This window comes from Emydura macquarii, unplaced genomic scaffold, assembly GCF_026122565.2.
Source record: "Emydura macquarii macquarii isolate MOO-44397 ecotype Brisbane River unplaced genomic scaffold, CSIRO-AGI_Emac_v2 contig_1263, whole genome shotgun sequence".
Classification (NCBI taxonomy): domain Eukaryota; kingdom Metazoa; phylum Chordata; order Testudines; family Chelidae; genus Emydura; species Emydura macquarii.
The window spans coordinates 9,678,367-9,730,859 of NW_027131400.1; the positions used below are offsets into that span (position 1 = coordinate 9,678,367).

At 40.8% G+C, this 52,493-nt stretch overlaps 1 protein-coding gene across 1 annotated transcript; it reads right to left on the bottom strand.

Annotated features, from left to right (window-relative positions):
- Positions 1-16,711: 16,711 nt before the first annotated feature.
- On the bottom strand, positions 16,712-51,185 carry RALA (RAS like proto-oncogene A). The gene is made up of 5 exons (XM_067550396.1): positions 50,885-51,185; positions 31,029-31,176; positions 29,376-29,584; positions 22,696-22,870; positions 16,712-18,659 (listed from the first exon to the last, which is right to left on the bottom strand). Exons 2-5 carry the CDS (start codon positions 31,140-31,142, stop codon positions 18,537-18,539), a joined length of 621 nt encoding a protein of 206 aa, XP_067406497.1. The 5' UTR covers positions 31,143-31,176; positions 50,885-51,185; the 3' UTR covers positions 16,712-18,536.
- Positions 51,186-52,493: the final 1,308 nt, after the last annotated feature.

Sequence of the window (52,493 nt, forward strand, 5' to 3'; positions counted from 1 at the left end):
CAGCTGTGTAGTTTATTGGATCTGGGTAGGGACTTCACCAATTTATACCCACAGATGCTCAGGAAGATCATGGGATGATTTAGTTGGGGTTGGTCCTGCTTTGAGCAGGGGGTTGGACTAGATGACCTCCTGAGGTCCCTTCCAACTCTAATCTTCTATAATGCTCCCTCTTAGGAATGGCTGTCCTATATCTTGAGTATGAGCATATTGTTGATGCAGTTCACTGATGTCTCCAACACCTGCCTTTCCCTCCTCACTCTCCTCTCCCATGAGAGGGAGACCCTGGCACATGTTTACCTTCAGCAATCAAGATTGTAGCTCCTCTTGCTGACATTTTGATTTTTCTTTTCACAACACTTTTTCATTTTGTGACCCCCCCAAGTCAATAGCCCTGCTCAGCAGCCTCCTCCAGGTGCTGTTCAAGATGGCCATCCATCAATCTAGGAGGAGAAATCCGGACAGGGAGGTGCTCTACAACTGGTCCCTCGTTACTTCATATATCTGGGTGGAGTTCCTCTAGATGGATTCCACTGGCTCCTTGGACTCCTTCCTGGTGAGTGGAGCACTGTCTGGGGTTCCCTGCCCTGGGTCCCCCCCTGGATCCCTGATTTTTGATGCTTTAACCTTCACTCCCATGTCTGTTCTCGTTTGTTGTTCCACATAATCTGTTGTATTTTGGATCTTATGGCCCCTCCTCTTGGTTGATAGGGCAGGCCTTTAGTTCTGGGTGGGCCTATGCCCACCTCTCCCCAAAATCCAAATAGGCCTATTTGCAAATCCACAAGCGCTTGTGACCTGGCACTGATCAAGATAGCCATCCATCAGTTCAGCAGCAGGAAGTGAGATGGGGAAGTTCTCTGTGATAGTGGGGCTTTTAATTTGAGCATGCAGCCAGGCAGAGCTCCTGTGGGCTGTGGCTACTGACTCCCTTGATAATTTTTTGGTGCAGCAGTGGTGAGTCTAGCATTCTCTCCTCCATGTCTCCTTCCAGTGCCCTGTTTCATACCTGTGATCTTACTCTCTTTCCTGTTATGGTTGTAGTTGTCCCCCATATTTAGTTGGATTCAGAATTTGTGGTCTCTATCCTCCTTTGGGGACTACACTCCCTACTCAGAATTCAAACAAGCTGTTCTATGTTTTTTCCTGTTTGGTAGGTTATATTTAGATGGAGTCAGAAACATATCTATATTCTTACAAGTGCTATGTAAATTTACAGCAGTAATAAGTGTTGCATTATAACTGTGTTTGAGGCCATGCCACTATTGGATCTTGTTAATTCAGCCTAGGTATTGCCGGTTCAGATTCATCCTAATTTTTTTCTGATTAATGTTAAATAGTGGAATAGTTCCAGTTAGCAGAGGCATTGGTGAGAAATGCCATCACATCAAGTAATGTAGAGGTTTTCTTTGTTTGAGTCTGTTGTATTGTTTCTTGATTCCTCCTCAGAGAGGTCATGTTATAGTTCACGTGTCCAATTCTGCTCTCTTCTTAGCCATAGATGTTTGCATATCACTACACATTTATTATATTAAATGTCAACAGCAAATTTTCAAGGAATACATAGGCAAGCTGCATGACCGCATATCTAGAAAGTACTTTAACCACTTTTACAAAATAAAGAGCCGTAGGCAGGCCTGTGTATCTGAGCAGAACTGAGCCCTGTTCATAAATCATTGCTTTATTTTTATTTATTTTAACCTGTTCATTTTTGCAAGTTAGTGGGTGGGATTCTTGGCTGATTCAACTGTCTCTTCACTATTGGCATGTCTATGGTCTCTCATTGACCAGCTCATGTATGAAGGAATCTATTGTCTTGATTACAGATTGAGGCGCTAAATAGGGCAGTTGGTTTTGTTTTGTTTTTTTCCTCCCCTCAAGACACCGAGTGATGGTTGTAGATCTGAGATGCTTTTCTTTACATTTTGCTTTGCTCCATCTGCTAATCTACTGAAAATTGCATTAGGCACAGATCCTCAAAAGATATGTAGGCACCTAATTTCCATGGCAGTCCTGTGAGTGGGGTGTCTAAATACTGTTGAAGAGGTGGACCAAAGGCCCCTGTGCTGTCTATCAGCATTTCCCCTCCAAGCAACAGAAAACAGATTGAACGGAGAGCTGGAAATCAGGAGAATTGCTATTCCTAACTGTTACTGATTTGTCTCACATCACATAGCTAGATACTTAATCTAGGTACCTCCCTTACTTCTTCTGTGTAAGAGGAATAATTTCACTTAGCCCCTTTAAATTTTCCCTTCCCATCCTCCCTGCCTTGGCACCTCTGATCTGCCAACATGGGCTTGCAGTTTCTGAAGACAATGCATTCTCTGGCAACTGACTGTGCTGAGATTGACTCACCCAAGCATGCGGCAGCCAAGTGAGGGAACAGCGGGCTGCTTGCAACTTCAGGTAAAGCCATGCTGTGATGTTAAATCTGAGCCACTGCCACCTAGTGCAAAAGGTACAGATGCGAATTTTAAATAACAGTTCTTTATAGAAATGTTTCTGAAAAACGCTTTACGGAGAAATTTCTCTAGAGGTCAGTAGAGCAAAGAAAATGAAGCTATGAAATTAAACCTACACAAGAATAAAGTTCTAAGATCCCACTTCATTTTCCATGCACCTTTATAAAAAGTGAGTTCTTGGAATTTTAACACTTCTTTTTTAATTTGCTGAAACAAAACATCAGTGTCTGACCCTTCCTAGGGATGAAATTTAACTTTTCTTTACAATGTGTCTTTACCTCCAGAATGGCCAGTGATCAAGGGACTAGATTGTGTGTCTCAGAAGTTCTGGGGCCTGATTTTTCAGAAATGCTGAGCACCAAAACTCTAGGAAGGCAAGAGGAGCTACACTCTACTACAGACTTCCTGCTTGTTCCTTGATAAGTCACACTGTGTGCCTCAGTTCCCCCCCTGTAAAATGGGCATACGGGTTTACATTGTCAAACATGACAAGTGATTTTTGGGTGTCCAACTTGAACCACTTTATGGGAGCCTGATTTTCAGAAGATGGGCCCATTTAAATTGCTTCAAACTGGGTATCTAAAAACTGAAATACCTACAGTCCCTGGTCACTTTTGAAAATGTAGGCTACTAATTCTTTCACATCGAGCCATTGGGAGGTGCTCAGATCACACAAAGCCTATAAATCAATATTGCAGTAGAGTAACTTATTCAGCAGCTTTGGATATCTAACTTGATTGAGTACAATTTTTTTTCTAATTAGTTTTTAAAGAAAAATAAACTAAACCGTGTAGGCAAACTTTACAGCAGTACCCCTTTTGGCTTCAGGCACCATTTATAAAAAATATGGACCAAATGGAGCCTGAGGAGGCAAGTGCAACTCCAGTGCAAGTTTCTGGGCCACATTCAGTAATGATGACAAACAGCTGTAAGTGACAATATAGAAGATCTCTCACCAATTTGACATTCAGTGGATGTGCAAAACTAAAGCAATTGAGTGGAAGCATGCGTGTACATAGGTTCATGAGAAAAAGCAATAGCAGTGGAATGCAAGAGAATTATCTAACTTTCTACATTGACTATCTGCTGCCCCTGTGTTACTGGGATCAAATTAAGCTCCAGCATAAACTTTAGTAGGAGCCACACATACACACGACGGCTGAATTTCATCCCCACGGAATATTAGATCAGCATAAGATACACTCATTTGACAAACCTAGTGAGAATGCAGATTTGGCGAAGGTTACATTACTTTGCCATTTGCACTACTTTTCTGACCACTTGGTGTGTAATTTACACCAACATCACTGGTAAAAGTGGCCCCTAGCAGTCAGGTTCCAATCTCATATTTATCTGTGTAAATCCCAGGTACTTCCTCTGTGGAGTTGCTTTGGATTTACATCAGTGCAGTCAAGACAAGAGTCTGGCCTTTGGCTGTATTTTTATTCAAATGTACAACTGAATGGTGTCCTCCTGTGCTTATGATGGGCTTGTGATGAGTGGACTCCCAAAGTCTCTAGAAATTAGCTGTATCTGACCTTAGGCAAGTTAACTGCACCTGCCTCCCAAAAAACCCCCTCTGTACCTCAGTTTATCCATCTATATAATGGGGTTAAATAATACTAAGGATACTGGGAAGAAGGCAAGTGTTCGTAAAGTTTCTCAGGTAAAAAGACACTATAGAATTCATCATAAAGACTTTGTTTTCAGAACTTTGTATCACTATTCACCAAAATGTTTCTTCCTCATCCATACTTTTTGGGATCTCCTCTTTCTGTGGGGCTGTGATAAATTATCAACTGAGCCTTGACTACTGTCGGTTGTCTCTGTGGAGAAGTGCTCTGTGTATGCTTGGAAGTTTGTCTCTCTAACCAACAGAAGTTGGTCCAATAAAAGATACTAACTCACTCACCCTGTCTTTCTGTGGAGTCCATCACCTGAAGTACCCCCTCAACAGAACAACTCATCTCCTTCCATTCCCATAAGGACAAAGATAAGGGTTAAAGATTAAAGATAAGAGATGGTAAAAGCTAGAGCTAGAGAGCAATGGCAGAGTCAATCCAGTCCAACTACCCAGAAAGAAGCAAGTTAATTTTTCCTTGACATGTAAGAAACTTCAATCCCCAGCTTCTTCCCTTTTCCCACTGGCTCAAATAGACAATACACAGTAGAATTCTTTAGCTGTCTCTCTCAAAAGCAGTAGGCATTCACAGTGATAATGTATGTTTATTTCCCTGTTCTTACAATTGACAGCCTTTCACAAATGCTGGAAAATTTCTTGCTCTGTAGTTATTGTTTCACATTTATCTGCATGCTTTTTTCCCCAGTTGTAAAGGCCCTGAATGATAAACTGCCTTAACAGCAGGTCTTGGAAGGTCAGCTGTTTGCCATCTGCAATCAGCAGTATCTCTCTGCAGTCTCTTTAAGCCTCGAACATTAAATTATGCCTGTCTAGGCTGCACCAGTAGAAACTGATTTCTTGTTTCAGATCCAAAAAAAAAAATTCTTCAGAAAAAATGACCTTTAAAACTAAACATTTTATAGGAATAAATTCTCCTGAACAGTTACAGTCCTTGAGCCTGTGCTCACACTGAACTTCTTTGCCTTCTCATTTCCCATGAAATCAACCTTTGGGGTTTTTTCACATTCACACTCTCACTTAGCCTCCCCCCAAGGAATCATTAGCACCAATGAAGGGAATTATGATCCATTGTAACTCAAGGAGACATCATACATTTCAGAGGGAAGCAGAGGAAACAGAAAATAATGTTTCCCTAGCTGTTACTAATGTAACTTGCCTAAAAATATTAAACATCCAAAAAACTGTCTTCATGTGGTCCTATCATCTTCCTGTACCAAAATAAAGTTGGATACACCTTAACTGGGAAAACAATTGTAAATATTTTGAAAAATATGTATTGTCTCAAAGCATCTCAAGTCTATTCTCTTTAATCTTTTTATTCTTTTGCCTTGTTTCTTGACTTCTCCCCCATTCTTTGACACTGTTTTCCTTTTTGACAAGGAAGCTAGGTTTGTAGTATAGAATCAGTGCAACATTCTCGGATAACCACATGATTCTGATCTCAATGACATTGGAGTAAATCCAAAACAACAAAGTTAGTGGAGTTACACTGGTGTTAATGAGAACAGCATTCTGGTCCATGAACTTGAAACATCCTAGGTTGGTATCAATGGTGAACTTCAAGCGAAACTCAGTTACAACAGTATAAATCCTAAATTACTCCACTGAAATTACACTGCTGTAAATCTGGGTTAACAGCAGCATCTGGTTCTATGGTGACAGTTACATTGATATGAGCCACTCTGCAATCACATACGTTGGTCTTGATTTTCATTGGTATAAAAGCTCAGAACCGGATCTTATACCCTAACCATCTAATATACCCAAAGCCACTATATTGAGGTGCCATACCCAAAACTGAACATAACTGAACAATAGAATTTTGCAGCAGTTTCAAGTGCCTGGCTGAAGAAAAAATTGATACCAGCAAACATAAAAAGCTAACTAGACTCCGCAGCCTGTCAATCCCCACAAGAGCTACTGCTTCAACAGGTGCCTGTAAAGGTGTGAGCGGTCCTTGCACGTCTCAGTATGGCATGGTAGGTGTGTCCCTTTAGCTTCCCCAGTCAGGGCAGCAATGCATTCGCTTTAGCAGCCTGGAGCAATGAGAAGCCAACACACACAGTAATAAATAGCATGTACCTTTTGATTGTGTTTCATGACAGGAGAAAGAACAACAAATCGTTTATAAGGCCCTCCCCTCAGAGCCCTCTTCAGATCCCAAAACTTACAATTCACAAACAAGAAGTCTCTAGTTAGCGCAGTCTCCTACAGCCTAAGAGGAAACAATCACCACCCACTGCAGCCTACATAGCTTCTACATCCCTGTGTCTTGTTCCGTTTCCTCTTCCTGTTTATATAACACAGCCTGGTGGGCAAGGGGGGGGGAGGACTGGGGCATGGAAAAGGGCACAGGGTCTTCTTGATTATACCCCAAGCTGTCCTAGCTATAGGCTCTAGCTTGTCCCTTAAGGGAGTAGTACATTCCTTTCAGTGTCCAAAAGGAAGAAGGGAGAAATAAAGGAAGCTGATAGGCAGAGAGCAAATCTAATGGTTTCTTCATGCTTTTTTTGTTGGTTTGTTTTCCTTGTTTTTGTTTTAAAATTAATTGCAACTGTGGTAAATGGTTTGAGTGAAAGAGGGTTAATCTAATTCAGTTGTGATAGGATTACATACTTCTGCATTTAATCTCCCTTCCCATGCAAAAGGATCAAGGATTTAACATCAAAATAAACTATGTTTAAGGTAAAGCCGATCTACAACCCAACATTTTATTCTGCAACCTGTAGTCATGGGAGTACTCACATGACAAAGAGCTGCGGCATCAGTCTTTAATTTGTTAATAAAATTGGTAATGAGCAGTTTGTTTCAATCAGGGGTTCTTGAGCTTTTTCTTAGTATGGATCACAGCTTATTAAAGAGATTGTCTCATGGACAACCATCTCCCCTTTTCACCCAGGATCACATAATAGCCCAGTGGCAACTAGAATAATTTTTAAAGTGGAAAAGTCCTATTAGGAAAGTAATTATATATTTTGAGCTGTTTTTAATGCAATTTAACAGCTGGAAACAAAAACAAAAACAAAAAAAGAACCAGCACCATGTAACTAACCAGGTCACCAGCATAGTCCTCCTCCTTAAACTACCAGTGGTCCACTGACCACAATTTAAGAACCACTGTTTTAGATCATCCATTATGGGTGCTATTGCAATAAAACAAGCATAATGATACTTACCTTCCTTTGTAAAGTTCTCCGAGATCCAACAAAGAGTGCTATGAGAGCAAGAATGATTATATTATGGATTTAAATAATGTATACAATATGGAGGCTGTTGCACTCATTTTTGTTGTCAGTTTATTTCAATAAATGAAAACCAGTTTCACAGTAAACAGTGAAATGTCATATGAATCCCCCCACAAACCTAAACAACATTAGGTGCCATGAAGTTCTATTACAGGCTAGCTGAGGGTTTCCAGCATCCTTTATTACTGTTTCCTCAAGTCAGTCTTGAACAAAGCAGCTCTTTTGAAACTCACAGTAATTATGCAGCCGACAGCCAACTGCTATTAAAGAAGGGCTTCGTTCTTTTTCATTACTGCTTTTGAGACTTCCACTAACCATTTCAATAGCCATTCTAGCCATGATGAGATAGAAGGGGAGGACTCCTGTTCTGGGATCATTGTTTGGGCTGACCAATACTGCCTTAGTGAGTCAGTCCAATAGAAGGGATTGCAGGATCCTCCACGCTACATAGAGAAACTAAGACTTACTGTCAGAGAGTTTCAGAAACAAAAGGAAAGCAAAAAATATATATCAAAACACACATCAGCCAAGTTCTACTCAACAAAAACCAAACAGCAATCAATTATTTTGGGGATATATTTAGCTGGGGCAACAGACTACACTGTTTTATTCTTGGCTCAGCAGTTGGCCAGATGTGGGATGTTGGACAAGTCACTTCACAATTCTGTACCTCAGGTTTTCCCCTCTGTAAAATAGGGATAATGGTGCTCACGTCCTTTATCAAGTGCATTGAGCTCTTATGAAAAAAAAAGATAGAAGTGCCAGGTAATAATAAAATTATTATTATTCAGGGTTAGGTACACTGAATGGCATGCTGTAATGTATGTCCTATGTCCTGAGTGAGTGAGAAAGCAATTGAGTACAGTAACATATATGGGGCAGGTTTAAGCAGCAGGAAGGGAAGAGTGGTGAAGACTACATCCAAATGCACACACAGAGCAGCCTTTAAAAAAAACACCCCCAAAAAAAAACCTTACTATGGAAGATTTTCTTAAAAAAGAAAATGTTTCCAGCCTTTATGGCTGCAAATACATTGTTTCAGTTATGAACCATTACTATGCCATCTTTCTGACGAATGATTCAGGGAGAGTTGGGGAAAGGATCAGGGCCTTAAGTAGGGAGTCTGGGTTCAATTTCTGACTACTATGCAACACTGTGCCAGTCACTTTAGCAGAAAGTGGGTGTTCCACTTTTGTGTGCTTCAAATTTGGGGTATCTAATTTGGGAATTCGATTAGGCACAAGTTTGGTTAAACTGGGCACTTGAAAGTTGAACCACCTTTACTGAAATTTACTGTTCATGTATCTGTGCGTCCAATTCCCCATCTGTAGAAAGGGGATCGATCGCATTGCAGACATCATCCTTGTCGCTACGTTTCATTTCACTGGTTTGGTGATTTGAAATTGCTCCCCAAATGAAAATGACAAGCAAATATTTTAGATCGTTACAAAAATTTGCAATTTAAAACATCACAATTTACGATGTTTGAAATTTGGAAGTACGAAAGGGCACACTGCCCAAACTACCACCCACCCGTTACTAACAACCCCTTTTGTAAAGGGTTTCACAGCTTCACATAAAGCACCAGGGAAGAGTGAAATACAACATGTTAGTGTGATTGGATACAATGTGAGGAATAGGAGTGGACAGTGCAAGCTAGAAACAGTGGAGCTAAGCCGTGCCATCCTCTCCCCCTGATTCTGGGGCTGGAGCTGCCCTTAGAGTTTGTTGGCCCTTCCCGCTCCGAAGTGAGGAGAGAACCAGGTTATTGTGAGGCATCCCTGCTTCCAGCCTGAGGCTTAAGGAAGCAGAGAAGTGACCCACTAACAGGTTTCACTGCTCCGTGCCTAGGATGATGGGAGAAAACAATGAGCTATCGCTAGGCTTCCACAATGCCTGGCCAGAATAGAGATGAGGGGGGTGAGACATTAAATGTTGCTGGGCTTCCCCCCCCTCCCCCACCTGGGGTGAGAAGAAGAGTACACTTAAGAGTGGCAGTTGAGACACCTGCTCTCTATGTGTAACCAGACCCCAGGTTTCATCTACAGGCCAATATGAGTTCCAAAACCCTGCACCTGTGGTCAATACAGGGCAGACTCCTCTCTCACGTTCAACAGCACAAACTGCCAGTGTATGGCTACCTCCCAAGCCCGTGGGCTAGAAAGGAAGTCAGCTTCCTGTGTCCTCTCCCTGCTCTAAATATGATAAAGTCAAAGTAATGTTAAGAAGCTCTGACCTCTACCAAGCTTATTAAGTGGGGAGAGACTTCTCATCCAGCCATTTAGTGAGTTGTGCCTTTACTCATAGTGCCTTCCATCACTCTGGCCAACTGATACACAGGTGTATACAGCCACCACTACACATTGTCTCTCCCATGGTGTTTCCCCTATGGGGGAGGGGAGGCAGCTTGAACACTTAAAAATAAATTAAGTAAGGTTGAGTATTTTTCTAAAGTGGGTAAATAAGGGCTGTGAAGGAATTTGACGCCTTATTTATATTATATAAATATATATCTTTATTTTTGCTTATGTTTTGCTTATGAAATTGCTTGTGTTTTGTGTGTGAATGCGTGCAGCTGGCTCGTCTTTTCAATTGTAAGCGCCTCCGCATAGGGATTGTTTTCTGTTTATACAACGCATAGGACAAGGGAGTCCACAGTGGGTTTCTTGCTTCTTCTGCAGAAGCATCCAGTGCTGGCTGCTGTTAGAGACAGGATACTGGAATTGATTGACCAGAGTTATGGTAACACCCATATTCTCTTGCTCTAACCGCTTTGCTGAGTAACGAGGGTGTCATATAGGAAAAAGCTAGGACCCTGAGGTATCACTATTGTGAACCAGTGTGTTTGGACCACTACTCTAGAATACTGCACTATTGTATTATTTTAAGGGTAGACTTCTCCCCCCGCCTTCCTGACAGACCACATTAGGCAAATTGCACTAAAGCCACTTCCCTTTTAGATATGTTTGTACCACCCAATATTTTCAAGAGACATCTGCTGTCCAGACTGGTAACTGATTTACCAACTGAGTAGCTCACACCATTGTCAAAGCTGTAAAAAGGTTAGTTTTATTGTTTCAATATAAGAGACACTAGGTTGCAGAATTAGTTTAAGGCAGCTCTGGTGGGTTCCTGTAATCCTGATTCAAAGACTTGCTACAGGGCTGTATGTATGCTGGCTGGTAATGGCCAGCAGACAGCAGCCTGTTTGCTGCAGCCACCCTCCCCTGCTGTGAACAATTGCAGGTTGCCACAGCTGCCCAGCAACTATGAAAATCAGCCTCTTTGCTTTTTACTGCAGCCCCTACTTTGAAGTGGTTCACAATGCTGCAAACTGCTTATGAATTATTTGTACTGCCACAGAAACAGGAGATCAGCAGCAGCAAGACACCAAAGAGCAAAGGAAACAGTTTAAGGCACTATTTGGAAGGGCGGATGGATGTTTTCCCATGCTGCTCCTATCACTTTGAGGGGGCATAAATATGAAAAAAAATCAAAAGGTCCAGAGATTGTCAGAAGTCAGTGGTGTAATGTGTGTCACCGGTGCCCAGGAGCCAATGCTTGCATTTGCACCCCTCGCAGTGTTTCACAGGGGACGGGAGAAGCTGCAAGCTCATTTCCCACTCTCCCCCACTCTTCTCCTCCCTGGGAGATGCCACCAAGCTGCAAGGGGGGGGGACGGGACGACGACAGGACAGGTTCTGCCTGGAGCCGTGCCAGTAGGACGGCTACCTGGCTCCAGCGCAGCCAGGCTCCCTACTATCCTTAAACTTCCAAAGTTGGGCTGTCTGTGAGGATAATCATCCCCTGAATGTGCCTGGGGCAGCAGCACTCGCCCTGGCCTGAGGAGCCCTGCATCTACTGGTGTCACACAAAGCTTGCTCCTGCCTTTTTAAACACATCAGCATGTGAAGGGGAGGGGCAGATCATGATTAAAGCTGCAGCATCTCCAGCCTGAGCCCAGAGCCTGCAGAGAGCTTGCCTTGCTTCCTCCCAGCTGAGCGTGTTTGTTTCAAGATTGAAAAAGTGCTGCAGAGGCTCCCAGCTCCGCTATTGGCTCTGCCACACACTGTGTTCTTACTGGCTAAGCAAAGACTAGGCCAGTCAGGGAAGGGGAAGAGGAGCTGAGCAAGCACCCTTGGTCCTAGCTGTTAGGAAAATCAGGGTGAGGCAGAAGCTCCTCCACCCTACCTAAATGGCACCCATGCGCCCAACAGGAGCAGGAAGGGGAAGTGTGGGAGGATGCTTGCTCCCTCTGCACTGAGAGCCCTGGGCAGCCAGGCAGGGCTGTCACAGCCTGGCCCCTGGCTGCCTGCAACAGTGGGGGAGCAAGGGGGAGCAGCTCCTCCATGGAGGGCTCTGCCCATGCCTCCTGCAGGCTGGCCCCAGGGGCAGGTGGCCATGGCCCCTCCTGCTGCCCGCTCAGTAGGCTCCTGCCAGAAGCATAAATCTTATTTGTGCTATTTAAAAGATACCTATATTTACAACAAGAGTTTCCAGCCACTTCAAACATGTTGTAGCAACGAGCCAGCCAAGGCTTTTTTTTTCTGAAAAGTTTTGAAGTGGGAATTTCATTGATGGAACATTTCAAAGATTTATCCTCCTTTTCTCCGTTCCCTGAGCTTAGGCGTAGCTAACTGCACACATTCTATGGTAGAAACAACATGATGGAATATTTTCCACAGTGTTTGGACACAGTTTGAAGAATCTCGAGTCTGCTTACTCATCAGCAGGCAGTTTCACGTTGCATTCTTACCCGTTCACCCCACCCTTTTGGTACCCTGCAATTACATATTATATAATAAAAATACAGATGACCCAAATCAAAACCACTTAGTCATCCTCAGCCCTGAGTTTGGGTATTTGACTAAAATGAGACCTGGATTCAAACCAGCCTTGGTTTTTGATTTTGCAAAAATGAAACTCAGGCAAGGTTTTGGAAAGCCACACACCAGCAGTTTAATCCTTACTATATCACCTTGCAGTAGGGTGACCAGATAGCACGTGTGAAAAATCGGGACAGGGGTGGGAAAATGGGCACCTATACAAGAAAAAACCCCAAATATTAGGACCGTCCCTATAACATCGGGACATCTGGTCTCCCTATCTTGTGCTGATAACCATTGTTACTCCACAACGTGAATAACTTCACCTCTTCAAGTAGCATCCCTATGGGTTCTCCACTGTAGGTGACTCCCAAGCAATGGTCATCTCTGGAGGCTGGGGCTTCAGTCAAGTCTGTTGTAGATGATTGCTGCAAACACTAGATTTGGTGCCACAGTGCTGAGTCCTCCAGGATGGCATAATGTTCTGCAAAGTTATGTGCAGATGTGCAGGTAGCTGCTCTGCAGATTTCTGATATAGGGATACCCTTGGAGAAGGTGATGGAAAAGGAGACCAATCTTTTAGAGTTCATGCATATTGAAGACTGAGGTGCTACATTATGCATCTGGTCCTGCAGAAGTTTAGGATAAAAAGTTGGAAGCTGAATAAGCTGATTTATATGAAATACGGAAGTCACCTTGGGAATGACCTTTGGATATGGTCTAAGAGTGACTTGGTCAGGGAAGAACACAGTGAAAGAGGGATGGCACCATCAGAGCCACTATCCCCCCTCTCCTACTTGCTGAGATGGTGATCAGGAACGCTATCTTCATTGAAAGGTGAATTAATGAACAAGTGGCTATGGGATCAAATGATAGTCTAGGCTTAACACACTAGCTTGAGATCACACTGAGGAGTTGGAAATCTGGGTTGGGGAAAAACAGTTCGCTGTGCCTTAAAAAACCTCTTCATGGTTGGATGGGAGAAGATTGAGAATCCTTCCACCAGTAGCAAATGTTGCTTGGTGAACCTTTAGTGAATTAATAGAGACCCCTGATTTCTTGAGTCAACATGTAGTCCAGGACTACCAGCAGGGTGGCTGCATTTGCGTGGCGCCTTTTGACTAACAGATCTGAAATCTTTTCCATTTTTGTAGGTAGGCATGATAAGTAGCTCCTTTCCTACTGTGTAATAACACCTCCTGTACCTCCTCAGAGCAAGAGGTCTATGTGCCGGAACCACAAAGAAGCTGATTCTGCGACTCAAAGCCTGGCAAGTTGGGATAGAGACTGTCCTTCGTTCTGTGATAGCAGGTAACTTAACAGTGAACTCTTCCAATGGTGGGAGCAATCAGTCTGATGTTTTCTTTTTCTCTTTTCACTTTCAACAGGACTTTCAGAATTAGAGGGAATGGGGGAAGGCATAAAGACGACCCATGTCCCATGGGAGGAGGAGAGCATAATCTATGGAGTGTCATCTGATCCTCACTCTGGAGCAGTGCTAGAGGACATTTCTTGTTCTAGTAAATAGCAAACATACCTATTGTCGGTGTCCCCCATTGCTGGAATATGTCATCTAGGACCACCACATTTCCCATTTGTGGTTGAGTGGGAATTTGTGATTGAGATTATCTGCCGTCATGTTGCATACTCCTGGTAGGAAGGCTGCTGCTATTATGACATTGTGGGAAATGCACCAGTTGTTTAGTTTTAGTGCTTACATGTGCAGGGAGTGTGATCTGGCACCTCCCTGTTGGTTTATGTAATACATACAGGCCACATTGTCCGTCATGACTTGTGCGCATGTTTGGATCAGTAGGAGCAAGAGGGCACACACGAGTCTGACTGCTGAGTTTGAGCAGGTTGATGTGAAGGCATCTCTCAGATGAAGGCTATTTGCCTCGCACTGAGAGACCATCGAGATGCGTGCCCCATCCAATGAGGGATGCATCAATGGTCAGGAGTAACGATGGGGTAGAGCTGAATAAAACAGGATTTCTGTACATACATTTACTAGTTTTTCCACCAGTCCAAAAGGACTGCTTGACCTTGGTGGGCATCGAGAGTTTGTCTGTTCAGCCTGTAAACAGAACCAAACCATGCTTGGAGGGATCTCATGCTTAATCTGGCATGAGCTATAATTTATGTGCCCATAGCCATATGCCCCAGGAGCTGGATGCAGTGGCCGGGGGGGGGAAGAATCACATCCTTTCACTGACTTTCCGACTCAGATGAGAAAGGAGGTGTGTGACTGCAAAATGTCAGTTAATCCAATACTCTGGGTGAACTTGGTACTGGGGCCCTGATACTGTTGTGGTAAGCGCTCCTGCTGGGACTCCAGAGGTTGAAGGCCCAATTCCATGGAGTAGGAGTTTGAGCCTCAGTTCTCGTCTTTCCTGGATCTAGGCTTCAGTTGCTGACACAAGCCACACTTTTGTGGAATGTGCTCCTCTCCCAGGCAGTGGCCACACTGCAAGTATTCATCAGTCATTGGGATAGATTCCTTGCAACTGAGGCACTTTGAAGCCCAGGGAGCTGGGTGTAAACTTGTCCAAGGAGGACCCCCCTTCTCCATAGGGTTGGCAGGAGATAAGCCCCCCTTTTTTGGGGGCAGAGCCAAATAAAAATGTAAATGGAGTAACAGAGAAGGGAAGCTAAAAATTAGCAATTGTAGAAGAGTTAATCTATCTCTGGCCAGGGCAGTTGAGACAGAACTGAGGAGGGTTTGCCCACGTACACTGGCTAGCTCCATGGCAGGAAAAGACCTGGTTCAGCATGCACGGCTGAACGGACACTGCTACCAAAGTTCTCCAATCAGCAGCACAGTGACAGACACCTACAGTTGTGCACCTATAGGGACACTACTCCAAGATTAGTTTGTCCTCAAAGTTAGCCAGTGTGGTGCCTCTTTGCTCAACTGGAGCCACAAATGTAGGCCTCCCATAAAAGTGCTTGAATACAGAGAAATTTCAAAAATTGTTTCATTAGTCAATTCCGGAAAAAGCTATAGCCAACTTATTTCAGTAAGACAGCAAAACAACCATGCCAGTTTTCAGCAGTGCTGTGTGCAAATGCATTATTTTTGCATGTTTATTTTATTTGATAATGTAGAGTTTTGAGTTCTGACTAGATTGTTGAGTGAATTCTGTTGGGGGAAGGAGAAGGGAGAAATTGGAGGGGTGCCAACAAGTGTGAATGGATGATTTTAACCTGACAAGATCTGAGTCAGCCTAAATCTGGTTGCTATTATCTTTAGCACTCCAGCTTGGTGTGTTCCAGAAGTTTGTTTCCAGGGGTCTCAATCCTCCAGTAGGAACTGAAAGTTGCAGAGAAAGTGTCAGGTTTTTTCCCAAGATAATTTTCTAAAGCACAAAGTGGAAAAGCTACTTTGACTTTCCCTCTGCTCCTCAACTGGATTCAGGAATTTACTTCCTGAACTTTAAGTGGTGGTCACTAAAAACTGATTTCTTGCCTCAGTTTTGGTAGCTGTTCAGAGGCCTCAGGGCTGTGGATAAAGCAAAGCCCTTTCTTAAAAGAACACACTATCAGGCAACAATACTGCAATGCATGTCTTGTCTAGAGAAGACAAGGTGATTTAAAAACCGTGGTGCAGAGAGCTCAAGCTGTAAGTAGCTACTGCATTGGTACTCCTGGTGTAACACTTCAGTCTTTCCAAGAAGTGTAACACAATAGGTGGGAAAAGGGCTAGTAGTGTGTTGAGCTAGTGTCTTCACACTTCTAAGATTAGAATGCATTAGTGATTTTTGCAGGGTGATTAATATTAAGCCAGAGTTATCAGAATACAGGATTGCATCTTAAATCATTAGATGGAGGACCACATACTAGCTCCAATAGCGTACTGAATAGGAACAAAATGGAAGAGACCAAAGACATTTAAAAACTAATGCGCAATTGACCTTATAGCTCTTTGCACTTTTGTAGTGTCTTCCAGCAGACAAGATCATGCATTTCATGAAAATCTTCAGTTACACACCACTCTTGGAACAGGCACAGAGAAGTTAAGCAACTTAAGGAAAGCAAGTCTGGGGCAAAGCCAGAAAAAGGACACAGATCCTCCTGTGCCTTAGCCATAAGCCCATACTCCCTTGATTTTCTGAAGTCTTAAAGTATTAAGACTAAGGAAGCTTTTCTCCACAATATTGAAATTGGCACGATTTCAATATATGGTTTACTCAGATCTCTAGTGTAGAAAATCCTGTTTACTTGGTGTTGTTTGTACCGTGCTACTTTAGACTCTAGAACAAGTTTATGTTCATCTGTTCCTTTGCTGACACCAGAAGGGGTAAACTGGTATTAGACAAAATGCAGGACCTTTCTTCAGGTCTATTACTCAGCCTTTTCAAATGTACATTAGACTAATTAAAGTCATGTTAAGATAGAATTTGATTTGGTTTACATATGGTAGGAAAACTTCTAGAACACTCAGTTTTATGACTCCATGATAAATGGTGTCAGTGGCTGTATTAGAACACAACTTTGTTTTTTTTTTTTTTTTTACATCAATTAACATTGCACAAGTACTGAAAAAATGGAAGTTTTATTTATCTTTCAATGGCTCAAATAGCAAATAAAAAGAATTGAGTATGGCATCAGCCTAAGACAAGTGACATCTGTCATGTCCATTGGCTTCATTACCCCTCAGTTCCCAGTACACAGTTCTCAAAGCAAAGTCAATGCTAGTGGTTCGACTCCCTGGTTAAATAAACTGAAAATGAGTACACAGTAAGATGAAGACTGGCCTACTTGGCTATAGTTACATGAGTAACTTTAATTCTGCACATAGTAGTCTACTAAGTGTACGTACAAAATTCCTTACAGATAAATATTTAACACAAGAAGTGTAATTTTTAAAGAGCTGAATCCCTACAATATCTAGTTATTAGCATGTAAAGTACACATTTGATACCTAGTTTGCTTGAATGCATTTTGACTGTCAGGTTTATACATGTATAAAAGAGTAATAGTTTGTGGACTCAGTCTATCCTTCCTATTCCAGCGAGTCCAAAAACCTCAGATCGTGGCTTATTTTTAGCAAGAAGATACTGAATACTAACAGTATGCTAGTATTCTTTCTATTCTGAAACAGCTGAGGCAATACGTTTGGAGAATTTGGATGCACATAGTAAATGTTTCTGTACTGCAAAGCATATTTGATAACATTAACTAGAAAAAGTTGCTACAATGCTCCCCATCATGAACATAAACTACACTAAACAGTACAAAACCTGCAAGTAGCTTCCGAACAACTACACAATTTCCCACAGCCTAGTATCTGGAGGACAAAGGATGAAGTTACTGATGACACCAGAATTTCCCAAACACCCTATCGCAAAACATTAGCTCTACTGAATGAGCTCCACTCTTCCCAACTCCAAGGAGTTAAAAATCCAAGAAACACTTACAGACATTAACTACTTGCAAAATGGTAGTTCCAAAGTCCCAGAACATTAAGTAGTAAGCACCCATTTCAGACTTAACTGTGCCATGCACCCTTGTTACCCTCAACCGTACATGTAGATTCCAACCCCTTTAATTTTAATCTACCATACTGTTTGCTAAATCACAGGTGATTATATGCTCTGGACTATTCAGAAGATCCAGAGTATGGCACACATTAAGATCAGACACTGCTAGCAGACAGCTAGTTAGCAAGACTGTTCACATAACTGCATTCTACACTAAAGGATATTCTCCCACGTTGATGCATAGGGTTGCATCAGTCACCATGCATCAAGATGAAAATATAGCCTTAACTACGTAATCTGCTATTTTTCAGTTTTTAAATTAAGGCATATTCAAATGTTTCCATGTAAAAATTTACACCACTTTTAAATTAATCAGGTAATGCAGATCCACATAGGAATGACTCAATATAACTGTATGCAAATACATTGCCTGAATATTTTATCTTCTATAATTTGCATAACTCATGGCAAAACAGCTGTATACCAGTTGGTTTGGTATCATGTTCACAATTGTAATTTTCAAGGCAGCAGGAGACAAGACAAAGTGAAGATTTAGTGATACAAAATTTATGCTTCACAAGAAACCACAGAAAGTAATACTTCCTTCTGTTTACTGTCAAAGAAAGACTGCCTATGAAAACACTACAGTCAGGAGAACAGTGATGTGGGCAATTATGAAATGGGTTGAACATTGCTTCTCTTGAAGCCACATTAAATTTTCTTTTCAGTGAATTTAACTCTGCAGGTCCAATTCATGCTTTTAGTGATACATTACAATTTCCAAAATGTTAAATTTCAGTCATTTCTGCCTTTGATGGCATGCTTATAATTTATGGTTATTAGCATGGTCAAGGAAGGAAAGGAGTTTAGGCCTTTGATTATAAAATGCAACATCTTTCTCTGATCCTCTTAGCTAGGCTTTTCCTTTTCTTCTTCCCGTTCTTCTCTTTGCTATCTTCCATCTTTCTGGCTCGAATTTCTCTCATTAAATCAAAAAATACCTAAAAAATAAAAGTAAAAGTTAGTTTACACGGCAATGCACTTGCACCATGAACACTTATGCTAATTTAAGCAACTTTACATAAATATGATTGACTTGAGAGCTTGTGTCTGGATAAGAGTCAGCTAAGCACAGTAGGTCTAGGTGAAAGGGGTAAATCAGCCCTAAGCAAATCTTGCAAGAATTATCCTATTCATTTTCTAGTCTTCCAAGGACGTGCATTTTTTTTTTGATGGGAGGGAATGAGGCTGGCTGTCCCCCTGCTCGTTACTGTGCGCTCGAGATGCTTATGAACTCCATAAGAGCTGGACTTCCAGTGCCTGAAGCATAATTCTGCCATATCCATGCCTCCATGTCTTATTTCCATTTCACACTAAGCAGATGGAAGGAAAAAATCCTTTACATTTCACATTACAATACTACACTGATAAAGACAAGCTGAAGTTCAATATCTAATTCACAAAGTGTCATAGACCTACTAGACACTTTTACAATCAAACATTAGTATTGGTTTTCCAGGGGCCATCCATATTTTAGTCTAAAAATGCAGTTAGAATTCTGCTGAGGACTGGATATTTACATACTGTGGAAGACCCAGTACCGTTCCCTGAGATAACAGTTATTCATATGAAGCCCCCGATCTTGAAACTGAACTTCATTCGTAGAATCATAAGAGATTAGGGTTGGACGGGACCTCAGGAAGTCATCTAGTCCAACCCCCTGCTCAAAGCAGAACCAACCCCAACTAAATCATCCAAGCCAGGGATCAGTTACCATTGGATAATAAATAAGTTATCAAGCCTCAAGTAAACTGTCTTTAAAAGAACAAGCCTTAAATTACAGCTCAAAAGCAATTATTTTAGAAGGCGAATGGAGTAACAATGGAAAATTTGAGACCTCTACAAATTTGTCTGAGAATGTAATTCAATAGCCACTGTCAATTCAGGCTTTGGTAAGACTGCTTCAAGAAGAGTTTTGCATCATTGTTGTTCATTTCACAAAGGGGCACTTGGCTTGGTCAGCTTCCAAGGGCTACAATGTTATTCTCACCTTTGTAAGTCAACATCAATAAATTTATTAGAGCAACAAACTGTCCAATTTTATGTAGTTTTCTCTGGGCAACAAGTTCTCTATTAGAGATCCATCTTTGCTAGCAGTACACAGTATTTTGAGAGGCGTATTGTAGGAGAGTAGGCTAAGCTAGAAAACCACAGTCCAGTATACTGAATTACATTATTTTTGTTCAATAGCTATGTTTTATACAGAATTACATTTACGTTTTTAAATTACATGGATGTCATACTAATTTCTTAAAGAGCAAGATTGTAATCTTTATTACTCTTAAGGTGATTGAGATATCCTTTCCGCAGCTTCCTTGACAAAAATCAGCACAACCATATGTTAGATGAAATTGTAATTGAGAAATAGATAAAATGACCTTTACTTCTAAATATGGCTTGAGTTACCCGTTTCTAAATCTGTGCTGTGAGTGTTTGACATAATCCTTCACTTGCTTAAGTAATGATATGAAGTATTTAGCTGCCTAGGATACTTCACTCTAAGTGTACTCGCAGAAGTAGGTTAAGATACTTCCTGGCACTTTGTATAGGTTTACCAATGCATCTTAATTCTGTACTGCAGCACTCAGACTTTGGATGACTAGAGCAGTGGTTCCCTACCTTTTTGAGTGAAAGCCCCACTAGTTAACACTGGTAACTGTCTTTAAAAGAACCCCTGCTCCACGGCCATAAAACACATTTATGTAATTTGGGTAACAGTAATTTCTAACAACACTGAGTAAGAAGCTAAGCCTTCCCTGGTGCAACCGCCATTGCATGCCCTGTGGCCCCACTTCCTCCTGTCCCTAATGGACAGAGGGTAATGGAGGTGGACCCTGGCTGCTCCTCCCCTCTGGGTGGTACACAGCTGGGGAGAGGGGGCCCTAAATGACCTCATTATTGAAGCCTTATGGACCTCCCCGTAACTTTTTCCTCCTCCCCCTCCCCGGGGAGTCCCACACCCTAGGTTGTGAACCATGGGACTAGAGAACCCTGTGTATCAGATACCAAGCTATTCCTTTGACTTATCCACTACTTGGGATTTTGTAATTTGAGTTATTTTGTGGGCTGGTAGACATTTCACCACTAGGTCTGAAAATGTAAGGGCTACACAGATTTCAAAGGCCATGGTTTTTAAGTGCTTAGAAAGCTGGAGGTAGTCCCTTTTATGGTAGATCATGTGTTGAGTTTGAGAGAGCTGGAGTGTTAAGTAAAATTAGTTTGTCATTATTCTGTGCATCCTTTGTCTGACAGATGGCTACTAGCTGCAATTCCATGAATCAATAAAAAAATATGTACCAATTTTTGTTCTACTGAAGTGTGACCTGATTGTGTTTTACTGCATGTAAGTGAATTGCACTCAGCCATTGACCCAAAGACAAAGTACTGGAGCATAAAGTTACTATTTGAAACCATAAGAGAACCAGTTAAGAAAAAAGAATCTGATGGTAGACAAAGTTGGCCATTGTGGTTATTCCAAAACAGTCAACCCTTCCATATTAGGCCATCAAGTTGCATCTGGTGACCTGACTTCTGACATCTTCAATGAGAGGATTTCCACTGGGGATTTTTCAATATCATGATCAGGTTTGTATGTAGGTCACCAGAGAGGAGAGGTTAGCACATTAAACTAAGCTACTTAATCCCCTTGTCTCTTAATATTTTTTGCTTTCCACAAGGCAAAATGCTGTTTAGCAACCCAATACTGTGCATTTCAAACAAACAGTTACACTTTGAAAATTTCTGTAAGACATTTTAATCCTGAACATGAAATTTAACTAGTCTCTTTTTGGAGACGGGGATAATATTCCACCATTTCCTTTGAGGCAAAAGTGATGAGGTTGGGACTACATGTCTTTTCTTGCCCACTTCTGACCCATGCTGTTTCTCTGTATCCCTTGACCCTCATGCTGCAGCTCTCATCATGTTTTAAGATGTGGACCGTTCATACTTTCTCTTGTCTAGGCCCAGATATCATCAGTGATTGAGGGAGATCAAAATCCATTCCCTATAAAGCCGTTCAGCATATCAATGGACAAGCCAGCCAGCATTCTTCCCTCTCTACAGGCTACCAGTCTTCTAGTCACATTCAAAGAATATTTAGGAAATTAACAAAAAACAAAAAACCCTAGGCCAAGATAGGCCGCCTCCTGGGATTGGTAAAGAGCTTTAGATTGTTGCCCCATGAACTATCCCTTAAAAATCTAGCCAATTTTGCTAAACTGTCACCATTAAATGGTTGTTTAGTGAACAGGTAGGTCTATTGAGTTCCAAAGTGTTGAGAAAGTAAGGATGAAGAATGCATGAAAAAAAAAAAAAAAAAATCATGCTCTTCCCACTTGAGGCACACACACAGGACAATGCAGAAAAGCTTATAGTGCCACTATCGTTGTTGTACCTATTCTGTAGTTTAAGGGGATACAGTTCTTTAGAGCAGTGGTTCTCAACTAGGTGTACACATACCCCTGGTGTACGCAGAGGTCTTCCAGAGGTTACATGAGCTCTAGATATTTGCCTAGTTTTACAACAGGCTACATTAAAAAGCACTAGAGAAATCAGTACAAACTAAAATTTCATACCAAAACAATAACCTGTTTATGCTGCTTTATATACTGTACACTGAGATGCAAGTGCAATATTTATATTCAAATTGATTTTACAATTAAATGGTAAAGTGAGAAAGTAAGCAATTTTTCAGTAATAGCATGCTGCGACTTTTGTATTTGTCTGATTTTGTTTGCAAGTAGATTAATAAGGTGAAACTTGAGGGTACTCAAGATAAATCACACTCCTGAAAGAGGTATAGTAGCCTGGAAAGGTTGAGAGCTACTGTTCTAGAGCAGTCAGTCAAGAATTGTTCACAAGCATTACCTTGACGTATCATGAAAAGTTAAATTAATTTCGATATGGAAAGCAGTATCTATCAAATAGGGCTCAGTGCTTATGCAAATTTTATGTTTTGCATTAAAAAAAGATTACCTTGTCAACATTAGCTCGTGTTTTAGCAGAAGTTTCCACATAGTTAACGTTCCACTGATCAGCTCTGTTTTTTGCTTCCTCTACAGAAACTTGCCTTTTATCTTCCAAATCTGATTTATTACCAACTAGCAGAAAGGGAACATTCTCATCCTCTTTTACTCTTAAAATCTGCTCCCTGAAGAGGAAAGGAAGAAGATTAAAATCTATGCAGAGGTATCATTATTCCCAGACAACAAGCAGAAAAATCCACAGAAATATAGTATTTTTATCTTGTTACAGTGAATATTCATTTACTCCTTTTTAAAAGTTTAGAAGGAGGGAATACAGAGATCTAATAAATATCCTGAATGTGCAAAATGAAAAATGGGTGAAAGTTATTTGACAGTCAGTGGAGAATGAATCATGAAGGGGCCAACGTAAATAGGAAAAGCTAGTTTGTACTTGATGGAATTTTAAAAGAATTCTCACTTCTAGTAGAAGTATCATTTAGAACATTTCACTTTCTATGTTACTAGTAAGCAAAAGCCTTTAGCTAGCCATCTAACTGAAAATTTTGTATTCAGATTAACACAATTCAACTACCACCATTTCTTTTAGAATAGTTGTAAACAGATCTACCTACGTTAAAAAAACGTAATGTAGCACATTATGTCAAACTCTCTTCCTTTCTGACAAACTTGTTCTTACTTTAAAAAAACTTGTTCCATCACTATAAGGATCTTCCTGCTTCAGTTACAAGGCCCTGGGTAGATGAGAATCATTCACTGATTCTCATGGATTAGAGCAGTGATTCTCAAACTTTTTGCATTGTGACCCCTTTCACACAGCAAATCTGAATAGGACTCCCTGGCTCCCATGGGTGCCCCCCCATTTTGCCCCTTCGGGCTCCCCACTCTCCTTTGCCGCTACCACCTATATCCCCACCCTCCCGGGGAGGGCTGAACTACATGCACAGAGCAGTTGGTACTGCTGTTCGCTTGCCCCCCATCACTGCTCCTCCGCAGACCTCTAGGACACAGTGAGGGGGAGGGGAGAGAGAATCAATGTCAGGGCTCCATGCATCCAGGCCACTTTCCTTGCCTAAGCTGCGTAAGGGGAGGGCAGAGAGCAGCAGCTCCTGATGTTCACTTCACAGCACAGCCCGGGACCTAGATGCACTGAGCCTTATATCATAGCTCTTGCTCCCAGCCTCTTGGGGGGGCACAGAGGAAGGTTATGGGGAGTGAGCAGTACCTCTGTCATTCCTCACCCCACCCCCATGTTCCTCCACCAGGCGGCTCTCAGCCCCCATGCCTGGCCAGGGTTCACAGCCCATGATCCCTAGTTTGAGAACCAATGGTTTAGAGTTTTCCACTGAAGGAACTGCCAGAATGAATATTTTGAAGTTGTAAATAAAACTCTCAGCTCAATGCAAAGGCTTTCAATTCGAGCCTTTATTTATGTAGGGCTCCAAAAGAACAATCTGAACAGTTTTGTATAACTGTATATTGGCAAGAGTGCCTAGAACAACCAGGAGGGTCAGTAGCACACTTTTCCTGAGGGAAGAGAGAATGGGATATTTTGGCCAGTTTCAGAAAGTACAGGGTGGAGGGCTCAAATAGTCAAAGTTTAGTATATGCATATGTCTATTACAAGTGCAAGTGAGCAGTGGAGAAATATTCTGAATCAAAGGATTAGTCAGGGCCTCAGTATTTCCAGCACAGGAAACTCTGAATGTTTCCCTTTGAAATATATGAAGTCTAGTAAAACGAATTGTAAATTTTGTTCTAAATGAAGCAGAGGGGGAGTCAAGAGATTACCACCACATTACTAGATTGGGAACTCTGTATAGCAAATTTTTCCTTATTTTGGAAGCAGTCCACAGCAAACAGAAGCCATCATTTTGAAGTTTCCATATAGTGCTGAGAAACTGCACCTATCTTATCTTTTAATAGCAAATGTGCACATCTTGAAAAAGTTTGTGACATGGCATTTCTGAATAAGATGTAATGGTGTATCAATTCCTCATTGTGAATTCAACCACTGTCAGCCAGAAATTGAACATATTAAAAATCCTTCCATTATCTATAAGCAGTCAACCAAGAAGAGGCAATAAGGCCTGTTACCAGTGGATTAGAGGCAGTGATCAGGTGAAAACTCAGTACAACACACAAAGTAAGAGCCTGTGCACTTAAGTGATGTCTCTTTGGTCTGGAGATCTTCATAATCTTTTTAAAAACTAGAGTCTAACTCATAAAAATCATAGAATTGTAGGGGTGGAAAGGGACCCTGAAAGGTCAAGTTCAGCCTCTCGTGCTGAGGCAGGATCAACAAAATCTAAACCATCCTTGACAGTTGTTTGTCCAACACGTGCTTACAAGCCTCCAATGATGGAGATTCCATGACCTCCCTTGAAAGCCTACTCCAATAGGAAACTATCCATATAGTTAGAATGTTTTTTCTTAATAGCCAACCTAAATCTCTCTTGCTGCAGATTAAGCCCACTACTTCTTGTACTACCGTGAGTAGAAATACAGAACTGATCAGTCTTTAGCATATTTGAATATTTACCAGGTCCTCCCTCAGTCTTTTTTGATGACTAAACATACTTTATTTTAAAAAAAAAATTTAAAAAAAAGGGGGCGGGGGAGGGTTTTACCACATACAACATGTTTTCTATACCTTTTACACTTTCCTCTGGATTCTTTCCAGTGTATCCACATCTTTCCTGAAGTGTGAGGCCCTGAACTGAACACTGTATTCCAGTTGAGGCCTCACACCAGTGCTTAATAGAACAGGATAATTCTGTCTTACATATGATACTACTGTTAACACAGAGAATGCATCAATCCACTGAGTGAACAATGCAGTTGCATCATTGATAAAATCTATGATCCACTATAACCCTCTCAGATCTTTCAGCAGTACTAACCACCTCACCAGTTATCCCCCTTTTTTGTAGTTGGGTATTTGATTTTTCCTTCCCAAGTGTGGTACTTTGCACTTGTCTTCACTGAATTTCATCTTAACTGCAGACCAAATCTACAATTTGTCAAGGTGGTTTTGACTCCAAATGCGGGGGCGGGGGGATTGCAAGACATTGGTAGAATAGGATTAGAATTCATCTGCAACTTTTGTAAGTGCTTTCCACTCCATTGTCCAAATCATTAGTGAAAATATTTACTAGTATCCAACCCAGGACAAAGCCCTACAGGACCACATTAGATACACCTAAGTTTGACAGAGCTCCATGGGTAACTCTGAACAGAGATCTTTCAATCAGTTCTGCACCCCACCTTAAATTTCATCATGTACCTGAGCTGTTTAAAGGGTTGCCTGCAAGAAACTCATCCTGCTCAGATCTTCATTCTGAAGACTGACAGTTCTAAATAATAAGTTTCCAGATGAAGGTATACAAATGAGTTTTTAAAAAAACGTTCGTTCAACTATGCCTCAAAGCAAAAACATATTTGCCAGTTGCTATAACAGATTCCACCCACCAACTGATGGAAGAAAAATAAAAAAGATAACCTGCATGCTAGCAACCACTAAAAAGCCCACAAATATAGCACAAGTGCATACAGCTTCTGCAAAAAATAATCCAACTGGTAAACTAACATTACAGCAGAACAACTGTCCTGTTAGAGCTCTGTGCCCTTACAGAAACAAAGCAACCAAGTTTTCAAACTCTTCCTGTCACAATGTCCTTCCTTGATGTTCTGCTCAAGAGTGTTCCCTCAGATTGATCAGCAATGTCAAGGATCTTTGCTGTACTTTAATCAGATATGCACTGCTCCAAAAAACACAACATGGTAATATTTTCTTTTAGCTTAAATACTAGAGATTTATTTCAATAGATTATTCTGTGTCTCAGGTTTTATACTTCAACTGGAAGCTGAGCCTGCAACCATTTATGATTTGTAAGGATATGATTTGGTCGCAAAAGTCACGGAATCCATGACTTTGTGGCCCTGCCAAACAGCTGACCTGTGGCCGCCAGGGCTGCCGCCAAACAGCTGAGTGGGTATTTTTAGTAAGTCAGGGACAGGTCATAGTTTGTGAATTTTTGTTCGTTACCTGTGACCTGTCCTGACTTTTACCCATGACAGAATCTTAACTTTAATGATTTGTACAGTGCCTAGCACAATAGGGCCCTAGGCACCACCACACCATAGAGATAGGCAACCAAGTTCTACTGCTCATTTAGGCACTTCAGACACTTTTCACAACATTTAACGTTTTAAAGAGGTTTTGACCTTCGGCTCGTCAGGTAAACTGAGCTCTTATAAATTACTAGTGCCTATTTAATACTGACCTTAGCATTTCACTATTACTACAAATGATGTAACCCATCACCTACACTTATGTTTTTTATTGTGTTGCATGCCTGAGAGGATTCTGAGATTGATAGCATGGTTTTATACGGTAGTTAAGACATATTTATTGATTTTACTTCTATAACACTGCTACAATAAATTACTTTCAACAAGATGCCTTACCCAGATTTGTAACAGGGAACTGGAAAATTTAGGCATATGTAATGTCAGATTAAAATATGAATCCCCTCTTTTTTAATTAAATAGGAATGTGACAGGTTTCTGTTTAGACAAAACTGAAGTACATCTAACACAAGTAGAGGAAACTTGTTTTCACAGCTACTGCTGAAGCCTAATGGTACTTGCAAAAAAGACAGTTTGTCTGCACTGTCTTTGGGACTGGGAGGAGGGACGAAATCCCTTCTAACAGGGAAACATTCTTCATATTTGTAATATACTGCTGCAGATGCCTCGAAGTTGTAATGTAATCTGCCACATTCTGAACTGAAGAAAGTGTCTTGCTCTTTAGAAATGCTTTAACCTGGAAATTCTGCATGCCACTTATTCACATCCTTTCAAACCAAATGAATGGGGATACATGAAAAACTGAAAAGGATGGTATCTTCTTGAGTTGTATGGAATTTTATTTAGTATCTTAATTTTAGCAATATAATACCATTCACTTGCAAGGCTGCTTAGCTTCATCCTCAACCCACAGACTACTATTCATATCTTTGCCCCTCACTTAAAGATGATTTAAGAGATTGACTGCTTGTGCTTTGCATTTCTTCTGCCCTGTTCAAGTTTTGAACCTGGTGGGCTGTTTCCCCACGAGATTTACTTCTTTCCATGCATTACATTATTTCTTTTCTTAGTTTCCCCTGGAATTTTGACATTTTTCCAAGAGAAAAATTAATAGCTAGGAAGACCTGTTTACTCCTTTTCATGGCCTTGCTAGATTGCATTGGGGAAGTTTGTTTTGTTTACTTTAAGGAAGCTAGTTATAATGAAACGTCTACTTAGTGGTTTTGGTGGCACTTTTATTTCCAGAAACAGAAAGCAAATGTTTGACTCAACTGTTGATCCCTGCATCTCCAAATGTTTGGGCCCCAAGGATTTAAAAGAGATCACAGCCCCAACATCTATTTATACAGTAGAACCTCAGAGTTACAAGCAACTCGGGAATGGAGGTTGTTTGCAACTCTGAACAAAAAACATGGTTCTTTTGAACGTTTACAACTGAACATAGACTTAATACAGCTTTGAAGCTTTACTATACGGAAGAAAAATGCTCCTTTCCCTTTATTTTTTAGTTTTAAGTAATTTAACCCAGTACTGTACTGTATTTGTTTTGTCTGTCTCTGCTGCTGCCTGATTGTGTACTTCTGGTTCCAAATGAGGTGTGGGGTTGACTAGTCAGTTCATAACTGAGGTTCTACTGAACCAACAGCCTAACTCAAATGCTTTTACTAAAGTAATCTCCTTATCCTTCTAATATTGCCTGTACTGATGCCCATGGCTGGATGAATGTCAATAACTACCCTGACAAGAAAGTTGTGAAATGCTGTGTAACCTTAGAGTAACTACTTTTAGAGCTAATAGCAACTCTGATGAATATGGAGAGCTTGTTAGTCAGAGCCTAGGAAATTGGGGGATAAATCCTGCCACACACGCTGCTTTCCAGCATAAGCTGTTTTCATACAGAAACTGATTGTGACCTTTTGCATTACATATATTCTAGCACACAGCAGTCAGATATGCAATCACTGGCCTCTGTTTGCTCCTGTTGCTACTTGACAGGTTGAACAGTGAACAGAAAAAAAAAAAAAAAAAGAACATGGTAGAGAACTACAACCGGTAGAACAAGCAGGGAGTAAATCAAAAGCCCTGTGGGACAAATGCAGTTTGGGATCCAAAATAAACAGCAGCTGTGCAGCCTACAGGACAGCCTGGTGCTTGCTACTATCGGTAACTAATTCAGATGGCAATGCGCCTGTTCACAAGTCAGTTCAACTACCAGAAAGCCATTGAATTACTTAGGCTGGCAATCTTTTGAACACTGCCAAGTACCTGCTCTGACAAGTGCTCGAGCTTTGTTTTGTAGCATTTTGAAGACACTATGTCAAAAATACCTGATCAGAAGCAGAAAGCCCATGGCTGCCAAAATGAGAGGCTATATGCCAATGATCAGAACTGCTGTAAAACAGGAGATGTCAGACTATACACAAGAGTATAGTCTATGCAACCTTTCATAGATATGAAAAAGCAAATTACTACAGTAACTCATGGTACAAGAGGAATCTAACAGACAGGTGATCAATCCCAAGACCTTATTTTATGAGCCCACTAAAATATAGATAGATGAGTAATTTCCCCTTCCATTACCTGAAGTCTGCTGTAGCTGCAAAAGATTCTAGCTCTGTAATAGAGAAGACGCACAGAAATCCCTCTCCACTTCGGAAATAGTTGTCTCTAATTGCAGCATAGTCCTCCTGGCCTGCTGTATCTAATATGTCTATTTGGACCTCTTCCCCATCCAGAACTACCTTTTTTCTGTAGCTGTCTGCTTTGGTAGGCTCATAGTCTTCCACAAACTGAAAACAAAGGAACAGTATATGATAAGCCATACTAATAGTCACAAGTGTCTAAAATAATTAGAAATCCAGAAGTAGATGTTTATCCATGTAAATACAAGATGAAGTAAGTTTTTCTGGGTCAGTAACTACAGAGCTTATTTATTCAGGCCATAGAAGTTCCTACATTATAGTCTTATATGAATACTTCTTACCAAAGTCAAGTAAAGCCCACCACATGCCAGCAAAGTAAGATGTGCTTGTGAGCTATATGGGTACTACAGGTTCTCATTTCCTGCTATTACCCAAAAATAAAATTCAAATAATTTAGGGCCTCATCTCAGTTTTATGGTATTCTATATCATCAGCATCATACTTTTGTTGTCTTGGATAATGTCAGAATGTCAGGCTGATTTTGAACAGTTATAATACTGGTCTATCCCAAGGGTTCTCAAACTGAGGGGGTCACGACTCCTTAGAGGGTTGTAAGCTGTTAGCCCCCACATATCATTAATGGTGGCATGGCATGGGGTGGGTCACCACTTTTCCAGGTAGTCGTCACAGTCTGAAATATTTTTAAGGGGGTCCCAGCAAAGAAGTTTGAGAACTTGCTTTATTCCTCGCAAGTACTCTAAAGTCACCAAAGGTTATGTCTACACTGTACACGCCTTATGGTGGCATTTTGAGTATACACACTGCACTCTTCTTTAGCATGGGTATAAAAAGCAATATACACCACAAATGCAGCTGGCTTTTCACTGTGGTGTATAGCTACACATACCCTACATATTGCCACCACTAGTGTGTGCACTGTAAGTGTACCTTAACATTACTTAGCCAATTAATGGTAGTATTTTGCATTGACAAGGGGTAAGGGAGAACAGGAATCCTATTTCTAATCTCCTTTCTCCCACCCAGGAAGTGGCAAAAGTGAAGCAGTTGAGCTGCTAACCCAATAGGGTGCAGATCCCTTCTGAACCAAGTCTTCTTGATGAAGGATGTCATTTCAACTTAAAATAGTTGTTTATATCAGCAGTTCTCAACCGGTGGTACGCCGAAGAAGGCTGGGTGGTACGCGAGCCGTACCGCGCCGCCGAATCCACCACCGCCGGAAGGGCGCTCCCACCCAACATCGCAGAACTCTGCTGCCGAAAAGGGGAAACGGTGGAATGGGTTTCGGCGGAGGGCATTGTTCCCGCCATGGAGCCCGCTGCTGATTTACACTCTCACTTGACTTGTAATCTCAAAAGGGACAGTGAGTTCCAGAAATCCCAAATAATTTATATTCAACTTAACGGGTAATTCATATAATAAAGCCTTCAATTCTTTAAAACTAGTTTATTTGGACCCTTCAGGAACTAGTTTTAAATGTTTATACCAATAAGCTCAACGCTACTCAATAGCCATTTCTTTCTGAAAATGAAGTAGGACATATAACATTTTTATTGTGAAGTTAGATTCTTACCTCATCATACATGAATTGCAGTGTTAAAGCAGATTTTCCTACACCACCACTTCCCACCATGATTACTTTGTGTAAAGCCAAAGAATTCTGACCTTTGGGCTTATTTGCTGCCATTTTTGGATTGCAGTTAGACAGATGTAAACAGAATCTAGAAGGGAAAATAAAAGTACTTTCATTAGTTAATGCTTGTGTACTGCTTAAATAGATTAGTTTCACAGACCTATGTATTCAAGAAACTTGTTTCAGTTGTTCTCCTCCGACATGTAGCACATACCCTACCCTGACTAAAAAGAAAATCCTGATTCCTGCTATTTTCACAATGATACTGAAGAGGAGGAGATTACCTGGTTTTTTCTAACAATAAATAGCAAGGAAAGCCCTCTCCCATGGAACTGCAGCATAAATTAGCCAAAAGGTAGAGAGAAAAATCTGTCATCTGCTTGAGTAGTCCAGTATGTTTTCTTGAATGTGGTAAAAGTCATTCATATGTTTGTCAAACTAGCAATATTTTTAAGCAACACTTCTGACAAACATGAGTGAATATTACACAGGAAAATAAGCTGTACTACACACCAGCAAAGGAAGTGAAGTCTGTAGGAATTTACAAGTTCAATAATAAGCACCCAAAATGCACTCCTAGTAAACTAAGGAGTGCAGTTAGTGTAGTCTTTCAATGGAAATTGAAAAAAGACTCAGATTTCAGTGCAATTTAAACCCTAACAACCAAATAGCAGGTACAGGTGGGGCAAAATGTTGAAGAGCTGAAAGTATTTTAGTTTAGAACCAAGCAACTCGCATCCTTATGATGCAAAATGCTACTAGTGTACACTCAAGTACTACATTTGCAATCAGTACATAACAAGATGCAAAATTGAGGCACATGTAGACCCCCTGCACCTCACTGACTTCAATGGATTCTGTCCACACAAACAGTTGCTGGATTAGGGTCCAACTGTGTACCGTAAGTAAACTCAAAATATATTATAGGAAGCCAGCAAGGGTCATTCAAGCTCCAATAGATCTTTTCCTGCTCTTTTATTTTACTCCCTTCCTGATGGTTTAGGTCAGTACCATCCCTGTTGAAGGGGGACTGGACAGTTCCCTTTGGAATCAGCCAGTGTGTTCCTTTAAAAAAAAATAAAGACGGTCGGTCCACTATATAGAAGCAAGGTACTCATCCTCCTAAATATTAGTGTTTTAACTCCTTTCCTCTCCCTTTGCTCCTTGGATTAATACACCCAAATCTCAAACTCCTCTCCAGACAGTGCATTCATGATTGCTACACTTCCTGGGAAGGGAGAGGATCTAGTACATTAGATTCACACCAACTCAATTTAACATGAATTACAAAGTTCTGCTAACTAGCAAAGTTAAATAATTACAAAGAGCTTTTTCATCTGACAAAACAGTTTAGTTTTATGCAGTAGTGTCAAATAGTATATTGAGCAAAGATAATGAAGTCTTCGTAACAAAACTTCATAACACTATATCTATGCTTAAGTGTGGAAATGCCATTTTGTCTGCAGATTAGCAAGTTTCAATACTGTAGTTTAATTGCTAAGGGATAAAATAATTTTCATAAGTGCATATGAACTCTTCAGTTTGAGATCACGTACTGAGAGGTTATTAAAAATGTAATGTGTTGCTGTAATACGTAAAATGTCAAAGTGTCATTCCCAGGCAGTCTTAAAAGAAACCCGTGTGATCCTCTCTGGATCACATCAGTAGCACTATTCATTATGTTGGCCAAGAATTCTGAAAATGCAATTGAAAATTAAGTGGCTTAAATTGTTTTACCCATAAAGGTTGAGCAAGCTGCTGTACTAATTATAGACATGTGGCAGAAATATATCTCTCTACACAATTAGGCATTAGTTACCCTTCTCACTTGAAAGATTTACACATTCTAAAAAACCCCAAAGATTTAGTAATTTTGTTTAATATCCAACAACTATAGATTGACTTGGTAAAAACAGAACTATTGTCAATTTTGAAAGAAGACATGTATACATTTAAAACCTCACCAAGTACAGACACAGACTATGCCTACACTAAAGCCTATGTCAGCATAACTTACATTGTTCAGGGGTCTGAAAAAATACCCTCCCCCCCCCCAAGCGATAAAAGTGGTAGCGTGCACAGCACTATGTCAGTGGGAGAGCACAGAGCAGCTACATGAGCCATCTTACAGCGGCACAGCTGCAGCAGTACAGCTGTACCACTGTAAGCTTGCTAGTGTAGATATAGCCTTAGATACAAGTTTTGTTATATAGATTTTAAGTCTGAGTGTATGACAAACTTAAATGATCTAATATCAAATTTTGCTGTTTTAAGGTTTCTCCAAGGTCAGTATCTGGTTTTTACATTAAGGTTTTAGTGACCCAGAAGACAGCTCAATTAACTAAATTGGCACATGCTGAGTATCTATAAGGGTCAAGGGATGAGTTAGAAACAGGAAACAAGATTCAGCTTGGAAAAATGCAAGTTAGACAGTGGAAAAACATTCTGCAACAGACATGCCATGGGGCAAAGCTAAAAGCACTAAAGTTAGAAGAAATCATGAGAATCCACAGCAAATTATGGAGGTGCCTGGTAGTAATTCCATACTTACAGCCACATTTGACAGAAGACTTGGGATGTTTCCTTTAGATAGAAGTAGGTGGGCAACCAGTGTGAAGTTTCACAGTTAGCTTTTAATATCATTTGAATTCATGTATTTTGGTTTCTTTACACATTTAATAGTAAATTAATTGGGGCTCTGGCTGAACTGTTCCCTTGGCAGCCCTACTTTTCATCGACATAGCGAGGACAGTGTTATCTACACAGACAGTGGTAAATAGGTCTTTTCCAACTAGATTGGGTGCAGTGGGTAGTTTTTCAATATTGGTTTTAGGTCACTTTTAGCCATTATTCATGCTAACTGAAAGCTTATACAGTGGGCACACAAGCCTGATTGATGAGGGCTGAGCACACAAAGCCTTATCCATTATGAGCTATATTTGATTTCATTCTACAGCAGAGAATTCATGTGCAGCTGCTGATGGAAGATAGTCAGCAACTGCACTATCTCCTTCAGAGGTCTGTGTCCACTTCCCCACCTACTCCCAGTTAATAAAAATCCAGTATGATGCTTCACAATGAAGCTGTGGGTTGTTTTTGGTTTTTTAATATGTTTAGAAATGCTGAACACCACATACATGATAAACTTACAAAAGCAAGGAAATTAAGGCAAGACAGTTAACCATTTCTCCATACACAAGAACACTGCGTACCACTACTACAGCCCTACAACATAGGGTCTGGTGCATGGTCTAACTAAAGACATTTGCCTTCCCTCAATCCCCTTTACCAGATTTTCTCCCAATGCTAGTTGTAGCTCTCTATAGCACCTGGCTGTGTTCAGAGAGAAAAAAATTCTAGTAAATGCACATATGCAGGAAAGGTGAAAAGTAGTCAAACTTATGGTTGTGGTATGTGGTACTGGGAAGGTGAGAGAGAGACTGGAAAACTAGAACTCAGTTGACTTAACTTAGTTTCCTTCTTTTTGTGTAAGTAGATATCCCGTGTAGCAGCCATTATTGCTTCACAGTGTTGTATTGTAGTGCTATGTCACAATGCCCACTGTGTATAGAGGCACAATGTCACCTCTTTGTTTCATACAAGTTCTCAGATGCTACCTCCACTCCATGCACCTCAATACCAGGAAAACAGGCTGGAGTTCAGAGAACCAATAGTGAAAAGGGCTTGGACTAAAATGATGTGGACAATGGAGTCCTGTTAAAGGTTGATTTACACAATCCTTTTTGATTTGATGTAGTAGTAATTATATCCAGCATGACAGAAGTGAACGCACCAGACAGACACATGTACCATATTCCAGTAAGTATTTTAAAACAAGAAGAGATCCAGTAGGTTAAAAAAAAAAAAAAAAAAAAAAAAAAAAAAAAAAAAAAAAAGTTCTCTACATGCTAACCAGGACTAAACAGGTCAGTTTTCCTACTATAGGTTTTCAAACAAAAGAGCAGGAACCTGCCTTTTCTTACTACCAAATGCACTATAAAGTTGTTCAGTCCCTCCTCCAGCCACCCCCACTCGCCAAGCTTGGGGGGGGGGGGGGGGACCAAAAATATCTAAGGATACCCTCAAAGTTTTTTAAATGAAACATGTTTATTTCTTGCAGAAGACTTCCTTTGTACTTGGTAAGCTTAATGGCCTGGAAGATGAACAAAGCAAGATTGTGTTGAGAAAGGGAACCAACTAAGAGGGCCCATACATGCTCCAGAACCTCTGAAACCACTTGCAGAAAAAAGGTGAAGTTACTGTTCTGACCATGTTAGTGTTTCATCCATGGGACTCTACACAGGATTTTAGCATTAACCGAGAGAAGAAAATATTACTGTTCAGAAGTTGGAGTCACATCGTTACAGGCATTAATTCAGCTGGCATCTTTTGTGCCACACAAACTGAATGCAATCTTTGTGAAATGAGATTCTTCTGATCCAAAGAAACTTGATTTATTGCATACCTTATTTGATTAAATTGGGACTAGGTTTTTGTTTTTTTAAAAAGCTTTCTGCACAGTTCAGTTGTAACATACTAGTTAATATAAATAACCTTAGAGACAGTAATATGGCTACTTATTTTGGAATTTAGGAGAAGACAGTTCCTTGCATATGGCATTTTTATGGCTGTAGAAGAGTAAAGATATCAAAACTAAAAACTAATTATGTTCTTTCCTTCCTTCCCTTTTAGGTTAATAGTAATGAGAGGATTACATGAAATTAAAGTTTTTAGAACTGTTATAGTAACCTCATTATTCCTCATAGTGGGTATCTGAAACAGTCTTCAGGGAAGAAAGTTAGTTAAAGAGCAACAATTACAATTGCTTATTCATCCTCCACTGCATGCACCTGCCATTTAAATCAGTGGCATGTTATTCTGAATTTACCAGTCATCCTTTTTTCCCCCATGGAATTTTCAGGCAAGCTGTTTACAACATTTGGTCTTTATGTCTGACACACTGGACAGGAGATAAAGTTAATATGCTGGGGTTGAAAAGATCCAGAGATTGAAAAAAGTTTCAAGAACAAGCCCTCTTGTTCAGCTAGTGGTCTCAACAAATGTCGGGCTGAAAAAAAAAGCAGCAAGAATTAAAGCTTATAGCGCTATAAAAGGAGAGCAGTATCTTTGGCTTAAGTTCTTTAATTTGTCATCAAAATTACTCAGAAGAATGTGACTCAAAGAGAATCACTCTCGAGTAGACAAGCATTTAGAGAAACTATGTCACAGTAAGTGCATTCCTCAATGTGTTTGACTATTCTCCCTCAGCCTAATTTCTTACAGATCCTGAAGAGAAATACATAATTCTGCTACCTCTGACATCTTAATCACGCCATTAACAAACTAGGAAAGTTCATGTAACTTTCAAGTGCCCATTCTACCCTGATGTTTCGTACCAGCGTGGTCAATTCCTTTGGGGAGCCAAGACTTACAATTAAGCAGCAACTTAATAATGAGAGTAGGTGTATTTTTCAAGATATTGTTAAGATAATAAAAAATAAAGTCTTGGCATTCTGCAAGAGAAGATTTCCAGGAAATATTTCATTAATCTAAAAGAGCAGGGAAACTTATTACTTACTGAGTGTTCAAGCTTTTTCACAGAATGGCCATTAAGGTTCTAAAACTTGAGGCCTAAATGTTCAACTTAGGTGGGCAGAAAACACGCCCCCTGGTAGTAACTGCTAAAGTTGTGAGGAACAAAACAGACATTGCCTAGTGTTTGCTTCACATGTTCAAATGTATAGTAATTAGAGTTGATGTGGTTCCAAGTTCTTCCACTGTTGGTAGGATGTTAGCCTTTGTCCTCCCACTGCTTTATGTACTATTCTGTACATACAAGAAGGTGGGTTTTCTGACCAGGCTTAATATATTTTGTGCATTTGAAGTTGATCCCAAACCATTACCACCACATTTTGGACTCAAGTTCCAAATTCAGTAACTTTTTAATATGGTAATTTTAAATTTAGTCTGTACATGCTTGCAATTTGATGTGAAGCTTACATTTGATCAGGTTTGTTACCACAACATCTCAAAACCTTTGGCAGTTTCCCCATCATATTTTATCCTATAGTAAATATGTAAAGTATCACCCCAATGGATGGTAAAACTAATTATTTTACCATAAGCACCTTGTCAGGGTGCCCCACAAAGTGCCAGACATGTAATACAGTGATTTCATAACTGAGCCAAGCAGTGATTAGACCAAAACCTACTAAAGACATCAAATGTGAAGGGATGGCCTGAGAGGACTTGGAATGAGCACCATACCCTAGGAGTCCTAGAAGTAAAGGGTGTATGTGACCAAACATTTCCCTATAGTTTCACTGTAGTTTAGCATGAACTGAATACTCATGCTGATTTCTAACCAGCTGTCCCAGTACAGTCATGGTATATTTGTAAGACTTTGTGCAACCAGGTTTGTAAGAACTAAAGTGGAAAAGGTCAAACTGGCTTTCCAGGGTAGCACTAAGGTTAATTGCAAGAGTAAGCTTACTTTAGCAGCCCAGGCAACTTAAAAACAAAAATATATCTTAAGACTGAGTTTACATGTTACTAGCTTGTGTGCACACAAATAATGAGTATCCTAATTAAAGAATATTGGCTGTGTCCTAGCTTCCCCCATGTAAATTCATCCTAGGGAATGGCACAGTGCCAAATTCAACACATTACATTTAAAGTTAAGATATTTGAAGATTACTAGTAAAATGGTTGGGCACGTCTATGCTTGCTTTAAGGCCACAGACCTATAAGTTTACAAGCATAAGCAATAGCATCAACAGAACTGGAGTCCATTAATGGTTTTTAGTCACATGACATTATGCCCACAGTATAAAAGCTATAGAGCCAACAACCCATTCTCTCAAGTAGCTGCTTGCTCTGCAGGTACAGACATCTAGAGATTTATAGTGACTCACATGTGAAAGATCCAGAGTGAAGAAATATGAAAATATAAGAGTCATAATGAGCAGAACAGAATAAGGAAGACTCATTACCCAGAAAAGGATGGGGAAGAGGTTATCCCCTTTGATAACCATAACTAATTCTCAAGACAACCATGGTCATTATAAAAGTAGTTCATCTGATAGGTGGTCACGGATTCACAGGATCTGTGCTATGCCATAGCTTTTAAACAGACCCCTGGAGGAACCCTTTCAGTGTGCCAGACCCTGTAAGGTGTCCCACTCTTCCCTAAAGGATAGGCCACATGGCCACAAAGCCTCCAAAACGGAGTCTCTGGGCTCCAGCACTCCTCTTTCACACCATGAGATCTGACCAGTAAGTCCAATGGAAAGACTCCAGTTTAGAGACATTTTGCCCTTTTCAGAGATCAATGCACCTATTAGTCATGACACCAGACAGTCTTTTCAAACCAGAATAGGGTTCTTCAGTCAACTGGAACACAGCATTAGGAAGTTCTTAGATTAGTATAAAGAAGCAAAGGTTAAGTCAGGGCACTCTGTGGAACCATCTTTGTTTCCTTTCTGGTTCTGTCCTTGTGTTTTTCAGTCCCAGGTGAGCTGTCATCTCTCCCAAGGCCAGCTCTTATCCGCTGCCACCTCTTGGTCCGTTGTTCTCCTCCTGCTGACTGCACATCACCTGCCTACTGGAGTTTTGTTTTTTGTGTCTCAAATGTTTAAGTCCTTGGGATTCAAGTCTTCCCAGATCCTCCATTACTATAGGTCAGTTTCAGCCAGTCCTTGATGATTATGTCATGGAGTCTGTACTTCCAAAGACCTCAGTGACATTTTCTGCTTCAGTTGTGGAGCGGGGGGACGCCACAGCCCCCAGCCGCCATGGGTGGCTGGTCCTGAACACCAACCCCTCCCCACAGCAGGGCTTGGGCTCTCACCTCACCCCATGAACCTTACTGTGTGTTATTTTTAGTGAAAGTCAGGGACAGGTCAGGGGCTTCTGTGAATTTGTTTATTGCCTGTGCCCTACTCCTGACTGTCACTAAAAACAGTGACAAAATCTTAACCTTATTCATACCCCCCAGACAGTAATGTGACATCAGCACCTCATGTCTCCTGCTCTGCCACAAAGAGCAACTAGTTAAGGATTGCTAGCCAGTGGTTGCAAAAGGGTTAATCAAGTCACTCACTACCATGTATGTAATTCGAAATTACAGAAAAATTCCCACTTCACCACATAGGAAAGTAATAGTGACAAAAGTTTCAGTTCAAGGAGAGTTTTATATACTACCTTGTATTTGATGCTTAATCAAGAACAGCCCAAAACTAGTCTACCTTGTGAATAACCACCACCAAACACAGCACATGGGAATCTGATCCTGCATTATGGAAGTGCACCCATGTGGCCATAAAGTTAATCCCTGCCTAGATGAAGGAAGAAAGCCCAAGGAGGGGAGCATATAAGTAAGTGCCTCATTTGTTTTCCAAAGAAGAATGCTTAAATTAGATCCCAAGATGTGCACATCTGCTGCCCAAACCTTGCCCCTTGCAACCCCTATATTTGAGTGGCAGGAAGTACAAAGCAAGCACAAGTATCTGATTTTTTTTCCTCAGAGTATTTTCATAGTGTCATGAAACTACTTTTAATCCACTTTCCTATACATACAAAAAGGTACCTGTATTACACGGATAATGAAACGCCTTCTGAAGACTCCCAATTGCTCTAACACCATTATTGCTTAGTCTTCAAATTAGTACTCTAGAACATTAACAGTTGTATACATTAGGAATGCCCCAAACATCAGGAAAGATGTGAATTACTGACCATCACAAATATATCAGTGCTGATAATTGTACTTTGCTTGGATGAAAAGTTCTAACTCCTACCAGACTGAATTTCATCTTGCTAGATAAAAATAAAAGTTTGTTCTAAAGTTAAGGCTATAAAGGATCACTGATCTACCCATGATGCCTGTACAACACAGGCCAAATAACTTCTATTAGGTGAAGTTATCCATGAAGTTTGTACAAGTGCCATCATGTGATATCTAATAAAAATCAAGATTTTTCTACTCAGGCAAAGGCCAGAACACTGAAATGCAAGTTACACCTCTAACGTAAGTCTACAATATGCCAAGAACCTTGGTGAATTCAGTAGTGTTTAGCCAGTCCACAATAGGACTGGTTCACAATGTTCAGTTCTGGCATTTATAGTGGTCTTGCTCTGCTATTTTTACATGCACACAACATGGCATGTCAATGAAAACCAATTCTAATGTTATTAGAAGAGTGACTAATTTGCTACAACCCAGTTATTTTGCTCAGGTAGCAATCCATATAGTATTAGGACAAGACTCAAAACGCATGGCCATCCTTAATACTTTCAGGGTATTTGTACAGACCATGACGAACACATGAAATCAAGCATCAGATTTACAAAGACTAATAGACAGAGGTCATTTACCAGCTCCCTGAACTGAGTGAGGTAAGACCAAGAATACCTATAGACCTGTTAAGAACATCCAATGATGGGATTCCACAGCTTCCCTTGGAAGTCTATTCCAGTGCATAACTACTTTGTAGTGAGATCTCTTTTGCTGCAGATTACTTCTTATCCTACTTTCAGCAGATATGGAGAACAATTGATTGCTGAATGCAATTCTCAATTTGACTGTTTAGATTAAACACTTACAAATTGAGTATTTTTTGATAGACACTACGTTCATTTCTGTTGACAGCTCCAAATACGATGGGTCTCAATTGTGAATGGGTGCTCCTGTAACAGTACTCCAAAATAGCAAATATTCAGTTGTCTCCACATTTACAAAAATCTATTTTAGAGGCTACTGAGAGATGAAGGGGGCCTGGAACAAGTTCTCTTAAACATGCCACTTTTGCACTGAAGGTTGTAGTTGCAGGAAGTACTGGCATGTAGACCAGGTTCCTGCTGTTGTTACCCAATCTATGGAAAGAAGCTGATACCACTGATTTAGCATTCTATGAATGTTATATTGCTGAGTGTTACAGCTGGTCTACATATCTGCTAGTTTTTGAATATGTAGAGTACAATATACATACCATTCATCTTCCAACCAAGTGGAATCCAGTGTAGAGTTTGACTGGACTTTGTTTCCCAACATCTAATTTTTCAGAGCAAATATCCAGCTATAGTAAGTGACTTTCATTAGTGAACTCTCACTTGAGTGAATAGGTTACTCTGATCAGAATAGGCTCCTCTGATCATTTTAAAGACTTCACCATCCAATTACAAGCAAAAAATGAATGGATTACTTCACAATAGTAGTGTAAACTCATGGTACTTATTCAGCCTTAATATGTACTTATTTGGTAACTCACCCTCCCCACTTTCACATACAAGTCAGTATGAAACTGCTTTTCCTGAAATTCTAGATATTGATTTTTTTATTCACGGAAAAGAGGATTTCATTATGAGGGCTTTAATGAGGAAGTACAGGTTGCTTAGCATGGAGAATGTAGATCTACCAAGATTTGCAATTAACCTTTGAATACTTGGCTCAAGGGCACAAGCAATCACATGCATCTGTAGTTGTATGATGTAACATTAACAAGACATCAGAACAGTAAAAATTCAGGAGGGGAGAGGTTAGGCTGTTGCCCAAAGGGCTAAACAAGAACCTTTTCAATCTAGATTTGAAGCTAACCTACAATTTATTGGTAATGGAAATTATCCACCCAAGTAGATGTAAAAGCTTTGATATATACCACTGATTGAAATTCCATGGTAAGGCACAAACAGAAGGTTCAAGATAAATTTGGAAGTCATGATACGTTATATACATTGTAATAGCTAATTTACAAGCTATGGCCCTAAGATATGCAGAAGGTAGAGTAAACCGTAAGAAATCTGAAATATGTCTGAGAAGGAAGCTGCAGATTAAATAGTCAAAGGTAGTTTCTATATTAGTGCCCTAAACACTACATTAGGTTATTTTGCTCTTTTCCCTGACAAAGAGGAGAGGAAAATCAAGTTTCCTCTCAGTACTATAGCAGAACTTTCCAAATGTAATTGCTTACATATTACATTAAAGATGAGAGGGGAATTCAGTTTGAATATCTGACCATCTTCCTACGTGAGTTTTAAAAAGTAAAATTGTTACAATACCTGCATTTAAAGAATCACTTGCATTGTAAACCAAGAGATCATATTTATTAACTAAAACGGAACTGAAACCTACAATGCATAATCAATAATTTAAGACTGACCTGCTAGAACTTACAACTGAAACTGTTTAAAGATAATTTGTCCAATAGTTAAGGTTACTTAAGAAAAGGGGGCCAACAAAAGACTGGCCATACTATGGATCAGACCAACAGTCCATCTAGCCCAGTATCCGGTCTGACAGTGGACAGTGCCAGATGCTTTAGAGGAGATGAACAGAACAGATAACTGAGTGATCCTTTCCCCCTTCACCCAGTCCCAGCTTCTGCCAGTCAGAGTGAGTCTTAGGGCCACCCAGAGCATGGGGTTACATCCCTAACCAACTTGGCTGATAGCCATTGATGGACCTGTCCTCCTGAACTTAATTTTTTTTTTTAAACTCAGTTATACTTTTGGTTTTAACTTCTGTCAAAAAAGTTCCACAAATTGACTGTGAATTGTGTGAAGTAGTACTTCCTTTTGTTTCAAACCTGATGATTATTAATTTAATTGGGTGAACCCCCAGTTCTTGTGTAACATGAAGGAGTAAACACTTCCTCCACACTGTTCATGACTGTATAAGACCTCTAGCATATCCTCCCTTAGTTGTCTCTTTTCCAAGATGAATGGTCCCAGATTTTCTAATCTGAGACGGAAGCAGTTTCATACCCCTAATAATTTTTATTGCCCTTCTCTGCACCTCTTCCAATTCTAATTTTTTTCAGATGGGGCAACCAGAACGGCATGCAGTACTCAAGGTGTGGGCATAACATGGATTTATATAGTGGCATTGAGATTTTCTGTTTTATTATTTCTCCTTTTCCTAATGGTTCCTAACATAGCTTTTTTGACTGCTGCTGCACATGGACCAGATATTTTCAGAGAACTATCTACAATGACTCCAAGACCTTTCCTGAGTGGAAACAGCTAATTTAGAGCGCATCATTTTATACAGTCAATTCCCCTCCCCCCCATACATTATTTTGCACTTAGCTTTATATCAACTATTTTGAGTAGTTTATTCTCTGCAATTTTGCCACCTCATTATTTACCCCTGGCTTTTTAAGCCCCCATTCTCTCAGAGAGAGAGTCCTAACCCTGTGTCAAGGAATCCTAAAGGCATTAGAGATCCAAGGACAGCAGGATAGAGCCTTGTTAATAAGCTCTGGGCCTAACCTAATAGGCTGCTTAGCTCATCATACAGCCCTGCAAACAGACAACACTATACTCTTTAAACAAGCAAGCATACAAACTAAAAGACAAGTTACACTTAAAAGGAGCAGCTCAATCTCATTACCTGAAAGACAGTACAGATAGTCTCAAAAGAGCAATGAAGCAGAGAAATGCAACTGCTGTCAATTAAATTGATGGGTCATAAGCCTAACAGGAGTGAATTCTTCTGAGAAACCACCACCTTTGAAGAGTGAACAAGGTTAAACCATGAAAAGACATGGTATACTAATGCATATCACTAACCAGCATCTTTCAAACCTTGCCTTGCCTTGAGTTAATACAAGAAAATGCCTGTTTTGTTCTGCCTAGAAATAGAAGTCCATGAGATAAGCAGCATTAGACATTGAACAATTAGTTTTTTTTAAAAAGAGCATTTCTACTCTGAAGATTACTTAAATGGCACCCTCTTACACAAGTCCGTCCTTCAATCATCTATTTACTTTCACTGAAATGTTTTCACTGCTTTAATCCTGTTAATGCTACAGAGCCAGCTACCAAAATGCAAATTGAATTCTATTCCTTCTCATGCATCAGATTTACTAAACCCATCCTTTGCACCTGTGTAACCCTCATACTTTTAGTGGCGATTAAGCAGCAAAACAGGATTCTATCTGGTCTGCAGAACCTTTAATATTGGTGCTGGATGAAAATAAATGAACATGAGCTGAATTTCTAGCTGGGCTTTTACACTGTCATTCATCCAAGTAGTAGTACTTTGTATCAAACCAGTATCACACCTAGCTGAAAGCTAGTTTTACAATTTTTCCACTGTACTTATTGGGTATGCTTTTTCTGCAAAGTGGATTTTTCCTACATGAAGTTTGGAAATTCCAGTTTCAATTAAACCTACTCCCATGAGCAAATCAGATTTTTTCATTCTGGGTGAGAAAAGTTGCATATTTTTTCTGAGGTATCTTCGGTTTCAAAACTAGTGGAAAAGCCAAGGAAGAGTGCCTTTATGCCAGTTCTGATATTTCTACTGTATATAGTTGTTTTAAACATAACACACCCAAGTTTTTGTAAAATCAATTGCTTCAATTTCCCCTCTCCACAACTGAAAGTGATGTTTTCCATCAAATGCATCACCTCCTGCCTAGTGAAACTGTACCAAGAAGCCCCAGTTCAGATAATAGTAAAATCCATTAGGAAGAGAAAAGTGGCTGTTACAATACAAAGCTGTTTTTCCAATCGTTAACCCTTAAGCTTTAAAACTACAAATGAGAACATTTATATTAGACAGGCTTTTAGCATCCACTTTAGAATACACCAAACTCAAGACGACAACTGTGCAAGATACGCTCTTGAGTTCTCAGCTCCAGCCTGCATCTAGCTCCAAAAACTGAGTGCTTTTGTTAAGGTATCCTCCCCCATCCCCAGGTTTTGATTGCAAGACCTATCAACTCGTCCTACCTTTGGACCAGAGAAAAGCATAAAGGAGTAGGTTTACTTTCATATACTGTCTCAGAAATTAGATGCTGTCCTGCTCCAAGGAAGTCTGGCTCATGAGGATGTTAAACTTTTGGTCAATTATAGAAAAACCTCAAGCATATTAGGACAGTATATTAAAAGGATCTAATACTTGCATTGTTGCCTTTAGGCATTTGCAGTAAAACAGGATCCTCCACAAGACAGTCACACAACACTAAGGATCAGCTAACTTACATAGTACATATGTGCTATTGTACAGCCACATACAATAGATCAAGAAGCAATGTTTATGCCAAAATTGCAACCTACGTGGACACTGAAGTGTCAGAGTTTTACCTTCAGGCATGTCACTGCACTTTGAAAAGTGATCTTGAAGAAAAGCCACATGCACAACTCTTAACAGGCCTATCCACATGAGTAACAGTCAAGTATATATTTGATTCCTGCCCTCACATGCATTTCTGGATGAAGAAAATGAGTTTGCAAAATAGATTCCTGAAGAGAAGACTAAATAGGGTCATGCAAGCATCAATAGTACAAAATTGTCAGTTTCACTGCTGCCACAGATTGAATATTGATCAGAGACACTCTTGTGGCATCTCAGGAGCAAACAGGAAATAGCTATTTTCTTTGTTATTTAGCAATTCAGAAAGCACAAGATGTTTTGGGAAAAGCTGTCAATTTACTTTTAGTAAGTTTGCCATGTTATGCAAGTTTACTTTGTTCTTGTTAATATATGGTCATGTGAAACCTAAGTTTAGAGAAAAGATACACCTACTATAAATACAGCATAATTATGCATATATAATATTGAGTAGGCTATAACACTGGCTAGAGTGCTGTTACTAATTGACATCGTTTAATATACATTTTTAATTTAGAGGCAAAAGAGTGTACTTTAATAGTATCACACTAAGAATTAGAGGTGTACTAGAAATTGGTCATAAGCTCATACATTCACTAATATAAGAGTTTGCTGGCTAGCAGATGATCTCTAGACAACATGTGTTCACAGTTTATCCCAGACCAAATTCCAAAGTTTTTGTTTTGCCAAGTTAGTGCACACTAAATGATAAAAGCCACAAAAAAATACAAGATTTAGTGTACAATTACTTCATCTGTTAGAATTCTGAGGCTGCTGAAAAATAATGCTGCCAGTTGCCTAAAGGTCCATATAAGCAACTTTTAGCATATTTGACAGTTAGCATAACATGATAATCCTCAATTTATTAGTTTGCCATGCCTGAGACTATGTCTACGCTTGCTGCGAAATTCAGCAGCAGTCGATGGGAGATATACGCAACCTAAATAGAGTAGCTTGTGTATCTCCCATCGACTTCCTAACTTCTACTTACCACAGCACCTTCACTTTGCTGTGCTGACAGGAAATGCCCTCCTGCCAACGTAGCATTACTCTTCTTGGTGGGGGTTGATTAGCAGCATCGCTTTCCAGGTCAACTGAGTGGGTCTCCACTTCTGCTCAATTGATCCTGGTGAATTGATCGGGCAGTGCCAACTGTGCCATCATAAGTAAAGATATAACCTCAGCTTCTAACAGCCCTTTACACCAGCAGTAAATTCTTACATGTTAGAGATATTTAAAATTTAACATGCTTAAAGACAATCACATGAGACATGGGGAGCATTTCACTTTCATGCAAGTTATTTTAGTCAATTTAAGGGGAATTTTCATAGTTTTAGGAATAAATATATTCAGGGATGCTGGAGTGCAGTAGACTGAGAAGACGACCGAGGAGGGATTAAACACACACATCTTGTGGTAGGGAACTTAAATACACAAACGAAACCTGGGCTGTAACCATCCCAGTCTCTAACATCCAGTTGCTCCTATCTTGCCCTCCCTTAATAGATTTTACCATGCATTGCTTCCTCTCCTCTCCCCCCATTTTGTGAGGGGTCTATTAGTACGTATTGATCCATGAAGAGTTCTTTCCCCTTTTCCCATAGTTTAAGCATGGTGACACCATACGAGATTGCCACACAAGCACATCTGGCAGTCAGCTTAAGTTTCTCTCATTCCCTCCCCACTGTTGCTTCAGTTGGTGAAACTATACATGTGGATGACAAACTATCCCTTGTGAAGGAAAAAGCAAAGCAACAGCATTGGTTCTTGTATGAAAAAAGACCAGTTAACTAGGACATTCTCATCTGTTATTTGTCAATATCGTTGAAACACGTGTAATTCTTAAGACGTGAGAGACATCCTGCACTCCCCATGATCACCATTATAGTGTAACGGAATTGTTTAATGCAAAGTATGTCATGCAAGATGTTTTTGGAATGCTCATGCCATACTGAACATTATTGTTCTAGTAATATGTTTGTTGCAATGTCATGTGTACGGTTATGAGGCTTTGCTATGCAATATTCCCAAAGATGTGTCTCATGGCTTAAAACAAATCCAGGCAAAACTCTAAGAGCAGATGGCCAGTTCGCAACTCATTAAGTCTTGTATAGAATAAACCCAGCTCAATATTCCAGGAACAAAAGACTGGCCTATAACATCAACAAGGGAACCAACAAAAGAGTTCACTGACTCAGGGCATGGAGGAAACCATACATGAATATTGTTTGTCACCTGAGCTGAAGGAGGGGGAGGGGCGTGCATGTGGTGAAGCCCCAGAGGAGAGAAGGAACATTTTTAAAAGGGGAGACATTCACCATACTCTCTCTCTTCCACCTCCTTCTACAAACACCACCAAGCAAAACTGTAGTGCTGACTAAAGGAGAAAACCTAGCTGAAAGGAAATCAATTAGCCTGTGGTGAGAAACACCTGAGTTTGTAAGGTTGCAGAAAGTGTTAAGCTTACTTTAGAATGCATTTTGCTTTTGTTTATCTTGACTAAATCTAACTTACTTTCCTCCGACTTATAATCACTTAAAATTCTTCTGTAGTCTAAATTTGTTTATTTTACCCGAAGCAGTGCATTTGGTTTAAGATGTGTTAGAGACTCCATTTAAAGGGACAAGGCTGATACATATCAATTCCTTTGTTAAACTGATGAACACATGAGCTCGCAGTGTGCAGCAGGCATCACTGAACATTGTAAGACAGAGGTTCTAGGGGTGAATCTGGGACTGGGGGTAGTATAGTATCTTGGGGACATACCATTGCATAATCCCATGAGTGGCTGGCTAGAGGAACTCACTCACTGAGTTAGGGGGCAACTTGTTTGCTGGTGGCTATGCGTGTGCTGCCCAGGAGTGGGAGTTCACACAGCCAGAGCAGAATAAGACAGACTCCAGGAGTGGGTGATTGGGGGTGACAATTCACCAGTCCCGATTGCACTAGGGGAACATAATGTTTATTGATCACCATGAAACTGCATCCTTTTCCTCAATTAGGCAGAATCCAAGGTAACTGAAAGCAAGCTCAGAAGAGTCCATAACAGCAAAGGAATAATTCAGTATTTAGTCTAGCACAATCCAGTTATTCTACTCTAACACTGGCTCTGTTTGCAAAGCTTGGTTTTGTTTTTTTCGGGGGGGGGGGGGGGAGGGAGGAGGAGGAGGACCGGGACAGGACATTTGTTCCTGTAAAAATTAGGGACAGAAAACAGAAGTCCCAACACTGATAATATGCTATTTCTAAAGTAATCTAAATCCAGAGCATCCCTGGTTGAGGATTTGTACCCCTCGGGGGTATGTAGAGGTTTTCCAGTAGGTACATCAACTCATCTAGGTATTTGCCTAGTTTGAGAACAGGCTACGTAAAAAGCACTAGCGAAGTCAGTAAAAACTAAAATTTCATACAGACAATGACTTATTTTATACTACTCTATATATGATGGACTGAATGCAAACAATATTTATATTCCAATTAATTTTATAATATAGTAAAAATGAGAAAGTAAGCAATCTTTCAGTAATAGGGTGCAGTGACACTTTTATTTTTGAGTCTGATTTTGTAAGCAAATAGTTTTTAATTAAGGTGAAACTTGGTGATACACAAGATAAATCAGACTTCTGAAAGGTGTACTTTGGAAAGGTTGAGAGCCACTGATCTAAACGGTGGAAATTGTCTCCCTTGACAGGTAGGGGTGAAATAAGGATGAAATATAAATGAAAATCCACATTCAATTTTCAGAATGAAATGCCCCAGGAGTTACTCGATATTTCCTCATTCTATAAGAGCTACTCCAACTTTTGCAGAAGTTTAATATAATTTGTTGAGGTGCCTTCTGCCAAGTGAATGACATGGGAAGGGGAGATAAATCTGCATTTCTTTTAACTAGTAGTCTAACCATAACCACTGTTAATGAAACTAGTGTCTGCATTTCTTTCAGCTACCATCTTCCTCCTGAAATTAAGCAATTCAGTGTTCGGGATGAACCCCTCTTTGCATTTCAGCTTTGATTAACCTCATGCAGCCTGATTTAAAAGCTTAGATGTGAAATGTTGCTGTGGAAACCAAGCTAGAAATATTAACAGCATGTTTGGCTGGTAGATTGAGACGTTTGTACAGAAAGCCAGATGTGAACCTTGCTACTGATGTTGAGCTCTGTATAAAGGACTGTTGGAGGGGCTGTATATTACCCAACCCTACTGTGAAGGCATCACATGCTGTAACAATTTCTCCGGTTGAACAGAAATTCTCAGGTAATTTCCAAGTTATGAATTTTGACCATCAATTCATACCAGTACATTTCAACGATATTGAATGATATACTAAATTTATGTTTGTGGGCATTGTATTCAAGCTAGAGTATTATAATAAAAGTAACAAACTCTGATGCTGAGCATTGCTTATGTATACAGAATACCAAACATACATGATCACTACAAACAAGTGTCTCCCCCACCAGTAAGTCATGGAATAAGAGTCTGTTGGAACTGGATTTCTGAAGGGATTCAAATATAAAATAAAAATCTCAGTATTTTTGGCTATACTTAAGCAAATTAATTCTTGAACACATGCAATGTTAGTATAGATACAAGACTGATTCATTATTAGCCTAATCCATCAAATGGAAGTGTAAAGATTTAGAAAAAACCTTTATACATACTTAGTATTCTTTCCTATTGTTTTAGATACGCAGAACATTATAGTTAAAAAAAATCAACGAGATTAAGACTAACACAACATGTACCACCATGCAAAAGAACCACTGGCAATTATGTTTTTAGAGAAAACTGCTCTTAAATACAGCCCAAGAAGATGATGAACACAACACCCTGAATTCATTTTTTTGAGGGTGAGACTAGCACAAATTAACACTGCATCAGTACATTCAGAAAGGGGCGGGGAGAAGCATTCCTACGTGGATAAAATAGGTGCTCTCCACTGTTAGATCTGAGGTGTGGCCCGCTGTTTAAACACTAGAACAATAAAACCTGAGTAACCTAAGTGGCTGATCTACAAAGCCAAGCTTGGTTTAAAGCCATTTTAAAGAAGGAGTTAATTTACCAAACCCAAAACATTAAGGCAAATATCCACCATGATTTCAGGGAACTCATTTCCAGCTTCAGCCGAGTTCACTCACACGCCAAGTGAACATGATTAACGATGGGAGTTTCTGGTCCGAGGTCCCACCCATTCCCGCAGCGGACGGCCCAGCAGCACAGTCACGCCAAGGCCGGCCAGGGAGCGCCCAGCTCCGGACAGCCGGGAGGGGGCGGCCGCCTGAAGGGAATGAATGAGCCTCCCCAGCAGGGGCAGCCCCAGCGCCGGACACTGGCGCAGCGGGACCGGCCAGGAAGCCATCCCGGGAAGGGAGGGGCAGGGCGCCAGCGGGAGGGGGAGGCTTTTAACCTTCAGGGAACGGGAATTTCAGGTCCCGCCCTGCGGGAAGCACCGACCCACCCAACCCCATTCACACAAGCGGGCTGAGGCTGGGAGTCTCCAGGGAGGGGTCGGGCGGGGTGAAGCCCCGGAGCGACTCCCCCGGGCTCAGCGAAGCCGCTGCGGCGGGGCTGTCAGAGGGCGGCGGGTGACACCGACCAGGAGAAGGGGGTCCCCCCAGCCTGCAGCGGGCCCGGCAAGACCCACCCACCCCGAGCCCCCCAGCTCCACCCGCACTCACCTGCCCGGCTGGGGAGGCGGCTCCGCTGAGTCTCGGTCTCGCTCCCTCTGCCGCCGCCGCCGCCTCCTCCGCTCGCCGCGCCGAGCTGAGACTAGAGGGGCGGGGGGGGGAGGGAGGAGAAGCGCCCGCCCGGCTCCGCTCCGAGACTCTGGCTCCGCGTAGGGGCCGATGAGGGCAGCACCCGCCCGACGCAGACACACGGGCGGCGGCGGCGGCTGCTGCTGCGGCTTCTGCTTCCGGGGGCCGGGCCCGGGCGGAACCTGTTTCCGGAGAGGGGTGGAGCCACGCAGACAGCGACTTCCGGGGAAGGGAGGGGCAGGGGCGCTGTGAGGGCAGCGGGGAGGCCGCGGTTTCTCTAATAGGGTAGAGCCGAGGGGCGGGGCCGTCCCGGGGAGGGGGCGGGGCTTGGGCGGGAGCTCAGAACGAAAGGGGGAGGGCTCAGAGGGGGCGGGGTTTGGGGGGAGCTGTGGAGAAAGGAGTGTGGCCAGGGTGGGCGGGACTAGGGGCTGGGCTGAGCTCGGCTCGGCCTGTGTTTCTGAATCTTCAATTGCTGGCAAAGGTGTTCTGCCTAAATTCTCCCCAATGGGGGAGGGAAGGGGAATGCACCCAGCTGCTCAGTATAATTTGGGCCCCACACGTTATGTTTTTGTATGTGTTTTTAAATTATTATCTCAGTTTTTATATAAAGGTTTCAGATTGTATCACAAATTAATTAGAGACAAATAATAAAACTTTCTTTATGTGTACATACTTCCATATCTAAGATGCTGGAAGTTACATTATATATAAATATTAGTAACCTCCTTGATTTCTTTGTATATTACACATGAAAAGTTAATTTAGATTTCTATTAGGGTGAGTATTGGTGGGTTTTTTTAAGGTATCCACCTGACTGATAATCAGCCAGAAATTCTACTCTGGCCAGAACTCTACTATGGCTTTTCAAGCTAGAGAGTTAGTCAAGAATACAGACACAGCGCATGGTCAGTCTATAAACCTCTGTTTAGAAGGGAAGGATCGTATCAGAGAAAACCACAGCTTTTAAATCAAAACCTGTGAAATGTTTCCTTAGATTGTCACAGGATGTTGAGAACACAAGTGCATTTGGAGCAGGTTTTAAGATCTGGTAAGGAGGTGCGGTGGGGCTAGTGATTAGGAGGAACATGTTGGGGCATGGAGCACAAATGACAGAGAAATAGATTGATGGCACCTGTCACTGATTCTAAAAAGATTATTATTTGTAGTGGGAGCAAGGAATACCTGAGCTTTCCTCAAGGAGAAGCAGAAGCAGAAAACTGACTTCAGGTGCAGTGACAAGGAAAAGAGGAAGGGGTAGTCAGAAGTTGAGATGGTTCTATATTTTGTCATCAGGGCCCAATCAGAGCAGAAGAATTTACAAGCAAAACACAGGGATAATAGGAGGAGACCACATTTCAGTGTTACAACAATATCTTAGGGTTGCTCCTTGTTAACTCCTTAATAACCATATCTTGTTCTAATAAGCACTTGATGTAAACAGAAACTTGTGTCAAAATTAAGCACAGAACAATTTAGCCACATCACATAAACACTAAACCCTGTTATATAATCGAAAGTGAGTACCTGATTT

Bases quoted from the DNA above. Each gene is read 5' to 3' on its own strand.
- RALA (XM_067550396.1), bottom strand. From the start codon at position 31,142: ATGGCAGCAAATAAGCCCAAAGGTCAGAATTCTTTGGCTTTACACAAA. The intron at 29,585-31,028 runs GTAAGAATCTAA...CTTTGTTTTCAG, and splicing joins TGCAATTCATGTATGATGAG to TTTGTGGAAGACTATGAGCC. The intron at 18,660-22,695 runs GTAATCTTTTTT...TTTATTTTTTAG, and splicing joins CACGAGCTAATGTTGACAAG to GTATTTTTTGATTTAATGAG.